Source organism: Pinus tabuliformis, chromosome 1_2 (genome assembly GCF_031772625.1).
Source record: "Pinus tabuliformis cultivar Carrire ecotype Pingquan chromosome 1_2, CPIR1, whole genome shotgun sequence".
In the NCBI taxonomy this organism is placed as follows: Eukaryota; Viridiplantae; Streptophyta; class Pinopsida; order Pinales; family Pinaceae; genus Pinus; species Pinus tabuliformis.
The window spans coordinates 926,595,759-926,667,847 of NC_142298.1; the positions used below are offsets into that span (position 1 = coordinate 926,595,759).

General features: G+C 36.5%; 1 protein-coding gene across 1 annotated transcript; it reads left to right on the top strand.

Moving 5' to 3' along the window:
• The first annotated feature begins 12,955 nt into the window (after positions 1-12,955).
• Positions 12,956-59,852, top strand: LOC149208992 (chromatin assembly factor 1 subunit FAS1-like). Its single transcript, XM_089396239.1, has 15 exons — positions 12,956-13,158; positions 13,269-13,341; positions 13,435-14,495; positions 14,732-14,831; positions 55,746-55,893; positions 56,036-56,159; positions 56,245-56,286; positions 56,715-57,004; positions 57,116-57,493; positions 57,668-57,749; positions 57,830-57,973; positions 58,310-58,738; positions 58,833-58,970; positions 59,091-59,133; positions 59,227-59,852. Exons 3-15 carry the CDS (start codon positions 13,446-13,448, stop codon positions 59,481-59,483), a joined length of 3,225 nt encoding a protein of 1,074 aa, XP_089252365.1. The 5' UTR covers positions 12,956-13,158; positions 13,269-13,341; positions 13,435-13,445; the 3' UTR covers positions 59,484-59,852.
• Positions 59,853-72,089: the final 12,237 nt, after the last annotated feature.

A 72,089-nucleotide genomic window follows, 5' to 3' on the forward strand; every position in this document is an offset into this window, starting at 1 on the left:
AGGTGAATCCTGGTATTACTTTGAGGGTGAAAGTGTGTGCCTTTGGATTCCCTTGTTGCAGATGCGGGCAACGTATCCTTTTTATTTGCTAGTTGAGCAAATGTGCATATGTGTGTATTATTGTAAATACCGTATCGAGCTAGATTTATAAAGCTCCATAGATAGTATGGTTATTTGCTGGTTGAAGAAAATGTGTATGTGTATATGTGGTTATTGTAAATACCGTAATGAGTTGTGTTATAAAGCTCCAGTAAACGATATGTTTTTCATGTTTCAACAATTGTCATTGTAAAAACTGTAACGAGCTATGTTATAAAGCTCCATGGGTAGTATGTTTTGTTTTCAGCAATCTTGTTGGTTATAGGTGTCATTGAACACCAAGGAAGGTGTTCCCCAAGGGGGAGGGTTTTGTAACAACCCTGGTAAAAATTCCATGTAAAAATATATAAGACCACAATTGATGGGACGCGTATATCAAGTTGAATGGTGGGGAAGACATCTTAGTGTGGGTGTTCATTTGGTTGTTTATGGCTAAGGAAATTGACAAAGGTAATGACTAAGGCTCTGGAAAGGAAAAATGGCATTTTTGGCACATTTATTTATGAAAATAATGGAAATTAGGAGAAAAAGGAGGTGAAAGGTCATAGGTTGCATGTGAGGAGGAAAATGAAGGAAAATAATGGAAAATGAAGAAAATAGAGGCCTCATTCATAAAAAGGCTTATGAGGATCAGTTGGCAAGCTCTTAGTCAATGTTAAGATTTTGCTTTGGTTATGCATGGGATAAAGAAAGGCAAAGAAGGCAAGAGGAAGGAAGGAGCAAGCAAGGAAAGGCAGGATCAAGCAACTATAGTGGGATTCTCTGCAGGTATCGATTTGCATGTGCATTTTCCTTGCTAGATTTTGCATGCATGGTATTGCATGTGGTTATTTTGTTGTTATGGCATGGGTTTTGCTAGGTCTAACAATGTTTTTAGCCTAGTCTTTCCATTTTCGGATAGCCATGTTGTGATGGGGTTATCATGTTTTAGTTGAGCTAGATTTCCTGATGGATTCGAAGCTAAGTGAGGTGGATCTCCGAAATGATAGAACACATGGCCTAGTAACCCCTGAACCAAATTGTGGGTTGTGGTAAAGACAGATTTGTGTTGCCCTGGATGGCATAGGAATCCTTGCCGGTGAATGGAAAGATATACGGTAAAGCCTAGGGGTGGTTTAATCTCCGTTGGGCCTAGTAATCCCAGGTTGGGATATGTCGTAAATCCTGGAGAGTGGGTCTCAGTTTAGGGCCTAGTGATCCGGTGTGGACTGCGTTAAAGCTTAAGAAATTGGGGTCTCAGTTTAGGGCCTAGTGATCTGGTGTGGATTGCGGTAAAGCCTAAGAGATTGGGGTCTCATTTTGGGCCTAATGATCCAGGTTTGGATTGTGGTAAAGCCTAAGAGACTAGGAGACAATAAAATTCCTCACGGCGTAGGTGGAGAACTCCGGTGGCATCCATGCTTGTTTGGCCTAGTGATTGGGTGGAGATCACAGTAAATCCTGTTACGATGTGTTCATTATGTTGGCCCAGTGATTCATGATGGATTACGGTAAAGCCGTTTTCTGTTGACGAGGGTGAGGTGGTTTAGCCTCGGTATGCCCTAGTTGGTTCTTTGGCTGGAGTGCCATATTCATGATTGGAATATGGCATGAGGGTGATTGGCTGAAGAGAGACTTGGCTCAACCAATCTATGGTTGGGTGGAACGTGGTAGTCCCATTTCCAGTTGGCTTATTGCATCACTAATGAAAGGTTATTTCTCCTTGTGTTTCTATGAGTATTTTGATGGATTATATGTGGTCTATATGGTTGTACTTTCATGAGTATTTTTGTTGTCATGATGCTAGTTATATGTGTGTTTTATGACAACAACTATGTATGCCTCTCAACATGTTTTTACTTGTAAATGAATGGATAATGTGTCTATGGCCTGATAGATGATAATGCAACAAATGAAATGAGGGAACAATGTTTCATAGCAATTCTCAAATAAGTATGAGATCCCTACACTTAATTTTGTTGTTTACACCTGTAGGTTACATGTTGATGATATGTTTGACGAAATGCCTGCCATGGCCAGTAGGGGTTTGATTAAGGTCTTGTTTAACTTATTTCTTTTGCATAATTGTTTCCCTATTCTTAGACTGATCTGAAGCTATCATTTCATTTTGGGCAATGACTGGTCTCTGGGCCTAAAAAAGTGGCTCAAATTCCAACATTGGCATAACACTGGAAAATTGGGTCTCCGGACGTTGGCAAGCAAGCCTGTGAGAGAGAATTTGGGTTTCTAGACATTGTCATGCCTATAGCATGAGAGTGACTGAGGCTTAAGATGTCCAAAACATCAGTGGGACCTAGGGACAGGATGTCTGAGTGGCTGACATGTCTCCTGAGGGTTATGTTGTTGATGTTGATAGGTTGTTTGATGTCTTCCGTCTATTCCACTTCCTTAAGGTCACATAGGAGGTCAAATCTAATCATAGTAGGCTACCGTCGCATGTTTACCCTGGTTGGCCAGTTACTTGGGTAGATGTGTGAGGAGGGTGTTACAAAGCTCATTGATTTTGACGAAATCCCTTTGGCATAGCCCATAAATGGGTTGTTCCTAACAAAATATTATGCCTATATTACCTTTGCATAGTCACTGTGTACATACTATATAGGTGTGTTAGTGTGTTTTTCCTTCAAAGTTTCCTACCATCTCTGCTAATCTTGAATAACATTTGATTTACAGATGTCGACGTTCCCTCAACCATGTGTTGGTTATGCTAATCACGCTAGTCATATTACTTGGAAACTTTCCTCCACAACGTGGGCTATTTATGCTCCAAATGGCGAGTTAATGAGTCTACAAGGGAATTATAATAGTCTTTCAACTAATAATATCATTGAGTATAACACAGTGATCAAATTATTGTCTGATGCTATTTCACATGGCATTCACCATTTGATGGTCAGAATTGATTCACAACTCGTAGTACTACATCTGAACAATGTCTATTCAGTATGAAGTCCAACTATGCTACGTATGTTTTTAAGGGTTCGCCTTCTAGAATGACATTTTGATTACATTCAATATCAACATATTCCTAGAAGTCTAAATACATTAACCAATGCATTAGACAATTATGTTTTACACAAGCATTTGCAACACATGTAAATATTTCAATCAAACATCACACATTGACAAGAAAATAAAGAAAATATGAAACATCGATAGATAAACTGTATATAGAGTTTGGTTTAAAAAAAAAAAAAAAAAAAAAAACTGTGTCTGAGACACATATGGCCACACGACCTATAATATCAAAATACATGTAGACAAAATATGGCTCAAAGGCCTCCTAGTCGACTAGTCCAAATGATGATCGCGATAATAGAAAATCACGTGGGAAACTTTGCACATCAGCTGACTGATGCATTTTGTTACTCCAATGGTGTATGACTACAATCACATAGGGATCTCATTGACCCTAGTCTCTGGTACACCATGGGTCAATCCCTCAACATGGTGCTCAAACTCAACAAGAGTCTCAACTATGTTGAGGTCCTGCATCTCCTCCTCTGCCTCTGCAACAACTCCCATTGGTGTAAGTTGTGGCTCTCCCCGTCACTGAAGATACAATAAGGCTATTGGTCGTACTGGTCCAATATCTGTATGTGAAACAAATAGTCAGTCTTTGATACATTAAAAAAAACATTTGTAAAATCCAAAAATAAAAAAACATTCAAAATGACATTAATTTACCTATATGACCCCATTGCTCATCTTTAGGTAAAACAACCTCTGGGTCTCCTTGAAAACTAGCTTCGACATATGGACAATCCTCGATCATGATAAGATGTACTTGCAGCCATCGGAAAAACATAGGGGTAAAACTCGTCGCAGATGCACCCCCCATGACGATACATGAGGTCTACCCATTACCTCATTTGTGGAACCCTGAGACCCGAAAGCTCGAGTGAAATTCATTGAGGACGAAGCAATCGTATCCTCTCTAGAGAAAATGATATCATAATATAGCCATATCGAAAGTTCTTAATCACCCATCCTTTGCTCTGTTGAGTTATTCCTTCAAATTTACCAATACCCCTTCACTCCAGTTGAAAACAGTAGGTTTTATGCATTCCAATGCGTATTGCATTTGGGACTTGGTAGCCAAATGCAAAGCAACACTGTCGACCAACCAAGTAATGGTGAAAAGGATCGTCTTGAGAGGCAGTTGAGTCACATCCTTAATCTTTATCTATCTATCCTTTGTTGCTTGAGAATAGGGTTTACAGTGCACAATTATGTAGTCCTTGATAGTTTCACCACCCCTTCTCATGCCAAATAATGAGATAGGAGCTCCTCTCCAAGAAAACCCTGTCAGAAAATAGATATCTTCCACCTCTATTGTGACAATATGTGCTCTAATCTTAAAGCATTGTCCCTGAATATCCCATGACCTGACCAGGTATTCCAGTAACTCAAGCTAGGTTCTCATGCTTGGAATCAAGAAAAAGTTAAGGAGTCCATAATTCCTTAAGGCTTGTATTGTTGATGGGTCATTGGCAACATCCAAATCTTGGGTTTCATGTTCTCTTTCTCTCCATCTTAAAACCATTTTTGCTTCAATGAATAATTGCAAAATCACAAGAAAAACACTCAGAATCAGGCTTGTGCAAAAATTTAAGAGAAATTTAGCTTAAAAACATTACAATTTTTCTCCAATTGTGCCCATCGCACCTACCTTTCAAGTGACAAAGCGACCCAACGCACTTTGCCTTCTTCGCAGGTGCGCTAGTACGCTCTTCCTAGTGTGGATCAGGCAGACCCAACGCCCCTTTCGATATAGAAAGGGTGCAATAGGCCTAGGGCGAAAATTTAGACACTAGAATGATGAAAATTCTAAAAAAATGCATGAAATGGAAAATGGAAACTGTGAAAAGGGAGAGAAAGGATAGATCTCCTACCTAGAGCTGACAACACTGGAAATGGTCCACCAAATTACTTGCAATCACCTACTGAAGTTTGAGGGTAAAATACACTTAGAGCTCACTCACAATAAGTAAATGAAAATGGAAAAAAATTGTTTTTACTTTTTTCTATTTATGGTTAATTTAATTATTATTTTAATATATTTTTGACCAAATTTTACCATCTAGCATATATTTTTAATCTTTTGGTGATGTTTTGAGCAGGTTCAAGGCTAATTAAAGGACCTGATATAATTTTTAAGTTCAAATACAAGTCATTTTGATGAAAGAGTATACTTTTATGATTTTTTTTTTGGACTTTGTAAACTTACAAAAAAGGAACTCCCTCGAGTCATATTTCAACTCTTTTCAATCTCCCAAAACATGAAAAGATTGTCCATCACTTGTCTTTTCGAACTCGTTAAAGTAAATGAAAAGATGTCTGCCCAATATAAGTTTAACCTTTTTTCCGGACTGGGATAGACTATTTATGAAAAAGGAATACTTTAGTCGAACATGACTAAAAGGTTCTCTTGAGTATCGGTACTCAGACTAAATTTACGAAATGAAACTTTTTGAGTTTTTTTTTTGCTTCTTTTTCAAACTCTCTAAACATGAAAAAGAAGTCGAATTATACCTCCGTTGGACTCATAAATTAATCAAATAACATTCGAGTCGTCGAACATGACAAGACTGAACCACTCCTTCTCAAGGTTCGTTAAATATACTCGGAAGGATTCATCTGAAGGATAAATTTTTAAATCAAGCATATGTTATCCTCCTCAAGCTTGTCAAAAGTAAAGAGGTACTGACCATAAATGGTTGGGGAAATTGGAAAACAAGGTACTTAACCTATCAATGGTTGTGAGTCACTCTTGAACATGACATTCTTTCACTTCATCTCCATGATTTTTGGATTGGTAAATTTGCTTGCCTCTTTGGTTAATCACACCATATCAAAAGCCTCCATAATTGATTTTGAGTCAATGCTACAAACTCCATAAAGTGTCATCGATATGTTCAAGATAAGTCCTTTACTTGACATTTGTTACAATACCTTAAGCCTTACTTCATGTATGTGGTGCCTAAATTAGCGCTACATCAATGTCATTTTGTCTCAAATCTTGATACCCATTTCATGTCATTGATGAGGGATACATCAAGGCCCTCCTACGTCGAGTCACTTCTTATTGACATTAGTTCATTATCTTGGAAGTTGACTTAGAAACTCCTTTCAATACCTTGGAGCTTGCATACCTCAATGGCAAGTTTCCTTGCTCTTGGCTACATGTCCTCATCATTAGCCTTCGATTGGAAGATTTTGTGTGGTGTTCACCTTTAGCTCATTCATCCACACCACATAGATTATATTGTAGTACTTTGAGAGCCATTATCATTATCGATGGTTTCTCTTAGATGGTGTCTACCATGTTTGACTCCATCTCATTTATTCGCATGGTTAGACTCGTGCTATCAAGTGACGAGGTAGAATACCCCAGATCTAGTTCCATCCATCCAAGCTATGATTTCAGGGTTGATACAAGATTACAAAGTATGATGGGCATGAGCATTCATACAATCATCCAAGCATGGGTCCACACTCTATCATTAGTGGGCGAGACTTCTTGATCATTTTACATGTAATATTGGCTTATATGCTGAGCATGGGTATGCCTCCCTGAGCACTAATATCATGATGATAATATGTATTGTAACAAATGATCATCTCGATTGATTTTTTCTTGTTCCAGACTTGTCACAAGGTAAAGCACTTTAGTTCTCAGCCACTACTTCTGACTTTGTACTTTAAAGGGCTATTCGTTATAGGTCATTTTTTCACATCTTCTCAAAAAGCCTGAAAATCAAATCAATCAACATCCTTGAACACTTTTTGATTATCCCTTTGCAAAGCCCTAAGCATCACCTCTCCAAAAAGTCTGAGTTTCTCGGCCAATCAACTAAAAAACAATGTGTTTAGCCCCAATGCACTCTACATGCTTGCCCACTTGAAATGGTTGCAAGTTCCATAACTGAGCACCTGAATTGATCAATGTAGGTTTCTCTACTTTGTAGGTATAATGGTTCTCAAATTTCAAGAAAAGTAAAAAATATTTTGAATCTTCTCCTTCCAGAAGCTTCTAAGGTTGTTTTAACCATTTGCCATGGATATAGATCTCGAATTCCTATTTGATCCTACTCTACTGGTATTATTTCTTATCTGTAGAGCCTACCCTCCCTCCTATGTGAATCTCAAGCATAGATTGGTAAATCCTAAACTACCACTTTCACACTATAAATTCACTGCCTCCCATATAGTTTGGGTTGGTTTTTGAAGATTTGCTAATGCCCTCATGCTGTTGCCTCGAGGTTAAGGAATCATCATCCATTTATGCATTAGGGTTGAGTTTGGAGGTTTGCTTTGTGGCGAGGAAGGATAAGACAATTACGGAGACATCTACAAAGTCAACATCTATAAATGGTTGTAAGTCTCTCCTTTATTTATTAATACAAAAATAACCATGTTAAATTGCTATACTTGTGTCATGTTGATGCTTATGTATTTCAATGTCATTTTGACTCATTGATTAGAGACATTGGTTTATGCTATGTGGATATTGTAGTTCTCTTGCTTGTTTCAGTCATTGTTGCAGGTTCCATTTATAACTCATGGAGCCAGAGTTGGAGCTTACAAGTAAAGAGAAAAGGAGGACTTACTATAAGTTCCAAGTAAGTCTCTTTTTCGTATTCTAATCTCTCTAAGGAAAACTTAGATATTTTGCCCTTTGTTGTTCTCAATTAAACCACTAGATTTAGGGAGTTCATTTTTGTCTGCAAAAGTGAATTTTCCACATAACAAACAACATTAATACATGGACCATAAATTTTACCATCACTATTTTCTCACAGATCTTCACCCATAATCCTAAAAGTCTGATCATTGCCTTGATCTTTCACTAGACCTATATACCTACCATCTAGCACAAAACCGTCTAGAGATTTAACTAGACCTACATACCTACCATCTAGCACAAAACTGCCTTGAGCCTACTTCATGATGTCAAGATGGGCCTCGCTTGGTCTGCTTAATGCTTATCTTGGGTTTTATTTTGCCATTTTTAATTCTCATAGTGTGAATCCTTGTATAACTCATTATACAATGTTTGATGACATTAACATTTCGCCTTTGTATTCTTTGAAATTTTAATGGATTTCCCTCATAAAATGTATTTCTCTAATATGTCTCTTCCTGCTCCAAATAAATCGCATGTCCACACACAATCTTTACCAATCTAATCTTTACTTATGCTCATTTTAAAGTCTTTAGGGGTATCCTTGAATTTTTTTTGGTCCCGTTGAATCTTCTTTATCTTTAAAAGTCTCCCCACAAGACCCTTTACAGATTTTGAAAGCACCCTCTCATTGAGAGGTCCTTTTGAACTCATACAATGTTCCTAAGTGTTAGGTCTTTAAGTGGTTCCAACTTAAAAAGCGCACAATAATAAAAACAACATTTTCAATCATGTGAAATAGAACTACTTAACAAAAATTTCATTAACATTATAAGTGACAAGCTATTATAATACTTATTCAAACCTATAATATATCTCTTAACCTTCAAATTCATGTTCCACTAAATTAACCTAAATCTTCAAAACAACAATAAGTAATAACTTAGAAAATATGCTATCTAAAAACACATACATTACTTAAATTATATACTAGATCACAAATATTCCAATTATTGTACATTTTCAATCCGTTTCGAGTGAAAATGTTTTCTTAATCCTATAATATTTTTGTATAGGACTATACTTCTATGTGATCGATGGCAACTTTGTACTTATAAGTTTTAGGTTATTTTAGGTTACTTGAAGACGATTTCAATGGGCAAACTTTTGAAAAAATGAATGCATAATAGCAAAACAATGGGCCACAAAAAAGTGGATTTATTTATATTCAATTTTATTCATACATTTTTTATAATATAGAATATGTTTTAGAAGTAGTTTTTAAGTGCGATTTTTTGGAGTTTTTGACAAATATTTGGTCGGAATCCAACAAAAAAAATTATTATAGCCAAATATCGATTTGTATCGTTTAAAATGGGTTTTTGACAATATATATGGCTTCAACACCCTAAAAAACCCTTGGGGCACTTCGATTGTGAAAAGTTCATGATTTCAATGAATCCCTGCTGGATTCTAGATAAACTAGATAGAATAAACTAAAAATAGATTCTAGATTAAATAGATTGGAAAATAATTTAGAAAACTTTGCAAAAGTTCGTATTTAAATACTACTCGTATGCTTTATATCAACATATTTAATAAAATTAAAATGATTTCTTTTTAAATTTAGTTACAATTATTCAAAATATTAATCTAAAACAAAAAATATTTGCACTCAATTAAAAGAGAAGAATTTGACCATTATTAATCATAAACATGTTTGTTAATATGACTAGCTTAGATCCATTTTAATTGTGGATCTACCAAGAGAGGTCAAAACTCTTGAGATGCCGAGAGAGATGGAATCTCTTGAGAGGGAAACCTCTTGTAGAGTGAAAAGAGATTTGATCCCTCTGGAGGCTCAACATATAGATGAATTTAGGCTGGTTTAATTGTTAATTATAAATATAATTATTAATTTTATTTTCATTTTTTAAAATTTTATCAATTGACCAAGTCAAATTGATTTATTGTTATTATTATTATTATTTTAACAAAGTCAAAATGTTTATAGGACATTACAAAATCTCTACATACTCATTGGAGAGCGTAGCTTTTTATTATTTTTAATTGATAAACCATGGTAACGGTCCATGGTATTGTAACAGAGCCTATTACATGTTAATAATATCCATGGTAAAATGGGGTAAATATCCATGGTTAAGAATTTTGTTTTATTGTAAGTATTAAGTTTTAATTTAGAAAATGTTATTAAATAAAATTAAAATAAAATACTTTGATTTTGAAATGAATTATGGTTTTTAGGCATGTGGTATGATAAGCCATGATAGTGGCCCATGGTATTGTAACAAAGCCTATTTACAAGTTAATAATATCCATGCCAGAATGGGGGAGAATATTCATGATTAAGAATCTTGGTATATTGTAAGTATTAAATTTTTATGTGCTTATTAATTAAATTTAAATATGATTACAAAATCATTAATTTAATTTGCACGGTAAAATGGATCTTAATTTATAACTATTATTTATATGTTATATATTTTAATGTGATGTATAAAGCCTTGGACAACCTCATTGTGCCTATCTTTAAAAGTGGGGATAAAAACATTCCCTCTAACTATCGGACCATTATGATTAGCCACATCTTAGCCAAACTTTATGGGCTCATTCTGGAAAAAAAGATTATCGTATGGCTTGAAAACTAGGGCTAAAGGGTAAGTTGGTTTTACAAGACACCACTCAACAATTGTCCATCTTGTCAAGGAATGCGCAATAATAAGTCCGATCTATTCTGTTGTTTTGTTTACTTTAGGAAAGCTTTCGACACGGTGCCTCGAGATAAGCTATGGCAAAGACTCGAAGAGATAATGGTCCCTCTTGAGTTGAGGGTGGTTGTGATTCGTCTTTATGAGAATGTTGTTGCCAAGCTTAAGACCATTGAAGGATGGTCTAAAGAAATTAAATGCAATATCGACGTTAAGCAAGGGTGTCCCTTATCCCCTACACTTTTTGGCATTTACATTGATAAGCTTGAAGCCTGCCTAGAAGCTACAGGATGCGCTGACACCAAGCTCACTGGTATGGTCATTACTCTTCTCCTTTATGCTGACGACATTGTTCTTTTGGCCAAAAGCCATGAGGATCTCGACAAACAACTTAATATCCTCCATGATTATTGCTCTAAGATGGGTATGATTGTTAATACTGACAAGACTAAAGTCATAATATTTAAGTCCAAAAAAATTAACCATGATAATTTCACCTATGATAAGAATTGTTTGGAGAAAGTTGCTTCACACAAATACTTAGTTATTTACATTAATCATCAGCGCAATTAGAACTATAGCATTGAGAAAATAATCATTGATGACTGGAAAACTTATTATGAGTTTGAAAACAACTGTAAGACAATTGATCTTTGGGTTTGGAGTAAAAAAAGTTCCTCTTCAAGACTCTTATCATCCTCGTGATTTTATACGGACGTGAAGTTTGGTGTTGCAGTATATCTAGAGAATCGCGGAGGAAGATCGAGATGATCCAAAAGAAATTTATAACATACAACTTCAAGATTAAAGGCAAATACTCCATATCTTATCCTCTTGACCAAAGCTAGCCTTTTCCCCATTGAAAGCATAACTATGTTTCAATATGTGATGCATAAAAGAAGCTTTCTAACATGGAAACCAAGAGGTTCCCCAAAATTGCTTCTATTTCTAGCCAAAACCCCCACCTCGAGCTCAAACGGGGTTGGCACAAGGATGCCAGGCACGACTAAACTATTGGGGGTAAAGGAGGAGATAATCTCGGAGAATAAAGTTAATATTAAAAATATAATCACTTCCAAATTTAAGGACAAATTGTGGGATGATAACAAACTTGGAAAAGGAGGCTAAGGTACTATGAGAAGATGATCAACCCCACTCTCGCTAACCAGATTTACCTCTTTGCCTTGACTAGTGCTAAGAAGAAAATGAACATTGTGAAGATAAGAACTAACTCACACGAGCTTGGAAGTAAAACTGGGCGCTGGTCTATCCCCAAAACATCATGGGAAGAAAGAATCTGTCAGTTGTGTGACACTAAGAGAATTGAAGATGAAAAACACTTTCTCTTGGATTGTCCAACCCTCACTCGCATTCGTTCCCATTTCCAAAACATCTGTTAGACTTCCAACCTTCTTGACTTGTCAAGTCAGGATAACTATAATGATCTTGTAATGCTCCTCTCCCTTCTCTTTGATTATAGAAATACTATTTTAAAAAGTCCCAACTAATTTCTTTTCTTAAGGTTCGATAGACATTATCAGTCTCAGTGGACATTAATCATCATCATCATCATGATTTTCTTTTATATATATATGTTTTTTGTAATTTTATTAATAAAAACAAAATTACCATATAAAAAAAATTAATTTAAAAATTGTTTATATCTAACATCCAACTCCTACACATCTCCCTTATATTGTGTTGCAAAAGGCCTATCAGCATAACAATTAATTGTTCAAAAGCTTTATTTAAATATAATTTACTTTATTATATATTTGTTTATTTGTTAGGTATTATGAGTCTTGAGATGACTATAGCGCTTATGGTTTGAGTAGCCGCGACCGAGGGGCATCTAAGCCGTCAAAATCACTGCCGCACCTCACCTGTGTCACACCAGCTCTTAACATAATTAAATTTTTGCCCACAAAGTTTCAAATTGGTAACCTTTTCACCACAAAATGTCTTAATAAAACACCCTCTCACCATCTATTCTACCCCTCTTAACAATCTACCTTATTATATTTAACCATTCTTAATTTTTTTTTTTTTAATATAAAGCTCAAATTTTCATATTATATTGTAACATTTTTTATAATAATCTATATACATTTTAATAAGATAAAATGATACATTTTTCTTATTTACATTTAAAAATAAATATTAAATATTTATCTTTATAGTTAATAATATTTATTGTTTTAATGTTTACTTGGAATAGCTCAATTGGTAATGACTGTGAAATAAAATTTGTCTAATCAATTTTCAGAAAAATACAACACTTGCAAAAACAAAAAAATACAAGACTAGCAAAAACAATTTAGGACATATGTGTTTTTTTTTTAACTCATAAACAATTTAGGGTTTATATGTTTTTTTTTTAAAATTATGGGCCAATGTGGCAGTAAATATTCGAAAGTCGGGCAAAATTTGGTGGCAAAGTTGAAAAATCGGCGGGAATTTTAAATGGGCAAATTTTCTAGAGGGAACCCAATTTCTCCATTTTCTAATTTACAGCTCCCGCAGACTTTCATATGGTTAAACTTCACTTTTGTTTTTGACTCACCAGCGCGAACAGACTGAACAGCCATTTTACCTAACCAAGGAGATCTATTCACGGGAGGGGCCGAGGCCGCAGGCAGTGTCGTGAAATTTGAGCTCTCTGGGTGTTTCATCGCTCAATTTGGTCGTTGATGAGAGTTTCTGGTACTTTGCCGATTCTGCGGATGTGCATTTTTGCAGGGATTGGAAGGTTAAATGTTCATATTCAAGAAAGATAAGTTCTGCAACTCCTGATTTTGTCTATGTAATCCCAGGCACTCTGTTGATTGCGCTCATAACCGTTTTGAAAGGATTCACCCTTGAGTAGCAATAAATTACGAATATCAGGTATACAAACCCTGCTCAGTATTAACTTATTGTGTCTTTTATTGAGGCTTGCTCGGTCGCGCTCGCTTTTCTGTAATTCGAATTGGTATCCAGGCCTTTGCACGATGACTGAAGTGGCTCCTATGTCCGGCATCGTAGAGGGGGGAAAGGTGGAAAATGATGAGAATGCTGCACCCTTCTCTACTGCGAGCACCGAAGAAAAGTCTTTTAAACTAGAGGCTCCTGGAAATAAGACACAGCTTTGTAATCCTTCGTCTCGGTCTCGTGGTCGACCTCCAAAAAACAGTGTAAATTCCTCTACCAACAGTAGGGGCAACAGAAGAGATTCTCTGCCTCTAACGTCTTCCCGTCCTCGCGGCCGGCCACCGAAAAATGTTGTAACTTTGTTGCCGAGTTCCGATGACATGAAGCCCGATATCTCGCCTTTAAATTCATCTCGTTCTTCTGGTCTAGAAGCAGAAACTACTACAATGCCGCTGCCAAAGTCTAAGAACATGAAACTGGATTTGTTGCCTCTGAAATCTTGTGCCGTTAAATCAGATGTAAATCTCTGTACTGGAGCCACAGAATTTCAGAAATCGTGGAATTTAAATAAGCCTAAAGCATCTGAAGAGCAAAACGTTTTATGCACCGATGACATTGTTATGACCCCTATAAACCCCAACAGTCCTGTAAAGGCATCTGGTACCAGCGACAGTAGAAAAAGGGTTTCATCCACGTCATGTACACCTTCAACAAAAAAAGGATCGAAGAGAAAGCGTTCTTTATTTGTGGAAACCTTAGATTCAGAGTCTAAAGCAGCTCGTGTTCGCCAATTTGAGCAGGAAATTTCTTCACTGTTCCAGTATTTCAATGAAGGATTTGAAAATAATAGCTCTGAATGCTCTGATGAAGTTGTGGATATGGGGAGCAACGCTACCAATGTGATTGTTGCACGATATATGGAAGAAAGTAGGCTTCCATACTCAAAACTAGTTCAGCAGATTTATGAGAAGTTGAAGAAGAAGATAGATCAAAGTGGAGGAGCAGAGATCAGCCTGACAGCTGTAAGAAGTTCAGTGCTTCTTATTGGACAACGTCCTTTCTATGGCATTCCAAATGCAGATGTTGATGTTCTTGAGGATGAATCTGAAACCTGTCTTTGGTGCTGGGAGGTAGAACACAAGTTATAGTTATCTCGTTTTTCATTTGTTTTTAAATTTAATAAACAAGTCAAGGTTCAGTTTATTGATATGCTTTTACATGGTAATGCATCACGCCAATGTAAAATTTTGCACTGTTGAACTGAATTCAGCTGCTTGGCTGTTGTCAGATCCATTTTATTTTTTTTGCAAATCATTTTTTCACTAATGAAAGCCTAATTAAATATGTTTGGTTTTTCCCGTGATAGGTTAAGGACACAAAGCTCTTGCCCAAGTCACAGCGTGATCTTGTCAGTATTAGCCGCCGATGTCGAAAAAAGATTCATGAACGCATCACTGCTCTTTCAGGTTGAGAATGATTCCTCTTAGTATTGTTCGTTATTTTGTTTCTCGTACTTCTACTTGTCCAGATTCTTGCTTTTATTTTTCCTTTTCAAGAGATGCCTTTCACACTCCTGCATTCCCATTACTGCTGGTTGTACTTATTTTTCTTTCTTTATTTTTATTTTTATTTTTATAATTAAATTAAGCATTTCACCCTCCAACCTATAGGAGAGGATGGCCTTTTTAGGGCTCAAGGCCTTTTAACAAAGCTTGAAGTCATTACATCAAGGCCTTTTAACAAAGCTTGAAGTCATTACAACAATATATTTGATATGAGCTCAACATGTCACTTATGAGAATTGAACATCTCAAGAGATTGTGCTCTCTATAAACATGAATAAAAAATATATCATAAAATAAATTTATGATCTCCTTAAGCTTATTTGCTTTAGCCTCAAGTCACAAGCTTAGTCCATATGAGGAACCAGAATTGAGTCCTTGATGACTCTGTATATTCTCTCCATTTGCAGTTTTTAGTAAAGAAAATAAAGCATCGAATTCACTCATATTATTAGATCCTAGCTCAATATTTGCTTTACCATGAATATTATGATTGTCAGAGAAAAATATTGCAAATTTGACTCCATAGTGATGGTCCCTCTCTTGGCTGTCTCTATTAAAGAAACCCCAAGGATGAGAATAACTGATGACTAGACGTACAAAATTGTGTCTAGCTGAATGTGAAGCATTGCCCTTTTGAGGATTGATGCATAATAATGAATGTAAGGCCCCCATATAAGGAGTTGTTTGCTTGTACTCGAATACACTTCTTTTGCATGCCACCACCCAAATCCCCCAAGCCACCACCAAATGAACGACTTGAAACTTTTTCATTGTTAGTTGCTCCATTAAATATTTGTAGCATGCTTCTATTGTTGATTGTTCCAACACAAATGTAGAGTTGATCTAGGCATCCACTTAATGCTAGACTTTTCTTGTGAAGGGATGATTTGCAAATGAATGTGTAGGGTCTTCATTTACTTCACGACACAATATATAGATCCTTAGACCTTTGCAAACTCCTACGAATCATCTTGGTCCAAGTTAGTACCTGATTTTGTAGTATCAACTAAAATAGGAGAGAGCATTTGAAGGGTGCTTTATGTAATATCCCTCCCCTTAATAATAAATAATAAATAATAAAAATAATAAATAATAAAAATAATACAAAAATAATAATTAACAATAAAAATAATGAATAATAATAAATAAATCACTTAATAATAAATAATAAAAATAATAAATCATAAATGTTAAATAATAAATAATATATATTATATAAAAAGAAATAAATAGTAATAACCATATTAAAGCTCTAAATAAGAATAAATAAAAATAAAACAAGAAAATTATCAAAAAGAAGGAAATAAAACAAGAAAACTAAAAATCAAAAGAAAAGTAAAGAAATAAAACAAGAAAAAAAAAGTTGCATGCAGACACATGGAGTGTGTGCATGTGGTTCCCCTTCCAATGTTTTGTTCTATTTAATAGATGGTGAGGAAGATGAGAGGCATTCCAGCATTCCATCTTTCCGAGATTCTGTCTTTCATTCTCTTGGGAGAATGGTATACTAAGACCTAGGAGTCACTGGCAGTAGAACGTTGATTGAGGGCTCGGGGGTGGCCAGTTGTAGCAAGACGTTGCACAATTGAGCCTACGGTTGGGTGGAGAGTCGTCCCCAAAACCTTGTTGCAGATAGCAGACTTCAACCGAAATCACAGGTAAGTATTCTAACCATAGTTTTGAACTTGAAGTTAATCAGTTGAATTGCATGTTGAATATCAATTACTTGATTAATTACATGTTACTTCCGCTGTTACACTTTAGACCTCCATAACTCTTCAAACCACCAATTTATCTTGACTTGCTCATTTGCTTTCAAGGATTGATAACCTAGTTTTGCAATATAACTTCCCACTAAGGGATTGAAGACCTAAATTGGTTCATTGTCACCTACATTGATCTCGATATGTGCATTGTTTAATTGATAATATTACTTTCACCAATGTTCATGCCATATCACATCAAGCTGCAAATCCTTTGTAGTAGCTTAGCCTTATTGCCAAATTGTAGTGGAGAATGTTGAAAATTGTAACTAGATTCAGTCTTCATAATTATCATTGTACTTGTATCAATATGTATTTCATGTAAAAAGCAAAAAGAAGAAAAATAAATTATTGTTATTATTTTTATAGTAAAAGCATGTTCTTCATGCTTCTAGGGTTTATTGAGTCAAAATAATTTTTTTTCAAGAGTCAAAGTCGCATTTAGACTATTTGTAAGAAAAAGATTTTATTTTGACTCAAAAGTGTCATTTTCTCACCCACAAGAACAAGTCGGACTTGCCTCAACAAGTTGGCCCTAGAAGGGATCAATTTGACCTCATGGATGTATAAATACAATGCAATTCGACCTCATTTGATCAACAATTCATCTCATCACTTTTTGTGCCAAGTAAGGAAGAAAAACCAACGAAAAAGCAAGGAAGGAAGAGCAAAGGTTGAAGGATAGAGAGTGAAGATCAAAGAAATAGAGAATTGAGTTTTTTTGCCCTAATTTTTGTTGAAAAATGTGTAACTAGGTTCGGTCTTCATAAATATGAAATGTACTTTTGATTCTTGTTTAGTGTAAAATGAAAGAAAAATTATTATTATTATTTTTGTAGCATGGGTTTCATGCTCAAGGTCTTTTATTTTAGAGGTCAAGCACCCATTGAGTGTTTTTAGGGGTTTTCCTAGGGTCAAGAAGTAAAAAAAGTCATTCTCGTATGAGGAAGACCCCATTGGACACATTATAACTTGTAAAAAGAATTATTTTTGTATTTTAAAGTGTCAAGACAACTTCTAAGACCAAGTTGGCTTGGCAACTAAGAGGTTGGTCTAAACTAGGGCATTTTGTCCACCTTGGAAGCCTATATATAAGAGGGAACTCGACCTCCTTGGGACATCATTCATCCTCTCATCATTCAAGTGAAGGAGAAGAAGAAGGCTAGTGAAGAAGGAAGAAGGATGAAAGAAAAGTGTTTGGGTTATTTCTCTCTCTCTTTTCACACGTGCGAAGGAAAGGAGGCTAGGGTTTTGCTGCTACAAGCTTGAACTTGGAGAAATTGTAGAAAGAAGGTCAAAGGAAGGTCCATTAGGTCATCCCTATGCCCTAGAAGGAAGAGAAACTCAAACGAAGGTCAAGGGAAGCCTTGGAAGACCTAAATTCACTCACATGTGTGGAGGCAATAATTGTTGCAGGGGCCAAAAATTTTAGACTTGCAGTAGAGGTTGAAATTCTGAGCTGGGGGTCGAAGTTGTGCTATTGGAAGAGATTTGACTGGGTTTGACTTGGACAAGGGAAGCACATCATCAAGAAGGTCGGACTTGGTCTTGGAAGGGTATTGGTCTTGGTCTAGAAGTCTTGGAATTTGTCAATTGAAAAATCTATAAGAAGAGAAGAGATTTGTGGGTTTTCTCAAGTGGAGATGTTTTGTCCTTGGTTTGCATCCTATATCTTGTGTTCCTGTGTATTGATGATCTTCTTGTTCTGGTAGCTGTTTGATGATAAGAATAACATAATAATAAGAGAAGAATCTAACAAGTGAGAAAAAGTAAAAAGGCATCACAAGCAATTATCAAGTTTAAGAGAAATCATACTAACTATAGCCCTCTAGATTTCTCAACATGGTATTAGAGCTAAGGTTGGCTAAGGGCATGATGAAGATCAATACATCCTTGAAGAAGTCTTTGAAGAAGTGTTCTATGGTAGCAAGTCATCTCAAGAAAGGTATCAAGGCATTATGGAATCTCCTATTATCCATCAAGAATAGAATGACCAAGACTTCTATAAAGGACGAAGGATTATTCTCAACACTTACTAGCACATTTGAAGATGAGAATATTTGGGTCATCAATAGTGGAGCATCAAGACATATGACAGGTGAGCACAAACAACTAAAGACCTTATCAAGAGGAAAATCCTCCTACTCTGTTGAACTTGGTGACAAGAAGAGCTATCTTGTAAGAGGAATTGGATCAACCTCGCTAGAGCTAGAGAATGGAGGAAATATTCATCTCAACAACATCCTATTTGTTCCAGGTTTGCAAAAGAATCTACTTTCTATTTCATGTCTAGAAGATAAAGGAGATAGAGTTGCTTTTATAGATGGAAAGGTTGTAGTATGGGATAAAAACTCTAGCATCGAAAATGCAAAGATGATTGGGATTCGTGAAGGAAGACTCTACATATTGTTGCCTCCTCTCTCTCAATCTTTTGTTTACATTGAAGTAAGTCCATGTGAACTTTAGCATAGAAGGTTTGGTCACCTTCACTACAAAATCTTACCAACGCTAAATTCAATGGTGAATGGCATCCTTGAACTCAAGGAGGATCATGAATGAGTATGCAAGGGATGTGCTTTAGGTAAAAATGTCAAGAGACCATTTGGAAGCAGTGCTTCAAGGTCAAAAGAAATTATGGATCTCATTCATTTTGATTTTGTGGTCCTATGTCTATGCTAAATTTGGAAACTAAGGCCCAATTCTACTTTGGAAAGCTCCTTTGAAGAAGATAAATGTGGCATTGAATTCCTCTTTTTGAGAGGACCAAAATCGACCTAAAGATCTCTAAATTTGGGTAAGGAAAATATATTTTTGAATATAAGCCCTCACATGTGTAATTTATCAAGGTTGACTTGGGATAAATTATCAAGTTGAAACCATCTCCATCTTATATAAATAGGGGTGCTCTCCCACCTCATTAGACACATTTGAAGTGCATCCACACATGGATTAGCTTTGCGTTTTTGGTGCGATTATGAGGCACCAAGATAGAAAGCCAAGAGCACAAGCTGGGAGATGAATATCTCTGTTGAAGGGTGTGGATTCCTTGCAAAACTAGCTGCAAATTCCTGAGGTCCTAAGCTGAAGGCCTAAAGGACGAGTTTTGGACAAATTTCCTTGCAGACTTAGGCTGCAACTCAGAGGAGAGGTAAGAAGGATTTTTGTGCATATATTTAAGGGTTATGTTGTCTTTGTTCAAGCTGTAGGTAAGGTCACCTACAACAAGTTGGCAAGCCTATTTTGTGGGCTTAGTGGGCTAGGAAAGCTCCTCTGCCATAGTCGCAACTTTTCCTAGTGCAATGCATAAGATCAAAGGTGTTTCTACCATGTGATGTTGTTGGAGTACTATAGGGTATGTTGAGGAGGTTTGGGTTTCAAACCTACAACTGTCACATCATCACAGGCTTGATTGCCCAATATAGAATTGTCTTGGGTTCATTACAATCAATAAAGAAGGTTGCACAAATTGGACTACGTCTGAGCATGAAAGGAATATTTGTTGGCTACAATAATACTTAAAAGGCATATAGGATCTACATAAAGGAAGGACACTGAATAGAAATAAGCCGAGATGTAATCTTTGATGAAAGTATTGCATTCAAGAAATCAAAGGACCTTTCAATGGAAGAACTTCCAATATTTGAGAAAGAATGTGCAAGGGAGAAAGAAAACTCAAATCATGAAGATGAAGGTCCCAATGAACTTATGCAACTTGTGATCATCCCTAAAAGCAAAAAAGGACCTAATTGGTTGAAGTCTACTCTTCTAGATGCAGAAGGACGTGGAGCAACCAAAGGCACATTAAAGGAAAGTAACAAGCCCAAAAGATATTCAAGATATGTAGCCTATATGACAGAGTTAATAGAAGCAGAACCATCCACCTTTGAAGAGGTTGTCAAACATCAAGAATGGAAAGATGCCATGAATGAAGAGTATCAATCTATAATGAAAAATGGAGTTTGGGAGATCGTATTTAGGCTTAAAGACAAATCTGTGGTAACTTTCAAGTGGCTCTACAAATTTAAACATGAAGCAGATGGAAGTATTGATAAATATAAGGCAAGATTTGTGGCTAGGAGCTTCTCTCAACAAGAAGGCATCGATTATGAAGAGCCATTTGCACCTACAACAAGGTACACAACTATACGTTCGTTGGTCTCTTTGGCAACATCGATGGGATGGAACATCCATCAAATGGATGTCAAGACAACATTCTTGAATGGAACTATTGATGAAGAAGTCTACATAAAGCAACCCTTGGGATTCGAAGTAAAAGATCGAGAGATTTATGTTTGTAGGTTGAAGAAGGCATTGTATGGCCTCAAGCAAGCACCAAGGGCATGGCATGCAAGGATGGATGCATACCTACAAAGATTAGGCTTCTTGAAGAATTTTGTTGATTTGAATCTTTATATCAAGATTGTGAAGGACGAGCCTGTAATCATTCTTCTATATGTGGATGATCTTCTCATGACATGTGTGGAAGGTTGTACTCAAGAGTGCAAGAAGCAACTAGTAGCAGAATTCGACATGAGGGATCTAGGGTTGATGCACTATTATTTGGGGCTTAAATTTTGGCAAGGACTTGATGAGATTTATTTAGGTAAATGAAAGTATGTGATCGAAATCTTGAAGAGGTTTGACATGATGGATTGCAAACCTATGACAACCCCTATGTTCACTAACTTGAAAAGGATAAGAAGTTCCATATCAATCTCGGTGGATCTGTCAGGGTATAGACAATTGATTGGCTCGCCGAAATACATGACCAAACATTTGTTTTGCAGTGAATATTCTCAGTCAGTTCCAGGTAGAGCCCAAGCATGATAATTGGATAGCAACCAAGCATATACTGAGGTATCTGTAAGGAACAATCCAATATTGCTTGAAGTATGATAAGAGGAATGATGTCTAATTGATTGGATATATAGATTTTGACTGGGGAGGCAGTGAGATGGATGGGAGAAGCATTATAAGAGGATGTTTTAGTTTGGGATCCTCCATGATATCTTGGATGAGTAGAAAGTAAGAATTAGTTGCTTTGAGTAGTGATGAGGTTGAATACATTGCAGCCTGTGAAGTGAGTAGAGAAGTTGTTTAGTTGAGGAAGTTGTTATCTGACTTGTTTGAAGGATCGATGGACCCTATGGTGATACATTGTGACAACACCAGTTGTATAAGGTTGTTTGAAGATCTAATGTTTCATGGAAAGACAAAGCACATAAATACAAGTATCACTACATTCAAAAGCTAGTGTAAGATGGAGTGTTGCATCTACAATAAATCTCCATTGATGAACAAGTAGTTGACATCTTGACAAAATTTCTTTCTAATAAGAAGCTTGTGTATTTGAGAGACAAGCCTGTATTGGTTGATATATCATCCCTAGTTGAGAGAGAGAGGTAGGCACATCATTCTTGTCTTCACTTTGTGAAGAAAGAATGGAGGATTGGGTAAGCATTTGGCATCTAAGGTGAGAGTAATTGTAGAGGAAATTCCTTGAGGATGTGGTATTCCAAGATAGGAATTGTCTTGGAAGGACATACACTGTGAACAATCGGGCGGGGTATGTGCCTCGAGAGACAATAATGATGGTGTCTATTAGTCATTGGTCTCGCCAACATTTTGCTCTGATCTTATGGAGAGATAAAGCTATTAGTCAAGGCCATGCTATGTGACAATGTTGATTGATTTGATGCAAAGAGATGGCTTACCAATTTGTCTCTTCTTATGAGATCTCTTTAGTTTGAGAATATCCATGTACAATTTATGAATACCTCCCTAGTTAAGAGGGAGTGTTGAAAAATGTGTAACTAGGTTTGCTCTTCACAAATATGAAATGTACTTTTGATTCTTGTATATTGTAAAATGAAAGAAAAATTATTATTATTATTTTTGAAATTTGTAGCATGGGTTTCATGCTTGTGGAAGAAAGTCAACCTCCTCCCTCTTAGCCTAAAGGCAAGGGAGAGGTTATTGGTACTAGTCCAACCTGTTAATTTTAGGTATGTTCTATGCTTAGAGCAATTTAGTTCAATTTTCATAGTTAGCTCAATATCTTTTCTAGATTAGCAATCACATCAACATTAAAGTAAACTGCAGATAGAACATAAACATAAATCGTCGGAGACAAGCCAAGACAAGAGGACACAAGATGTGGCGCTAGCCAGGGACAAATTCCAATGTGGGGAAACCCTTGATCAATTCTTCTTATATGTTCTTCAATAGTTCAACAGAGAGAGAGAGAGATAGTACGTTTGCAACAGAAGTCAACACTTTGACTTATCTAGATAAGAGCATAGATCATCTCTAAGAAGATGATACATGAGATCAGTTGAAGACATGTTGCTTCAATTGATTCTCCAAGGTGACTCCTTCACCTATCGTTGTGTTGCATTTCGTCATCATGCTGCACCTCACCGCGCTGCACCATGCTGCACCCATCATCACTATGCTGCATCTCATCATGCTTCATTAATCATGACTGTACCCATCACTGTACTGCATTATGTGCCATTGCTGCACCATGTTGCCATATTGACCTATGTGCTGGCTGCATCTTGCTTGCTTGTTGTCCCTAGCATGCTTGTTGTCCTTTGCATGCTTGCTGTTGCATGCTAGCTGTCCCTTGCATGCTAGCTGTAACATTGCATGCTTGGTGTATTTGTTGCTAAGTACCATACAACTGTCCCAATGTTGGTTAGTTGTCCCTTGCATGCTGCTCTCTTTCGAAGACAAATGCTCTGGCTGTTTCGGCAATTTCCGCTGTTCTTGGTAGTTTCGACAATTCTGACAATTTTGCTATTCCTAGCAGTTCTAGCTTTTCCCGACAGTTTCGGCTTTTCCTGACAGTTTCGGCTTCTGCGCTCTGTGTCAGCTTTCCCGGCAGTTCCGGCTGTTCTCGACAGTTCTGGCTATTCCTGACAGTTTCGACAATTCCGGTTGTTCCCAACAATTCCAACAATTCCGACTATTCCAGGTAGTTTCGACAGTTCTGGCTTTTCCTGACAGTTTCGACAATTTTCGACAGTTCCGACAGTTCTAGCAATTTCGGCTATTCCAGGCAGTTTCGCCAATTTCGGCTATTCTTGGCAGTTTCGGCAATTCTGGCTATTCCGGTAGTTCCGACAGTTCCAACAGTTTTGGCAGTTCCGGCAATTCCGGCTATTCTCGGTAGTTTCGGCTTTTGCCCTCTGGATTAGAGCAGCGTTATCCCTTAGGATCTCTCCTCCTACTAAAACCCAAAGACAAGTTGAGAGGAAGAGATCCAAAGTGTGTTGAAGTGACTTGAAGGCCACTTCTATTTGTACTAAAACATTGAGCACAAGTGGGGTTATTTGGTTGCTGGCCGACTTTGACGAATAAATAAATTCATATCTCCATGAATACTTATCGGAATCAGATGATCTTTAGATCAATCCTACACCTCTCGATGAGAGGGATCCAAGAAAAATATCAGCTTCCATTAATAAGATGACCCACATGGAATTTGGCCCTAGTTGCCAATTTTAACACAACCCTTAGTATAGACTCACGTAAGGGTGCAACAAAGTTGCTCTATCCTAGAGGGTCAACATGTCAACTTACAAAACTTGAACTTGGGTGCGGAGGATAACAATTATTCTGCCCAACCACCTAGGTTAAACTCAATTGACTAACATTTTTGGGCATTGGGTATTAGCCAGGGATGAAAGTCAGTCTCCCTCTCAGCGCGAAGGCAAGAGAGAGATTGCTGGTACTAGGCCAGCCCTCAGTTTAGACTCACTTAAGAGTGCATTAAGTTACTCTATTTCAGAGTGTAAATATGTCAATGCACTAGACTTGAAGATGGGTGGGGAGGAAGATCAATTACTCTGCCCAACTAAACTCAATTGACTATATATATATATATATATATATGTGGGTTTGACTCACAAGGGATTTGAATTTTGAATTTCATGGTTTACAGAATACTTCATAACACAGTGATTGCTGTTCCCCTGTCTCCAAAACCAGTGTAATACAGTAAGTACATGAAACCACCTTATGAAAACAATCCATCCACAAGCACCTGAGTTGGTTGTATGCAAATGCCTTCCAATAATACTCTGCTAAGTGCCATTCAACAGTAATTGACATGTTATATTTTCATAATGGTCTGTTAAATCAGTGTTTTTCCACCTCCGTGGAGTTTGTGATCATTGATTGACATCAACCATGGATTGCAAAATGCTTACTCTTTTACCATTGGCACTTAGAGCATTGTTTTCAGTCTTTGCTTTTTGTTGCTTAGAGCCAACTTGGCTCACAGCTTTATCAGTAACCTATTTACTGCTATTACCATGCTATGTTGATCTTAAATCATTTTTACAAATTATTTCTTGGGCACTATCAGTTGATTTTTTTGAAGATGAATTTCCGCACACATGAGCTATTCTGTTGCTCAAATATAGATTTTCCAATGTCTTCAATGTTGGCCTTAGAAGTGAAGGGAAACTATTATCTATTAGTGCCATGATAAAGTCTTGAATTGCAATCTTTCTTAGGAGCTACTGCAGGAATATTTGAATGAGGCATTGATGCCACAATAGCATTAGACCTAATTGATAGAAGACCAATATGCCCTCTAGCGTTACTCAAAGACAAGGAAATCTTAGAATTATCATGAAAACCATTGTTATTATTATTGCCACCATGATTACCTGCCAAGTTCTTTTTCACAGAACTGAACTTGCATTTTTGAGAGCACATAGGCATCCCTGCATCATTGAACCCAACCCACTGTTGCTATCAATACAGCATTGTTTGTTTCTTCCATGTTGGGGCATATCCTTGGGTCTCAACATAAACACTATAGTGGTGCCATTAATGCTGTAACACTTTATCCCAGATGTGCCAAAAACCTTTTGTATATCACAAATTCCTGTTGCATCATAATGAGAGGCATTCCTAATCTGTAAAGTTTGATGGCCTGAAGCCAATCCAGCTGAACTTAGCAACCCTTCATTGCAGTCAGGATAGAATGGATTCCTGTCACGGTTTGCAGACTTGTCAAACATATAACTGAAATGATTACATAACAAAAGGTTTTAGATTATTATTATTATTATTTGGTTTGCAAACTGCATCCTTGTATCTGCAACTCCTCTTCATGTTTCACACTGAATCTCATCATCCTTAAACACAAAAAACAGAAAACACAATCATTTGCCTGGAAGACTAAATAGTCATTTCTTATCTTTCTGTTTAAGAAAGCCTCCAAACCATAAATTTGAGACTACAATAACAGTTATGAGGTTGTGTTCTTCAGATGATCAATCAGCAATGTACCATACTTAGCTGCTTAAGATGCAGGGATAAATTTCCTCCATTTTGAGAATACTCTGGGAGCTTCCTCTACAGTCCTATGATAGAAGGGATTCCTCTCAGGCTTTACAGACTTGTGAAACATAGAACTGAAATGATTACAGAACAAAATCTTTTAAATTATACATCTTTTTTGGTTTGCAAACTGCATCCCTGTATCTGCAACTCCTTTTCATGCCCCACTTTGAATCTCATCAGCCTTAATTAAGTGCCTCCCAAGAAACAGAGAACGAAAACATTTGCCCTGAAGACTAAAACCTCATTTCTTATGTTTGTGTTCACTATGAACTCCAAACCATGAAATTTGAGACCATACAACAATAATTCTGAGGTTATGTTCTTTAGATGATCAATCAGAAATTCATCATACTTAACTGCTTGAGACGCAGGGATAAGTTTCCTCCTCAATAGTGAGAATACTCTGTGAGCTTCCTCTAAGTCCCATGATCGAAAGGATTCCTCTCAGGCTTTGCAGACTTGAGAAACATAGGACTGAAATGATTACATAACAAAAGCTTTTAAATTATTGTTTTTTTTGGTTTGCAAACTGCATTCCTGTATATGCAACTCCTCTTCACGCTTCACACTGAATCTCATCTGCCTTAATATAGCACCTCCCAAGAAACAGAGAACAAAAACATTTGTCCTGAAGTCTAAAATCTCATTTCTTATCTCTGTTTAATATAGACTCCAGACCATAATATTTGAGACTATACAACAATAGTTCTGAGGTTGTGTTCTTCAGATGATCAAGCAGCAATGCATCATACTTAGCTTCTTGAGATGCAGAGATAAGTTTCTCCGTCTATAATTTCATGTTTACATAGCCCGCTGATTACAGCACAATATATGACACCTTCTGGAGTGATGCCTTGCTGCATCATCTTAGTCAAAACCTCTGATACATCATCGACCTTTTCTTGATTTAGAAACATGAACTTTTAATGTCTGTTTTTGACCCAAATTTGATTCATGGTGTTAAAGGTTTTTTATTGTTTTCATTCTAAAATATGATATTTTGGAATTTCAAGGGTTGATGACCACAAAAATGAAACCCATATAATGTGAATTACATTGCTCTAGACTCCCTTACCTAAATGGGTACATTGTCCTAGCAGTACTGGGGTCCTAACTGAAAAGAAAGTGTTAATTTTAGATAACAATGGTATGTTCTATGCTTGCAACAATCACTTCAATGTCCTTTTATTAGCCCAATGATGATTTCCCCTTTAATTTCCAATAGCAATCACATTAACCATTAATTTACATTGACAGTAACTGTAGATAGAACATAAACAATAAACTGCAGAAGATAAGCCAAGACAAGAGAACACAAGAATTTGGCTTGAGCCAGGGAAAAACCCCAATATGGGGAAAACCCTTGATCAATTCTTCTTATTATCAAATACCAAATGTTCAGCAGAGAGAGAATATCCAATAGAGTACAATGATGAGACTTTCCAATTAGATGATTCAATGCCACTGCCCTTAGTCAAATGGATGGCCCAATCACAATCTGCAATTCTGCTCAGTAAACAGCAGTCAAACAGCCTTAACCAAAAAGTCAACAGTGGTCAATGCAGCAAAAAAGAGTCCTTGAGCTCGGTCGAGGTCAAACTAACTTGGCCTTCCTTGAAGATTAATCAGCATCCAAAACAGTCAACAGAAAGGCAGTCAAACTCAGTCAAACGGAAAGTCAACTCTGTGGTCAAATAGGCCTGCAGTCAACCTGCCCAGAATTCCTTGAAAATTGTGCCAAAAGATGTGGTCTGCTGTAACAGAGAGAAACCCATCAAATCTGCAGTCAAATGACGTCAAACAAAGCCTGGTCAACGCTGGTCAAAGTTGGCTGCAACTTGGTCAATGCAGAGAACAAAAACACTCAGCCAAACCTTTGCACATGTGGAGTAAACAGGCTGCCCTGCAATTTGTACGAACCAATCAATGTAGGAGAGAGAAGGACTGATGTGTTGTGAATGTGCCAAATGAGGTTGGAGGTCTCTTCTATTTATGTGATCGAGAGGGGTTCAATTTGTATAATTAATCTCAAGCCAACCTTGACCAATTGCACATGTGTGGGCTGACTTTCAAAATCATATTTCTCTTTGTCCAAATTTGGTGATCCTTAGGTCAATTTGGTCCTCTTGGAAAGAGGAATTCAATCCAATAATCATCTTCTTCAAATGAGCTGCCCAAAGTGGAATTTGGCCCTAGTTGCGCCTTTTCTTGATTTAGAAACATGAACTTTTAAAGTGTATTTTTGACCCAAATTTGATTCATGGCGTTAAAGGTTTTTCTTGTTTTCATTTTAAAATATGATTTTTTAGAATTTCAAGGGTTGAGCACAAAAATGAAACGCATATAATGTGAATTAAGTTGCTTGGGATTCCCCTACCTAAATGGGTACATTGTCCATGCATGCTAGGCATGCCATGTCCCCAATTTTGATTTTTTCACATTAGAGACAATTTTGGAAAGAGGAGACATTTTCGACATTAGGATTTAGGAGATAAAAGGAAAATTGCAGCTCTAGTGGAATGTGGAGGCCACAAGAGAGAGAAATTTGACCCAAGGAGGGAGCTCAAACTCTTGGAAGAGAGAGAAAAGAGAAGGAAGTGCGAATTAGGAAAGAGAGAGTGGGGACCACAAGGGTAGAAGAGGCCAACAAATTATAAATAGAGCTTGAGGGTCTCACTTTGGTATCTTTGGCCATTTTACAATTTCAACATTAGTTTTCTTGAGCTGCTTAGCCAAGACAACTGTGTTGTTCAGCACAAGGAATTTTCGAGTGGGAATTCCACCTTTACCTTTGGTGAACTTCGAGTGTCACCCTAGGACAATAAGAAGGAGTCCATCTCAATGCTTCTCTAGGAGCTATATTGAAGACTATTTCCAGCTAGTGCGTGCTTCTCTTAGGGCACAAAATGAAATTCGAAGGGTTGAGAGAAGCTAGCAAACAATGGAGTTTTGGTCAGAGAATTTGCAAGGCTTTATCCATAGGGAGGACCATTTTTTCCTTGATGATTTGCATTGATGAGAGTGTTGCATTTTGGAGGGCTTAATTTATCTATTTCAGGGTCTGCGTAGGGGTTTCTAGACAATTATTGTGCAGGCATTTGACAGGGAGATTTTGGGAGTTCAGGGGAAGGAGAAATAAAGATGTGTGGATGAGTGACTTGCAGGGGTTGGAGGAGATTTTTCCAAGAATTGATTGGCTTTCTACAACATAATTCTTTCTATAGGGCGTTTTTCTAGCTAGTTAGAACCATACAGGTTTCTTGGGGTCATTGAGGCACATTGGATTTAGCCCAAACCGTCTTGGGTTTTTGTGGGTTTATTGAGAGGAGGCTCCAACTAATTTTATAAAATTTTCGGGTTGTATTTGAGTCAGAATCCTACATTCTTTAAGGAGGGTGTATTATTGGTTAGCAACTTAGGTGGGAAGTTTGCATCACTTGGTGGGTTTAGTTTTGGCTTGGAGTTGAGCCAAACCTTTTTGGGTATTTTTGGGTTTCAGGAGAGGAGATCGTGGCTGCAATTTCAGATTCATTTGGGCGACATTGATGGCAGAACTCGAGTTCCATCCCAATAGTAGTTACCACAATTTCTGGGCAATGCGCAAATTTTGTGGGGAGCTTTTCTAGCACTTGGATCTTCAGTCTTTCGCTTGGGTTTTGCATTGCTTGCATAAGTAGTCCCCGGTTCCATTGTTTTATTAGTATTAATAAAATGACCCAACTGTTTCACCTTTATTTCTTGGTGTTTGATATGCATGCACAATAATTGTCTATGGTTGTTATTTCCTTGTATATGTCTCTGTTTATTGCTATAAAATTTCAATTTGGAACATTACAGGGCATGATTGAAGAATTGCGAGATGCAATGGGCAATAGTTGCTAGCAACCATCAGATGGTACGATGGACAATACCAACAACCAACAAGATTAGTGGAGGTAGACCCTTAGAGGGAGTGAGGGAGATTGTACTAAGCATGGGATTTGCAACAAAATTCGTGGGTGTCTCAAAGGATTGAGACAGACCCACAACTATGCTAGAAGGACTTAACACATGATTGATGTTAGTGACAGAGAATGAGTAGGAGGCTTTGAAGACTGGGTTGAGACTGAGATCTCAGACTTCTAATCTGGAAGATGGGTCGGAGGCTTCTTCTAGATCTCTCAGGACCAGTTGGTATGAGCTAACATTAATGGGTTCTCAGGAGCATGGTTGGAAAGAACATGTCTTTAGATTAGATTACTCAGAAGAAAGTAGGATAGTCTTCTAGTTTAGAGGGAGCAGTTGTAGCAGTGGATAATGTGGTGGTGTTGAAGATAGGTCCAAGTGGATGAGGTTCTTTCAGAAGTACCTTCCTCGCTAAGAGGGAGTGTTGAAAATGTCGTGAGCAAGGTCTTTTGGCTTGTGCCTTAGCCAATGGAGACCTCGAGTTGTTCTCAGGAGATAGACTTTAGTTGTGGTGAGTTAATTTCCAATTATGGGAATAATCATCACGAGTTCATGCGTAGATTTGGAGCAATGTTTTAAAACTCCAAATTGACTCGGCCGAGGGTCGACTCCGACTTTGACTCTGACTCGGTATTGACTCGGCTGGCTCGATTTCAATGATTCGGTCGTTGTAAAAAATACATTATATATATATATATATATATATATATATATATATATATATATATATATATATATATTTTTAAAACATAATTTTAAAGATTTTCATTCATGTTTCCAAACACACAGCATTAGAATATAGATGGAAGACAACATATGATCAAAGTAGGCTCATTAATATATCCATTATATCAAAATGGCACCCAGTGCACTGTCCAATACATACATGATCAATACAAAATGTCAAAAACACATAACCAAGGAGGCTAGAAGTGGCCTCTACAACAAAAGTAAACTGTGACTAGTAGTACTACTGGCTAGTAGCTACTGCCAGAGGAGCCAAGATCATGTGGATCAATCTCTGGATCATCATCAGAGTCAGACAGGGGGCCCCATGGCTCCTCTTCATCATCATCTCCAACTGCAACTGTAGAAGTGGTAGCACTAGCAGGCTGTGCAACAGATGCAAATTGAGATAGAAGAGATGTGTCGTTGTGCTTCTGTCGTGGCTGAGCAGAGGAAGCGCTTGCAACTGGAGGACTTGCATGTTGTGAGGCTAAGGCTGGTACAAGTGGATCAGGATCTGCATTCAATTGAACATCATGTTCGAGTGATGCCTCCCCTTGTAAATCCAAATCAAGATCCTCATCAGAATCAAACTCTGCTGGATGACTCTCCATTACCCAAATTTGATGTTGGATCAATGTCTTCCAACACAATGGGATCTGAATCAGGTCTTTTGTTCAGCAATTGGTTGCGACTGAGCCGAAGGTTGTATTGGACATAGACTAGATCATTTAATCGTTTTTGATCCAAACAGTTTCTCTTCTTTGTGTGAATCCTCTCAAAGACAGACCAATTGCGCTCACACCCAGTGGCATTGCAAGTTTGACTCAAAATACGAATTGCAAACTTTTGCAATTCAGGACAACAGCTACCAAAAGCCTCCCACCGTTGTGCTGCAAAAAACATAGGAGTGTAATGAGTTAGCTCAACAAAATTACAAATTATATCCAACTTTCAAATTATAAACGATTTAACAAAATTTAAAAAAACTATTAAGAATTTGAAAATTGAAATTTTTGTTTATCTGGCTCATTTGCTTCTCTGCAATGTTTGCTAGGTTCTTCCCAAAGGTACCCGAGGCATTGGTGAAGGTCGTGACCCGTCGGTGTATCTCCAACTGATCAGAGTCCAATGGGATCATGCGATCAATGCAGTCAATTAGTCCATCTCTAACCTCCCCCTTCAAAGCTCCTGTCTCCTTAGCTTTATAATGATATCGTGGGTTCAAAAAATACCCAGCTGCATGTATAGGGCAATGGAGTTGATTGTTCCATCTTTCATCAATGATTGCCCAAATGGGCCCATACTTAGCCACTTGATCCATAGCCTCATAAATGAAGCCCATAGCCAATCTTTCCCCATCCACCAAGCGCAACACCTTAACCAGTGGCTCAAAAAGCTTCACAATCTCTGCTGTCTTTCTCCAAAATATTTCTTCATTAACTTTCTTTTTCAATTCTTTGCCTTCCAGTTTGTGAGACCACTGGCTTTGATTCCATTCTTCACTGGAAAAGATCTTTTGCAAGTTTCTATGTTGTGAAAGCATAGATTGCAATGTCAAAAAATGAGTAGCAAATCTAGTGATGGCAAGCCTAATAATATCCTTGCCCCCAGTGTGTTTCCTCGTGAGGCTCAAAATCCATGAATGATTGTAGATAAATTTTGTATGCTTTTGGCATGATCTATAGTGTTTTTGACCCAATCTAATTTTCCAATATCCTCAAGCATGAGGTCTATGCAATGTGCAGCACATGGGGTCCAAAATATGGTCTTGTGTTTTTCCTCTAACAGTTTACCAGCAAGAACATAGTTAGAGGCATTATTTGTGATGACTTGAACAACATTAGCCACCCCACCTCCTGAACAACCTCATCCAATAGCTGAAATAACAATTTCCCATCTTTTACCTTATCAAATGCATCAACTGACTTTAAAAACATGGCTCCCCATGGGCAAAAGATAAGAAAGTTTATGATGGTACGGTTTCTTTGATCAGTGCATCCATTTGACATGATGGTACATCCTATTCTTGCACATGAGTCCTTGAAATATTTCAAATAGTCATTAATGGATGAAATTTCTTTCTGCAAAAGATACCCCCTTAGCTCATGCATAGTAGGGCCTTTGAAGCTTTTTCCAGCAGCATGTATGGCATCAAACATAAGCTCATAATATGGTCAACGGGAAGCATTGAAGGGGATATCAACATCATACCACCATCTAGCTATGTAATCAAAAGCAGTCTCCCTCAATTCTTTCTTCCAATGGTCATCTGAAGTGCGCTGCATTTGAATTCTACTAGCTTGAGGACCATGTGCATTTGATGGAGAGGAGGGAGTGAAATAACTTTTGATATTCATATCACCCTTTTTCATTCTACCCTTTTCCTTTTCTTGAATAGACTCAAAAGAGGGAGGAACATATTGGAAGGGGTTGGATGCATCAGTACAAGGGATAGAGGAAGAACCCTCAAAATCAAAATGGGGGTTGGTAGCCATCATTTTTTGTATATTCCTCTTCCTCCCAATTTTAGCCTCTAACTCTTTTTGCCTAGCCTTATCTTCTTTAAACTTCTTAAAGCTGGCTAACAATTTCTTCCTAATCTCTCCAATTTTTGGTGAGGTACATGGAGTAATTTGGCCTCTAATCCCTGCCAAGTGTTGTTTCAGCCTATTAATGCCTCCAGGACCTTCCTTAATTTTCCTATGGCAAAATTTGCAATGCATTTGACTTTCAACCATTTCAACATATGCCCAAGCAACATCTTTCACTATAGGTGCCATTTTTTGACTTGGAAATGAAAGCAAACAATCTAAAAATGAAAAAAAAAAACATTGATTCAATGTTCATTTATTTCACAAAAAACACTCTTTAGGATTTCTAGATTTGCACATAAAATTTAATAAGCAAAAACAAATTTGTACAAGTGAAAAAAAATACCTCCAGGCACAAACTGCCTCTTCAAGCTTGTTCCAAGAAACCAACTCCTCAATGCTGCTCCAAATGGCTGCCCAAGAAGCTCCTCACTCCAGCTACAATGCTTGCCCAAGACTCCTCACTGCTGCTCCAAAAACAAACTCAACAACTCCTCACAAACTCTCACTCAAATGCATGAGATGGCTGTGAGAGAATGAGAGGGGTTGAGTGGGTTAAATAGGGTTTGGGAGAGGGGAATGGACCCCAAAGACCAACAAAACAAAAACTAAATTCCTTTGGAGTCCCCCACACTCAGCAAATAATAAAAAAAATTTAAAAAATTGCATTTTTTAAAGTGATCGGGCCGCTGTACGTAACCCGGCCGGGTTGATACGGACTCGGCCGAGTCGGCCGGGTTAATACCGAGCCGACTGAGTTGTGTACAACTCGTTCGGCTCGGTATTAACTCGATCGACTTGGCCGAGTCCGTATCAGCCAGGCTGGGTTAGGTACAACGGCTCGGTCACTTTCGGCCGGCTCGGTATTAACCCGGTCAGCTGAACCGGTTACTTGGCCGGGTTTAATTTTCTAGGCTTGCCTCGGACCAACTCGGTCGAGTTGGTTCCGAACCGGCTGTTTTTTAAAACATTGATTTGGAGCTTTAGTTAAGTGGATGTCTTCATCATTTTGACTACAGGACTGGTTCGCAGATCCATTTTAGTTAAAACGAGTTGGGTTTTCAGTCTTAATTGAAGGAAGAGCGAGTTATCTCTTCAGTGTCGATTGGAGAGAGCAGGAGTTAACAACTCGAGTGACAATTGGAAGGAAAACAAGTAACACTCTTAGTTAACTTGCTATTAGAGCTCGAGTTCTATATTTGAACTAGCCTAATTTAGCATGGATCGAATCTATGAAAGGACGAAGGCACAAGGATTAGACTAGTTTTGTGCACAAAGGTTTGTGTGACAAGACAACTCAAGAGTTTGTGGAGAGCGCAAAGAGCTTGTGTCATAAGTAATATGAGATCACAAGTGCGCTAGGATTTAGGAGTTGGGATCAAGGGTTGGTAGGGCAAGTCCAAGCTAGATCAACATGAAAACAAGTTTGTTCTCAAGAGATAGATTGCTTTGTATTTGATCTATTTGCTCAGTCAATAAATACCACATCAAGTAGAGGGTTTTCCCAGTTGGGTTCCCTAGAAAAATATTGGGTTCCCTAGAGGGTTCTAAGGGTAGAGAAATTTTGTGTCTTGGTGAATCGAAATCAATTTCAGTTTGTTCATCATAGCAATTGCAAAATTTCAAGGAAATTCCACAAAACTCCTATTTGTAGGCTAAATATGTCTCTTTTCTTGTTTATCATAGGTTTTGCATTTTACTTAGATGCATTTTTCTCTTTTATCTGCAGATCTCTTTCCATTCAAATCTGAAATTTCATCATCCACCATGGGTTTGTTGTGATGTTGTTAGTGGCAAAATGTTGTGCAAATATGGCAAGTGCCCAATGAAAAGGGGGCATCTATAGGTTTAAGCAAGACTTGCCTAGTATAAGAGGTCGCGTAATCCCATGTGATGCACCTGATGAAGTGATAGGGCTTATTAGGGCAAAAAACCTTGAAAAATTTGACAAATTTGAGGGGAAGGCTAGGGAAAAATCTAGATAGGCAAAAGTTTGATGAATGGCTGATTCCTGTTGACTAGTGACTTGAATTTTGTAGTAGGCCAATGACCTAGCAACTTGAGTTGTAGCATTGTTTTTGGATTCTAGAGGCCATTTAGAAGTTAGAACCTGATAGATTATGTATTTTGCTGATTATTTGTATTGCAACCTATGCCATTTTGATATATGCACCCTTAGATGGTATATAGATGAGAAAAATTTCCATATTTTGTCTCTAATGGTTTGGAATCATGGTTTGTAATCTTAAAAATAAGTTTGTGCCAATTTGATATATGCAGCCTTACATGGTATATAGATTGAAGACTTTCCATATTTTGTCTCTAATGGTTTGGAATCATGGTTTGTAATCTTAAAAATAAGTTTGTGCCATTTTGATATATGCACCCTTACATGGTATTTAGATAAGAAGACTTTCCATATTTTGTCTCTAATGGTTTGGAATCATGGTTTGTAATCTTAAAAATAAGTTGTTGTTGTATTTATTTATTTATTTTTATTTTTTATTTTTTATTTTTATTTTTATTATTTAAATAATTATCTTATGTATTTTTGTCAATTTCAATTTACTGAATCCAATTTGATTTGCTTTTATTCGAATCACGGTTAGGTGATCCGTTTGATACTCAGTTTGATTTTTAAAACTATGCTTAGAACAAGAGGTATGTTTGTACAAGTGTCGTCGAGGATAGGTTTGTCCATTAATTGTATGAAGTAGAAATACAAATTATAAGTTGTAGGAGTTGTGTGCACGAGTCGAGGGCCATAGACAGTTGCTGCAAGGTGATAGTTGAGCCAATTGCGGGCTCAAGAAGTTGAGGTTGTTGGTCGAGGAAGGTGCGCAAGGAATAGATAGGGCCACTATCAAGCCAATTGTTTGACTTCATGAGAAAGCAACAAGAGCTGTTAGTTGATGCACAAAATCACCAATGCAGAGGCATGTTGAGAGTGGGCCGATAGTCATTCGCTGATGTCATAGATGCTTGTAGTCGAGCCACAACATAGTAGCCATGATAGGATTCGAGGTAGTTGCTAGTGGATAGGATCAAACATTGCAGGGTTTAGTTGATAGGAATTTAGGGCTAATAGAGTTGCATGTTGAGATGGGTAGCAGGGTGTGAAGGCCCAAGTCTTTGTTAGTAAGTTAGCAGTGGTGAGCGAGCTCGTGGGTGCTGAGTTATTGGGTAGAGGATTTGATACAACATGCATGAGTCAGTAGTGGTTGGTAGAGCTAATAGCAGCCATTAAGATTGATGAAGGTCATCTTTTAGAGGGAGAGAGGGAGATTGTACTAGTTGAGGGTTTTCCAATGTTATTGGTAGAGGTAAATCCTCATAGAGAGAGTGGGAGATTGTACCAATCAATGGGTGTCTCAAAGGATCGAGACATAACCACAAGGAAGATCTTTGCAGATTATAAACCAACAATAGTGAGGGGCTACAAATCTAGACACGGCAGCAAATCAAAGGGTTTGGAGAAAATCCATGGTAAAGAGGGATGCTTAGGAGCATGTGGAGGCTTCGAGGAGTAACTTTAGGGAGAGTAGGCCTTCACAGACGATTTCAAACCAAGTGGCAAGGAATGCTTCTAGTTTGAAGGGAGCAACCATGGTAGTGTATCATGTATGGGAAATTGTTCCAGGATCAGAGGTAAAGCTAGTTCTAGGTAGTTCTTCTAGAAATACCTTCCTTGCTATGAAGGAGTTTTGATGTTTGTATTTTGGGAAGGTACTTCTGCACATGCCTAAGTGTTTAGGCATGCAGAGGTTTGGCCAAAGTCTCTTTAGGATATTTATTCAAGTATTGAATAAGTTGCTTTTGTAGTTTAGCATAAGTCAAACTTGGGAAAAACATAGTTAATTATGTTGGCTATTGAGGTAAAGAAACCTAGGAAAAGTAAAGTATTTACTTTATTGATTCTGATTTAGTATCAACTATTGATCTCAAGTGAGGTGACATCTAATCTCAGCCGTATATCACTTTGGAGATTAAGGTTAGGGATTTATCTCAATGATAAGTTATAGAAGAAAGGCCAAGGAGAGGAGAAATATACACCATACAACCGCACAAGACATTGAGAAAGAGTTTTCTCAAATGAGGGTGAGATATTCATGTGTGCTGTGTTCAAGGAAGGTGCAAGGGTACACCATAGGAGATCCAGATTAGCCAAGCAAATCAAGGATATATTTAGGAATAAATTAGTTTGACCAGATTCAGGGTTGTGTATTTGTAAACTCCTCAGTTGGGCCATTATCTTGGGATGGGATTCCAAGTAGGTTATGATTATCAATTTAATGAACTGTTGTTTGGGCAGAATTTGTGTGTCAAATGTGTGATTGAGATTGATTAATATTTTGTTCTCGCTGAATCTTTTGTTAAGAACGTAGTTGTGCTTTTATTCAGTGGATCTGAGATAATTTGCTAGGAATTAATTACCAGGTTCTGGGTTCAGAAATATAACAGTAATCAGTGGGACACTGACTATCTCAGTAATTTTGGCAAGCATTTGATTAGATTGAGGGTAGCCAATGAAGGTGATACTTTGAGGTTCCAAGATTGGAAGACACTTGAAGATGTGTTATGATGTTATGTTGGATAAGCACCAAAAGAATATAAATACTGTTTAAAAATAGTTAAGTTGTCAGGGATGGAGTAGTTCAGCTAAGATGAAGAATAGATTTGGTTTAGAATAGCATTTTAATTCAAAGTTCTGTTGCATTCTCTCAAAATTTAGAATTGTCCAAGAAGCATACCTAGATTATAAGACAGTCCTGTACAAGTGCAAGAGCTATATCGATTTCAGCAATCTTGCAAAGACTGTTGACTAGGGCAGTATATATGGGAACACTAGGTACCCAAGACTTCTCCTTTATCTGACTAAAGAGATCACCAGCATCTTCAAAATTTCCAGAATCAACAAAGCAGGGAATAGTATAATTATATTTAAATGCATTAGGTTCACACTGAATCCTTTTCATTTTGTCACATAGCAAAAGCCCTTGCAGTTTCCCCAGTCTTGTACAAACCACTGATGAGAATTTTGAAAATAAAGGCACTGTAATATCCCTTGCCATTTCCTCTCAAATCTTCCAAGCACAGTCCAAATTTCCTACTGCAGCAAATGATCAGATCATGGCAGTGTATGCAAAGACATTGGGCTTACAGAGCTGAGCTTTCATCTTGCCCAAAAGTCTATAAACCTCATCCATCCAGCATTAGCATGAATTATGATCAAAATCTCAAACTTCTTAATGCTTGGCTTTTTTCTCTGTGCACTTGTCAGCTCAACAACCTGGTCTGTGGCCTTATAATGATTGCTTACCTTTGCTGCTCAAAAACAGTAAAGTACCAATGCCAAATCTCTCAATAATGTTACAACACTCTACAAACAGGGCCGTGTGCAAGAAGCATTGCAAAATTTGCATATTATGGACAGCCTAGTAGACTGTGGTGCATATGCAGACCTGCGTATGGAAGAAAGCATTGCCAGAGAGAAAACTAATCCATGCTCATATCAATCAGATTGGATTTGTTGGAGACACTTGTCACTAACACAATTGTGTACATGTCTGCCAAATGTGGGGGCATAGTGGATGCTCACAGAGTTTTGACAAAATCCCTCAACAGGAAGCACGCTGTCTGAATTCAATGAAATATTGGAACCAGAAGCACAAGGAGGTGCATTCAAATAATTAGAAACAGTAAATTGCATGACTGCATCAGTATTGCTGCAAATACTCATGTTTGATATTGTATTAGAAACAATCAAAGATGAGGAATCTATGTTACACCAAAAAGAAGATGGCTCTGAGAATCAGACTGAATTCCTTCCTGTTCTGGAGGGCATTCTCTTGATGCAAAATGAGGTAATGACATTGGCATGGTTGATGATGGAATATTAGATTGGCCAAGAATTCTGTTTGGTGCACAACACATGATCTCCTGAAGGAAGATGTTCAACTTGTCCACCTGGATGACATGAGACCAAATCATTTGATAACAGCTTTTGGACCCTATGAACTAGAGGAAATTTGGTAATCATGGGGAATACCATGTCCTGTTAACATTCCCACTGGCTGATGGACTACATAGCTAGTATTGGGCAAGTTCAAATAGTTGAAATTTTCTCCTCCAGATGAAGAGCCTAATATATTTTGAAGAGTAGATATACTTGTAATTGTCATAGCTGAAGAAAGAATTCCATTGATATTGCCAAATATTGGTTTTGGACACATGGATGATGAGAATGTCATTCCTGGCTGAGATTGGGATGAAGGGATTTGGGACAAGGCACCTTCAACATTTGGAACATGAAATGATTGTTGGCATTGCTGTTGCTCAGACAATGGTTGCTGCTGTTCACTAAAACAATGCTGCAGTTGTTGCTGGAATTGATGATGCTGAGATGAGTTTTGATGTAACTGATGCTGAAGAAGAGGATTGTTCCTGTTATAATGCTGAAGGATATTTTATTGTGGCACCCGTTGTTGCTGAAAAGTATGCTTCTGTAACTATGGACTCAACCTACATTGAAGCTGTTGAGATTGCAAATGATGCTGATATTGAAACTGCAAGAGCTGTTTGGATGGATAAACACTTTTCTGTTCCTGTATGGCTGCAGCAGCCATTGCTTGGTATACCTCTGGTTGCATCTCTAGTGAATTAGAATCAAATCTATGTTGCATCCAATGATTCATACCCATTCCTTGGAAATTCAAAGCCTGAACACCCTGATCCCTACTATCGTCTCTCATCCACGTGAAAGGTGTATTTATGCCACCATCATCCTCCTTAGTTCAGCAGAAAAGGTGCCGCAATGTGGTTTTATGGAATTGAATCATAATATTATAATGCATTTTTAATATTAGGCACCTTTACCATTTTGGGCTTAGGATATACTTTTCACTCTTTCTTCTATTTTGAAAATATAAATCACTTGGGCACTCGATACAAAGGTTTTCCATCTGGCTATTGGTGAGCCCTAGTATTGCACCAAGAATTTTGCAACTCCCAAGGGCTCCTCAACTCAAATTATCAACTCGGGGTTCATACAAACTTCGAGGTGACAGTGCTATATGCACAACATATAGGGTTCCACTCATGCCACCCTCAGTTATGACATTAGATCAAAAAGTGCTCAAAGACCCTTCCTTCTACTGAATTAGAATGAAAGCTTGATAAAAGGACAAATTGGAAATTGCTTCTAAGTATGAAAATAGAAATGCCATTGACTCAACTTGTAAAACCCTAATTACTCAATTCATGAAAAGATAAAGGCTAACCTACTTGCATAAATGAAGCTATGTTATCTTGTAGAATTCATCACACTACCTCATCTACTTGCAAAAAAGAAACTAATCTATCTTGCATAATTCATCAAACTACCAATCAGAATCATAGGTACCATCTACCTAGTTCATACTTGCTCATAAATCAATAACCTATTTGCATGATAAAGAAACTAACTCTACTTTGTTTTTGCAATGAAGACAAGGAAGGTTTGGAGTGGCCTAGGAGCTTTTCCTGATCATATCATCACAGTTGGAGGTCATTATGCATCTATGCTAGGTCAAAGTTGCAGTGTGGGTTGAAACTGATCAAGAAAAGGGCTGTTGTAGGTTTGCTACATGCGATTGATACATGCATGCTTGTAATGCTACAAGAGGGCATATGAGTGGTGTTTGAAAGTGGAACATTGGCTTAAGGGTATGGAGAGGTGAACACTAGTTGAAGCAAATGAAGGAGGGTTGGTTTGAGCCCCTAGCCAAACTCAGGACCTCTCGGAGGCCTGTCTTGCACTAGGATGAGTGCTATCGGTGACCTAAACAGAATAACTTATAAAACATGGTTTTTGGGATAGAGATTGGAGGTGGAAGGAGAAGGTGAAAGAGCTTAGGATGGAAGTGATGAAGGTGCCCTTCCTTGCAGATCAATCAACCCTACAATCAATCACATGTATGCATCCATTTATCATTTGCAAAATGAAATAACTTATGATGGAAAAGGTGAGTTCAATTTAAGTAACATCTAATTCATGCAAACCACTAATCTACTCACTGAACTAACTTCTAAACTACAGAAAGCAATTGTAAAACAAGACAACACATATTAATCCATTTCCAAGAAATCATAAACACAATCTTTTTGAGCTGTGGTTGTGAATCCTTCCACTCATTCTCCCACAAGAGAAGTGATGTAGAGGCTGCAACCACAAGATTTTATAGGTTAGCTTCTACTGAAATGCAAGAAGCTATGAATTGCTTAGAATCAAGAAGAAACATAAGTAAAAGAAGAGGGACCAAAGCCTTTGGGTTGGGCCCAAACCCAAGGGTCTCAACCCTCTGAAACTAACTCAGATGCAACTTAAAATCCAATTTCTCATTATCAAAAAGTGTAGGTCTAATACAACACATAAAAGTTGAAAATAACAATGTCAATGCTTGGAGCTTAATAGCTACATCTAGCTGAACAAAAACTTCGAATCCTAATGAGCTCTTCCTCTAGCTTATTTATACAAAAGGGTAGTTGAAGCAACTCCCTTGAAAATAGAAATGGTTCCCTTCTTGATTTCGAAAATGGTGGATCTTGTCCTCCTTGATCTTCACTTGGACTAGGAGTCACTTGGCTGCTAATGAAGTTGAACTGGTGAGAGAGGATATGGTGATCCCAAGCTGAGTTTAGGGAGTTAAGGAGGTGGAAAAACCCCCTAGATTCTCTCCTAGTTGTCTCCATTGAGCCCTTGCATAATAATAGCCTTAAAAATGCCTCATTTTCTTGCAATTAAACCACATTAGGCCACATACTATGACAAACACCTTCTACTCCTCTTACTAAACATAATATAACAAAAAATGTGAATTAATGCAAGAGAAGGGTAGTTTTAAGGCTGGAGGATGGCATATTAATCTTCAAAATGTACCTATTGATGGGACTCATCAACTGTATTGTCCTTTTTGTCTTGAGGATAGATAACAAGTATGTTGTCAATACTCTCGCATATCTACAATACTGGTTTTTTGTCAATGTCTCACCAGGACATGTTAAAAACCTTTTTGAAGCCTTTTTAGATATGCTGTGGTGCATTATAATATCTTAGGCACCCCCTTAAATATTGTAAATATTTTCAATTATGCAGAAAATAAAAAATGATGTTGACCAAGATTCGCAGACCATGAGTGCATATAGGGGCTATGATACTACAATTGGGAAAAGGTGAGGGGTTCTAAGGGATTTCTTCATGTTCTATGTTTTTTCTATCTTTATCATCTTCACCTCATTTAACCCATGAGTAGTAGAAAAAACAATTTCCTATAGTTAAGCCATAACTTCTATATTTTAGCAATGTGTCTCTCCTACATCTTGTGAATGAGAAGTAGTGGGGGAAACTTCTTCTTGGGCAATCATGGATGGAAAATACGAATGGAAGGAAGGATGAGAAAATGATAGATGAAAAGAAATGAAAACGGGTGAAAAAGCAAGAAAAGAGAAGCCATTTGCATTATATCATAAAGCGGCTATGAAAATGAATTAATACACTTGTGGAGAGAGTCAATAAACTAAGAAAAATTGCTTAATATTGGAGATAACAGTTGGACCTTTCTATGTCCTTGTATTGTGGTGGGGTAGGTATTGTGGGTGTTTAGAGCTGTTGTCTCTTGTTGTCGTCCAAATTGTACTAGCAAGATGCGATAACGATTAAGACAAGGCTGTCATTTTGATCCCTATCCTCTACATTCTAGCTGTCTCTCTACAACATGCAATGGGGGGTAGTCCATATGAAATGTGAAGATGAAGGACTCATTGACAACCAACAAGTCCAAGAGACACAATTGAATGGCCTAGCAACTTGGTTAATATAGCAAGTTTAGAGATTTGAGTAGATTACCTTGAAAGACCAGTGCCTTAAATAGAGTCTCAATACTTGCTTTATGTGAGTTATCTACCAAGCCATTAGAGGAACAATTGCTGTTTTAAGATGCTTCAGTATCCTATATGAAACGTGACATCTAAAATCTAAGTGAAATGCAGGATCTTGATTAATTTTAAATTTGATGCCTAACTAGATGAATCTTTTCCCTTAGCTATTTTGAAACTATTCCCTAGAGTAGGCTGTGGAGAGAAGCCCAAGGAAAAATAGCAAATGCTATATTAACGATACTTCCCTTGGAAATCTAACCACCCGATGCCTTTGGTGTTGTAGAGACTATGGCTTTGACGACTGCAAGGTTATCATGTTAACCACTAAAGAGGGTCTAGACTTCACAAGCTAGATGAGAAAAGTGGTTCCTAGAGTATTTCAACCAAGCTAATGCTCAGAGGTAAATTAATTAGTGCAAGACTAATCTTAAAATACAAATGCAAAATATGAATGATTATCTTTAAGGTGAAATTGTTAAATGTCTTAAATACTTAGAAACAAATTACAATGATATTCAATTTAGGACAATGAAGTACTTAACAATGTGTAATGACAATCTTCACCAAAAGGAAAGTGCTCAATGAAACAAGATAGAAGGTGCCAAGAATACCATTAGACAATTGCTCATGAAATGACAAATTTAATGCTTTTTTCAAAAATGCCAATTAGATAATGATCTTTAAACACAATTAGAAGATTCTCAAAATTACTTAGATTATAACAATAGAAAGCTGATGTGCCAATTAGATACAAAAGAAAGAGAGCTTAAATTCCTTATGAACACAATTAGCAATTTAGATTACTTAAAGATTACTCTTAACACGATTGTCATTACCAATTAAGTGCTTCTAAGAGTGACTTGATTAGCAAGAATATAAACTTAGATATGAAGTTCACTTGCAGGACACAATACTAGTTACTTGTCACAAAAGAAGTTTCCACAAGAAATGCTATGATCACAAGAAACATTGTAACCAATTATACAATCATCCACCTCTTTAGCAATGTGATAGCAATGCCAAGTAGAGATATTTCAATGACACAATAATGCTAGCTATCAATGAGAGAAAGAGAGCATTTATCAACAATATTATTTCTTAGAGCAATTAGCCAATCTTAGCAATTCAATTAGCCTTTTTTAGAGCACTTATGTTCTCAATTAGATTTCCAATCATGAAATGCTTATGCAAGAATGCAATGTATGCAACATGCAAATGGATGCAAGAGATGCAAGATGCAACAACCAAGAAACCAATGATTACAGTAGGAAGAAAGAATACCAAATTTTCCTAGACAACTCTTGCTTAAGATGCACAAGATGCAAGGAACAAGTGCCAAGTGAAGTTAGAGGATTGCCTACTACTTTTCACACCACTACTATGTTTATATCAGACCTTATGCAACATATAAGACCTCTAAATTTTGTGACAACCTTTAAGAAATGACAAAATATGCCAAAAAATGCAAGCCCAACTAATGCCGATGATAAAATATGCTTGCATTTAAGTTATTATGCCACTATTAGGTTATTTTACCACTGCTGTAGGTGATTTTAGATGTCAGTAGCAAATATATCAGATCTGGACTATACCCAACAGTCCTTCACATTTTACTTATATGCAATCAATTTAACAAGATTAATCCTTAATGCTTTAGGTGATTAATGAGTGAAGTGAATTTAGACTTATTTAAATGTGTTTAGGCTCTGAATACACTGCTGTCATAAAATGCTTCAAAATTCAAGTGAAACAGTGATGAGACTAAGAGGGTTAGATGGCAAATCACTAGCCCTAATGACCTTGTAGATGACTAGTTTGGTTTCCAATGAAGGTGACCACCTGCAACCACCAAGTTAGCTCCAAAATTGCTGCAGAAAAAAGGTGTTAGATATAAAATACTAACGCAAACCAACTCAATGTCTGAAGAACTAAGTTGCCGGATATGCCTTCCCAGCCCTCTGAAACACCAATCCCTGTGTTTGGTACATAAACTTGTATGATCTGAACTAGAAACAAAAATGGATCCGTATCAGTCAAGTTTCAAAATTTTTGAACACAATTTTTTATCGAAAATAAATCCTTTGCATTTAATGGGTATTTAAATATGTTTTCGAAATTTTGGATCCGTATCACGAAAATCGTGATACAGATTCAGAAATCGTGATATGAATCACAAATTTCTAAAAACAGATCCAATTTTGGAAGCTCATCAAGCCGGAAACAATTAGGCATTTTCACTGATCGTCGAGAACAAGCAAATTTTTGAGGGCTGTCCGATTGGATTTTCTAATTTCTCGTCGAAGTAGAAAGCTGTTTAACATAAAACCTAACCCACCTCATTTCCATTGTGATCGGAATCCATTATGACTTCGAAGTTCAAGCCACCATGCCTATTGGAATTATGAGACATCGACCAAGTAAGTTTGTTGGAGCCGTGACACACACTAGACAGTCGCTCGATGCTTGTTGGAGGCTGGAGTCGTGACAGTGGCCAACCGTTTGGAGGCTGGAACTTGGAGCCATTAGTTGGAGTCGGAGCAAAGTGCCAAAGCAGCACTGTGCAGTCAATCCACAAGTTGCAACTGTCGACTATCCAACTTCCAATTCCAGGCAACTTGCAAGCAGGCGTTGGACGAGGTAAGTAAAGAAGTTAGGGAAACTAACTAGCGACTATGGTATAAAATTATAAATGCTGCATGATATAAAATTTAAATATGCCGACATCTCTCATTCAGAGTCTTGACAGGTTGATGTTGGAGAAAAAGAAATATGCTTTAAGTTTCTGGCTTTTCGTACATGGCCAAAATTGCTAGATGAAAAGACAATGCTTGAATGTGTTTCTGGAAGCTGTATAGTGCCTCTTCTCATGCAAATCAATTACATTAGTGAACAAAAAAGATGTACTTGCTTGCAAAGGATTAATACATGGGAGCTTATGTTGGAACTATGTTTTGCAAAAATAATAAAGTCAATGGCAATAACCTGGAAACCCAACAGATAAAAACACTGGCGGCTAGTTTGTAATTATGGGGTATACATACAAGCCTATAAGCTAAAGAAAAATGCTCAAGTTTTTGGCTCATCCAACATATCTAGATTCCGAAATTGCTAGACCTAGAGCCAATGCTTGTATGTACTCCTGAAAATTATATAGCACCTCTTTTACACAATCAATTAGATTGGTAAAACAACAACAATGGAATTACTTGCTGGTTCAATTGTTGCAATTTAATACGTCTTAATATCACAAGCTCTATGACTGTTCTTATAAAATGGAAACTTAGTTGTATTAAACATTACATAGAGTCATTTCAATCATGGCTCCTTAAATAAGTACACCATTCTTTACGACTGCTAGTTAAACCAGGATTTCCCAATACTTCAACACCAACACAATCACATGGGTCATGAATCGATGGCTTTAAATTTGTCCCGAAACATGCACAAGAAGATAGTGTAACCTGATTACAAACTTTTCCACACTCAAAGTTGGTAATCCAATGGATGAATTTTAAAGTTGTAAACTCCTATTTCTGTAAGCAAAAATGTGTATGCCCAATGCCCATGTGATTGCAAGCCCTAAACTTTAAAGGCACCTAAAAGCCAAAATCAATAGCAAGACCAAAATAGTAAATACTAAAGCAATAAATAAAATAAATTTGCCCTAAAATTGCCACAAAAGCAAACTGTGCCTAAGAAAATTATTTTTGTTTTTATTTAAGAGCTAACCTATTTGGAAAGAAAAATAATAACTAAATTTTTGCACATTTTCTCTTTATCATCACACTCCAATTTTTTTGGGTATATTCTTCATCTAGAGTAACTTGAATTGAGGAATTCACAGTATATAAGATTTTTTGGCCTCAAACATGGCAACCAAATCATCATAGTTCGACAACTTTGGATGAACGTGAACTTTTAAATTTTGCAAGGGTTTGAGTTTGAATTTGTAATTGTCAATTTTATTTTGCAGTTTCATTTACATCATCATCATGGCAACTTCAAGTTCAGTCATTCGTGAGGCAAAGGAACATGAAATTGAATTGTCTCTATTTCTAAAGTTGATCCAAAGTCACCACTTTGGAAATATGTAACTGTTGTAGGGAAGATCCAAGGAGGGGGATCATTGGCATGGGTTTGCAATGAGTGTCAAAAGGAGTTTAAGGGATCATACAATCGGGTTAAAGCATATTTACTTGGGTTAAGAGGCAATAAGATTCGAATATGCACTGGCCCACCTAAAGAGAATGGGATAGAGGGAAAAGGTTTAAGTAAGGAAAAAGTTGTAAAATAACGGAAAGAACAAGATGAGGCAGATGCTAAAGCGAATGAGGCAAATCCCGTCTCTCAATTGAAACAATCAACAAGGTTGGTATCATTTTCATCAACGCCTCCAATTCCCTGTCATGGAATTGGCAACCCTGGTTCAAAGCGGTCTAATTTGGGGCCACTCGAAAATAATTTTAATAATGATACTTGAGAGACCACATATGTAGCTATAGGTCAATGCATTTATGCAAATGACCTTCCCTTGAACCTTGTGCGATCTCCTTACTGGGGAAAGATGATAAAAGCAATGAATGAAGCCCCAAAAGGGTACAAGAGCCCTGGATATGAGAAGGTTTGTACTACAATGTTGAGTGTTGAGAAGTTAGATTTGGAAGCTAAATTAAGCCCCATTCATAATTCATGCCACATTTTAGGGTGTCCATCATTTCTAATGGATGGAAAGATCGAAGGAATAGGCCTTTGATCAATGTGATTGCTCAGAGCCCAAAGGGGGCAATATTTTTGAAGCCAGTGGTTGCGAGGGGCAGATGAAAGATTTCCAATTCATTGTTGACATATTGATTGAAGCAATTGAATTGGTGGGGCCAAAAATTGTTGTTTAGGTAATAACTGACAATGCAATAGTGTGTATAGCAGCAGGGCTAATTATTGAAGGCAAATATCAACACATCTTTTGAACCCCTCATGTTGTACATTCATTGAATCTCATGTTGAGTAATATGGGGAAGCAAATTGAGTGGATTCAAGTTATTTTTGAAGAGGCAAAAGAAATTCAAGCTTTCATCACAAACCACCACATGTCCCAAGGCATCTACAAGGAATTTGCGAAGTTGGAGCTCCTTAAGGTACCTAAACTTTAAAAAGTTTATTTCATAAATTCTAATTCTGTGAATCTAAATTCAAATATGTAAATTGGATTCTCAAATGCCATGATCCGTGAACCATAATAGTTATTCACTCAAATTATGATTTATAATTTATTGAAACATTGGGAATTTGGTACTTGTAGTTTGTTGAGACTCGTTTTGCTTCTCACATCATAGTTTTAACAAGCCTTATGTAGATGAAAGAAGCATCACAATCAATGGTATGTAGTTCTCTTTGGAATCAATGGAGGCAATCCCATTTTGAAAGAGCATGGGAATTTGGTACTTGTAGGTTGTCGAGACTCGTTTTGCTATTCACATCATAGTCTTAACAAGGCTTATGTAGTTGAAAGAAGCATCACAATCAATGGTATGTAGTTCTTTTGGAATCAATGGAGACAATCCCATTCTAAAAGAGCACAAGTAGTGAAAAGGCTGGTTGTTGATGATGAATGGTGGGATAAGGTGGAGTACCTTTTAGCATTTATTAAGTTAATTGTGGATTTGCTCTGTCCGTTTGACACAAATATGCCTAATTTTGGAGAGGTGTATGAGGGCATTGATTCCATGATATAGAGAAGATAAGGGTGGTTATAAATGCCAAGGAGAAGTACCTATATGAATTCTTTTACAAAGAAGTAAAATATTTATTGACCAAAAGGTGGAACAAGATGACCACCCCATTGCACCTTTTTTCCTATGCAGTTAATCCAAAATATTATGTTGCAGAGTTGCTAAGTGATCCAGAAAGAACCGCTCCAAACAAAAACCCATAAGTCTCACAAGGATTTAAAAAAGCTTTTTGTAGATCCTGAAATTGGGATTCAGATTCGTTTAGAGTTTGCTCATTTTGTGGGATCAAAGGGTTGGGGTGCTGATATTGATTGTATGTAGGACAAGACCAGATTAAGTCCAATTGATTGGTGGAACTACTATGGTGGGGAACTTCCACAAATCCAAAAATTGGCCATCAGGATCTTGTCACAAGTTGCTAGTTCCTCTTCAACAGAAAGGAACTAGAGTACATATGGCTTCATCCATTCAGTGAAGTAAAACAGATTGGGCTCCAAGAAGGATGAAGAACTAGTGTATGTTCATTCGAAACGTCACTTTTTGTCACACAAGAGAGACAGATACAAATTTGGGCCCAACAAACTATGGGATGTGGAACCAAAGTTGCTTGATTTGGATATGACGTTGAATGCCAGGTTTCATATGATTGTGTTTCATGAGGAGGCACCAATAGTTGGATCTTCAAGTGGACATGGCAACAATGCTTCCACTCCTGGAAAAGGTGTGGTTTTTAGTGACATGAATGAAGACATATTTGATGATATGTAAATGTAATTTATGATGGTATTTTAAACTTTTGAACAATGAATATTGAATACCATAATATGCCATATGAATTATGAATAATGATACTAGATTGCCAATCACAATTCATTTTGTACTTGCACTATGTAGTGTGCTTTATTAATTTTGGTGATGATGTTGTAATTTGTCACGTTGATGATTGAAATTTGAAACATAAATTTGATGATATGTTGAATGGTGAATGATGAATGTTATAATAATCATTAGTGATGGCGACAATGTTTATATTGAATTGATGATGATGATAGATGATAATTGATTATGTATTTTTAGATATAGAATCTAGATTCTAAAAGATGAATGGTAATATGAAATTCTTATTTTGTTATATATATATATATATATATATATATATATATATATATATATATATATGCATTTCCTTGTATCGTATCCAAATCTTTTGAAAATTTGTTGTATCTATTTCAAACCCTGTATCCATTCCCATATTTGTTTCAGTGCAACTTAGTTGAAAAAAGAGCAAACGAGGGTTAGAAGAAGGCCAACAATGAGGCTAGAAAGGCCAAAGAAGGGTAACGATAGGTCGAGAGAGGGTAGAAGAGGCCACGGGTAAGGGAAACAAACCCAATAAGGTTGTCGTGCAAGGGAAGAGAGGCCCAAGAGGGGGGGTCGAGAGTGATAAAGGCCCTTTAGGGCTCACGACAAGGCCCTAAAGGCTTGCGACTAGGCAAGAAAAGCCCTTTTAGCACTGCGACCATGGAGAAAAGGGGCAACGACTAGGGCTAAGGCCCTTATGGGCTTGCAACGTTAGGAAAAAGCCCAGAAATGGCCGTGCTCACCCAAACAAGGGAAAAAGGTTGACACAGAGGGAGAAAAGGCCACGACTAGGCTAGAAGAGGGGACGACTAGGCCTTAGAGGCCTAAAAAGATTTTCTAGAACCCTTGCAAACACAAAAATATCCACAAAATGATGAACTTTGTTTTCTTGAAGGCCAACATCTTCCTTCATGGGCTAGACATTGAGCTTGGAGGGAAGCTAGATCTTGGTTTCCTAGGCCTAGATCAGCCTCAAATCCCCAGTGAAATTGCTCAATTAGGTTGGAAGTCCTCCTTGAATGAGAAAATCCTTCAACCCTAGTCTTAGGGCTTGATCCTCGACAAAATAATTCGATTTCCTTTGAGGCTCAAGGATTCACTTGCAAAAAATGAATGAAAGAATTCTAAAACCCCAAATATATATAAAAATTTCAAAACCCCAAAAACCTGAAGTGCTACAAAATAAAACAAGGGTTAGAAAATAATTTTATAAATATTTACAAAATAATTTTTTTTTAGCTCTCATTAGCATGTTAAATCCTTTCAGCCCAAGATCAAATAAAAATTTGAGAAATTATTTTAAATAAATTTTATGGATGAATGATTTCGTATGGATATTTCCATTTTTGAATAAGAAATATTCCTGGCGATGATATATTACTGTCGTTACTCGGAACAATAAGTTATGAATAGTTATTTTCAATCTATCTTTCCTCTCTATAAAGGACCTGGAATACCCTGCTTAAGGATCATTAGAAAGTGCATTGGCCTAAATACAACAGTAAGAAGGGGTAATATGAAAGTGTGTAAACCCAAAACCCTCCTGCAAAATAATTCACCACAATGAAAGCTTAGAACCCAAAAAAGGTCAGCTCTTCCCCATAGTTTGTGAACTTGGAGCCCAAGGGCTAGCGTATTTGTAAATCTCTATAAATTTTCAAGATAAATTGTTAGATCATATAGTGAATCAGATGACGTAAAATAACTCGTGCCAATAGAATGTTCTTATCACCGACAAATGAAATAACAATTAAAAAAATATTTAGCACAATATGAGATAAACACATAGCTATCACATACCACGGATCAGTAGATAGAAGAACACCATGCACTGAACCCCAAAGTCTTTTTATTATGATAAAAACTGTTTCCAGCAGAGCAATAACACAATACCAACGTTACAAAATCACCACATCCAAAGATGGGAAATAGAAGCTAAATGGCTTCTTTATATAGAGAAAACCCCTCTATGGGGAAGAAAACAACTAGTTGGCTTGATTCTTGTCAAAATAATTTTGACCGCTGAAAATAATTTGATCATCTTTTAATCTACATTGTTGATTTTTTATTTTAGAGTAAAAATTCGAATTTTTTTTAAACATTTTTTTATTAATTCAAAAATTAATATTTTGAATTAATTTCCTCAAAAATTTGATTTGGTTCTTGCTTTCCATCCCAAAGATATTCGGAGTAAGGATCGATAGAAAGAATAGCCTTAAAGTTGACTTAACCACCAAGGTACAATGGCTCAAATTTTCTTAAAATATCCATTTTTCTCTTGATGGAGGACCTCCAAAAATGATTTCTTTTTGACCCATGAATTTATGATTATTTTCCACTTCGAGAGAAATTAATTTCATTATTTATTTATAATTATTTTTTGACTCAAAATTAATTAATTTTCTGGTTTGGATTTTTATTTAATTTAGCTAGAAAACTAATTAATTGACTCTAGAGGGTATTTACTTATTTTTTCACTCTCAAATATTTTAGCCATAGTTTTTAATTGCGAGAGACCATGCACCAAAATATTTTTACATCAAAATAATTACAATATCAACCCTTAAAAGGGGAAAACACCTTTAGACATACTCTCATTGATTTACCCAATTCTGCAACACAATATGATCTAGTATGAAACGAAGTGTATTTATAATAAAATAATTTACCCATGGTGTTCTGATTACGAGAGACCGTGCACTAAAATTATTCATAAACACATTTTTACATTAGAGTCTATAAACATTAAGACTCACCAAGACCTTGTCAGCAAATTCCACCCTAGCTTTGGGGTTATAGCTGGAAGAAAAACTCTGTCGATTATGCGTGTTTACAAACACACATAATTCAGGGAGGTTAAAACACTTCTTAAGATGAAATCCTTTGCCAAAATCAGAGGCTTACCTAGGTGTTGTTACATAATTGAATGGTAATACTAACATCATTTACAATAAAACTTGCATAAATTAGGTTTACAAAGACATATTCATGCTGGTAGATGACTTTGATCTCTGAATTTTTTTCTCCACGTCCCTGTACACTGCTTTCTTGGACTGTTGACAAAATTGTGGACAACATCTCCTACAAATCTTGGCAGTGATTAATTCTTCATATAAGTGAAGTTCAGTGTCTTGTACACCTTACTTTTCCCTGGTGGTATCATAACCTGGCCTGGGGTTGGAGCTCTATAGCAGAACTAACTATGGTTGGGTGGAAATCACTCTGTTTCGGTTAATTTGCTGGTCATCATCTTTCACATAGATAAGTAGTCCATCTCTGTTTCTACTAATTCATTAAATAGTTCTGTTTATTAATTTCGAATATGCCATGAGAAAATAAATAACTCTGAAATGTGTATAAAAATGTCTCCTGTGCAATTGCTACAGTTCATTAATATATATAATTCTTTTTATGAATCTGTATATGGTTCGATAGTTGTGTTACCCAAGTGACAATTTATTTCATGTTTTCTCCAATTTACCATTTCATGGGTTGCTCCATTAGTGGATCACCATCACCCAAGTTTTTGTTTGTATCTGTATTAATGCCCACCTTTTTTGGCAAGGTTTTATGAAAATGCTATCAAATATTGTATTCTATTTCGTAAAATTCACAACTGTGCAACCACAGCCTATGATACATTGAACCGTGGCTTTGTTTTGGTCGCATTTTACTGCATGGAAGTCATAGCAACCATGGCATAACACGTGTTATGCAAATTAAAAACAATTTGATTTGTTTCTAACATTGTCCTAAAATTTGTCTCAATATGTTTACATTGTGCTTCCATTAAAAAACCCAAACGAACAATTCTGCATGTAATTTTGGATACAAGTTCAAAGACAGATTCCAAGTGATATATCCAACCGCATGATTAGCATTAGACAAATTTTTTGAACTATAGTCCTAATATTTTGAGATGGGGGTAATGACTCCATTTTACTATAAATTTCATCCATTTTCTGAAATCAATAACTCTGCACATGCTCTGAGAACACATAAAAATTTGTGAGCCCGTACAATAGAACTGTTGTTTTTCCATGTATTGTTTGATATTAAAGAGAAACAACTACTCTTATGTCTGTTTTGGTATTCCAAGTTTCCTTCCCAAGCTCCAAAGTCAATACAATTACAAACACTCATTAGAAACATGACAATTTAGCCAGTTTGTGTTCTAACAGAATAAATTTATTCTTCCTCTTCTTTATTTATTATGCAATTTTTGTATATTTGAAGGCATATTGATTTATGTGAATATGAAAAGGTTCATAGGAATTTCCTATAGGTGTTGATGAATACTATTTTGAATTAATTAGTCTGCAAACTATTTGTAAAAATGTGTGCAAACTATTTGATGGCTAGATTATGTTTGTGGATGTAAAGGATTACCTTATGTTTTGAATGGAATATTTTTGAATTGATTTGATGGTTAGATTATGTTTATGGATGTAAAGGATTACCTTATGTTTTGAATGGAATATTTTTGAAGGATGAAATCACAAATTCTTGGAATTTCATTTGCAATTTCCGGGCAGATTTCTGAGTATCTCATAAATGCACGTGATGCATTTAATGAGTGATTTTTTCAAGTTATTGGTGAATTAAACCTTATTTTAGGTAACCTTTTCCTAGTACTATGACCTGGGTGAGCTTTTGAGACAGTAGACACTTTAAATTTTGAATTTCCAGCCTCTAAAATTGCACATAGGATATGTGCGTGATTTAGAATTCAATGAGCATTTCAAAGTGTTGGGTTGTTTACTTATATAAACCAGCATAGATCCATCTTAAGTACAGATCTAATATGAACCAGCATAGATCCATCTTAAGTACAGATCTAATATGAACCAGCATAGATCCATCTTAAGTACAGATCTAATATGAGCTGAGAGGGATCAAATTTCTTCATGTGCAAACTTTTTTAGAGTGCAAAATACAATGTGTTATTTTTCATTGTTATATATAAGACCAAATAAAAAAATTTAACCATATATCTATATATATATTTTTTTGTTATATAGATATATATGAAGTTGATATTGACATAAATTAGTTACCTTAGATCTTTAAATAGTTTATTTAAATTTTTTAATGAAATATTTTTTAAAAGTATAAGATTTAAGCATCTGATTCACACATTTTTTTTACTTCTAATTACTTTACAACATATTCATTTTTTTTTTTTTTAATTATAACCGACATTATTTTTATATTTATAACATAATTTTTAATTTTAATTTTTATTTTAAAGGGGCACAGACGGATGGACAAACTTACACATCCCCTCGTACTGGGCTATAGAATGAGCCTCTCGGCTTAATAAAAGTTTCTTTTGACGATGATGACCATCCTTAAATATTGTTTAAGGTGCTTAACGCATGAATTCTTTTTAAGGTTCTATTTTTGACTTTTACATTTATAATCTTGAAGGATTAAATTACTCTTCATATGTGATTATGGGAATGCTGAAATGAGTTGGTCTTGTGACTTGAGTATTCCATGCTACTTGGGTGTTGGATGTTTTTGTTGGGGTATTTCATGACTTAAAGGCTTGGAACTATTCACCCTGGAAAGATGATTATGATATGTAGTGAAATGACTGAATATGTTTAGTGTCTCTTGATATGAATGCATGTCCATGTATATGAAAAGTTGGATAAGTTAGATGTTAAAAAAGTGACTAAAATGTTGCCTTAATATGACTAATTTTGATCAGTGTACTCCTGTCCTGAAAGGAAAAAATGTCAAATTTTGTGATTTTTGATGGTGAACACTAGCATTAGATGAAGTTTGAACTTCTCTGTACACGTCTGGAAGAAAATGGATAATTATTTCTTAGGCCAAAAGTCACGGGAAAAAATTAGGCCTTGCACACAGTATTGAGAAGCTAACTATATACTTTTTGGTGCTTGCAAATAGCAATGCTATCAGCATTGTCATCACTGGAATCACAAGGAAACAGGAATATAGATGTAGCTAAAGCTGAGGAATTGCTTGCTAAAGCTGATGATGAGATGAGCATTCGTGCTATGGTTGCTGACTTGCTTCAGAAAAATCATACTCAGATGTAAGGTTCTCAATCAAATGTTTATGAATTGAATCAATTTGCGAGCCAATTTAAATGGATGCTGTTAGATTTAGCAATCTGGATATGTACTATTAGTTGAAGATATTCAATGTTGCCAACATGTCTCTGTTTATTGATGTAGAATGGTCAAGCAAGCAAAGCTGAAGGAGAAAGAGGCAATTAAGGAGAAAGAAAGAAATGAACGGAAGAGTGAGATGGAACAGAAACGGTTGGAACGGGAATTGAAAAAGGAGAAGATGCAACAGGTTAGCTGAATTCTTATAAAAAAAATGCAAGATTTAAAAGATAGTGTTTGGAGCTTTTACTAACATTTTCTTATTGCAATTTTAGGAAAGGGAACAAGCTCGTGCTCAGAAGGAAGCTATTATTCAAGTAAGATTTTCAGGCCACACCGCTTTCTTTGATTGCTTGTTGAAATGGATTTGCATCATTTTTAATCCAGATGCCCATGCAAATGTGAAAGTGGGAAATTGGCAATGTTGATTTTCTCCGTGAGGTTATCAAAATTATGAGGACATATTACCCCTATATTGAGTTTATCACGCTGTTTCTTTATTTGATTTCACCAAGATGTTTCCCAATTTTTTTCAGTATTCTACTTCTGGACTCTGGAGTACATGTGGAATATTGTCTTACATTATTACAGTCAAACTCAAATTCAATCAGGAAACCTCTTTTTCCTAACCAGCATGAGAAACGAAAAGCTAAGATTTATACAACTCCGATAGGAAACACTTCTACTCTGCATTTCATGACGGCACCATATTTAGTTGATAACATTGTTAGTTGTCTTGAACCAGGAGAAAGAAAAGAAACGGCAGCAAGAAGAGGCAGAAAAAGAACAGAAACGGCGAGAAAAGGAAGAAGCTGAGATGAAAAAGCAACATGCAATACAAAAACAGGCGACACTCATGGACCGATTTCTTCACAGTAAAAAAGATGCACCTAATGCTCAAACAGTGCCCACTGTATTGGATGAAAGAACTCGTACTTCTTTGCAGGAAAATGCACAGATTTGCAGTGGTGTTATGATGTCAATGGATCAAATATTACTGCAAGCAGCAGAGACAGAGATGGGGGATCTTCTAAGGTTGATGCTCTAGCTTTTTATAAATATGTGAAATGTAGCATGAATATGTTGTGTTCTTTCTAGATTCAAAGTACTTTGAGTTGAATAACTTTGATTGTTTGGTGCGCACAGGTCCCACCTGGAAGCTTGGCACAATATTAATTGGCGAGTTTCTGCACAAAGACATCTAAGTTGGGGTATCCGGCGTAAACCCAAAGTTGCATTGTTCAATGAACTTCGTTTGCAGGGGGCATCTGCTGAAGCTGTAGCCCTGGCAAAAGTGCAATCCTCTACAAGCAAAAAGCGGGCTTATAGTGATGTTGAAGATCATGAGTTCATGGGAAAGAACCTTGCGAATGACTGGGAAGAAGTTTTGAGTGATAGTTTGCCTGGCAATAATGGAAATACCACTGTACAAAGAGAAACTAGGCTTCATAATAAGAGAAGAAAGCTTTTGCAGTTTGATCACAGCTACAGACCTGCTTATTATGGAACCTTCTCAAAGAAAAGGTGAAGATATTTTGCATAGTCTCTAGGCTGTTAATTATTAAAGAAAGATGTAGTGTTGTTAACTTTGATAGACCACGATGAAAAACATATGAATCACCTTGAAGATTGTGGATTCTTAATCCTACAGTAGACGAGGGGAAAGTTTTTGGTTCTGACTCTTTGCCTTTGATGCAGTGATAGCATTAGGCCCCAAAATCCTTTCCGGAAGGACTCTTCTTTGGACTATGAGATTGATAGCGATGAAGAATGGGAGGAGGTACTCATCACTAAATCTTTTTGGTAAAGAATATTTGTCAATATTTTGTAAGCTTTTCTTAATCTATTAAATATCTTCAGGAAGATCCCGGGGAAAGCCTTTCTGACTGTGACAAGGATGATGAGGAAGAAAAGATTGAGGCTGAGACAGAGAAGTTTAAATCTGAAGAAGATGATGATAGTGATGGGTTTTTTGTACCTGATGGATATCTTTCTGAAGATGAGGTAAACTCTAGAGAAAAAGATGTTTGATGAGGTTCTTTAATCACGAGTACATAAAAACCCTTTGCCGTCATTTTAATATTTCTTGTTGCAATGTCCCAAGTTTTCTTGCGGATAATTGAGGGTTCATCTCCTTGTAGTGTTGCTGGAATTTACCTCAAAACAGGGTTATTGTGGAAGTTGGTATATAAGGTGACTGCGACGATTTAGTTCCTATGGGGATGTGTATAGTTGAAGATATTTTGTTGGCCTCGATGACTCCTAGTAACATGTCAAATTGTGCACCTATATTTTCCATCCCAAGGTATGAAAATGATTTACTGTCTTGTGCATGAACAGGGTGTCTGTTTGGATGACATTGAATCAGATATGGAAGAGGATATGCAAGAGGATATACCCCCCTATAGTGTGTCCCAAAATGGTAGGAATAACCAACGGCTAGAAACTGAATCTGAGTGGCATGCATTTGAGCGACAGCAAAAGGTCCTAGAAAATGCAACAGAACAAGCCTTGCGGTCAAACCATGTTTTCATCATAACAAATCTGCATAATATGAAGAGTGAACATTCTCCTCCAGAGCCAAATGCTAGGCATAGACTGGAACAAATTTGCTTACAAGCTCTGCGAATTCAGATTTGTTTGCCAGAAATACTTATTGAACTGCCTTCCGAACGTCCAACAGAGGCAAACCCTAAAGAGGACCGGGAGCCTTCTAAGCGACAAAAGAAAAACTGCACTGTTATTCCAGACTCAGACATACCTGAACTGGTGAGTAATTTTGTTTCCCATTTGAAGGATTTATGATTGGGGGTTCCTAGTCTTGTACTCCATCTCACATCTTTCTGATATATGTTTTCTTCAGATTCGTACTATCCAGTCCTTTCCCCAAGGCATGAATAAGATAGTTGAGTCTCTGCTTAACAAATTTCCTAGCATACCAAAGAAGCAGTTGAAAAGCAAAATCCGTGAAATATCGGATTTTGTAGAAAACCGTTGGCAGGTTTGTCTAGTTGCTTCTCCCAACACTTGTGAATTTACCTGTCTTAGCTGCTTCCTGGCATTGACTAAACTTCATATTGTATTTATATAGCGTTATTGTCGGATACTTGTCTTGTTCCAGGTCAAAAAGGAGGTTCTTGAAAAATTGAGTATGTTGCCTTCAGGTTAGTTATTATGTCCAGTAGATGAACACTTTAAAATTAAACTTCGTGGTCTATTTGCCAGTTCTCATTCCTTATTGCTCGTCTATCATGCAGTGCAAACCTTGGAAGTGACAAGTACACCAAAACTAAATGCTTCGGAAGTGACAAAAACTCCAACACTGCAAGCTTCGGAAGTGACAGATACTCCAACAAGGAAAATCAAGGGTATTACAACATACTTCTCAAAGCGATGTTTACCTCCTGAAGCAGCTGGAGTGAATGTGCAGTCTTCTCCCAACACTGATGGTTCTGAAAAGCAAAAGAATATGCGGCTTGCGATGGTGGAGGAGTGCAAAGTAGATATGCTGTAGTGTAGCCTTAAATTATAGAGCTGCTCATACTATGTAACTGTGTTAAATTTTCTGTACAAAGGAATTTCGGATGGGCCATGGGGAAGCATCATGCGTCATGCATGGATGCAAAGTTATCAACAGTTATTGTTGTTCTTTATCACTGGGGGCGCGCATGAGTCCAACAACCAGCCTGTGGTCATATGAAGCATTTGGAGAATGGGTGGATCATTAACCCACGCCACAATAATCTATTCATAGAGCTTTTGGTGACTGATATTTTGTTCTTTTGTAGAATTTGAAATTTGCGGCGAAAGAAAATAGTTATGGAATTATTCCAAGAAGATTACCACGAATATAATGTTTCATAAGAATTATATTTTGTTCTTTTGTAGAATTTGAAATTTGCGGTGAAAGAAAATAGTGATGGAATTATTCCAAGAAGATTACCATGAATATAATAAGAATATGGTATTGTGCTGTACTTTTAATAATATGGTATTGTGCTGTACTTTTAATAGTAAAAATAAATATGATTTTTAAATAGATTATTTATTATAATTTATATATTATATTAATTATGTTGCAAATGTAAGTTGATTCATTATTATTATTTAAGAAAAATATCCTATTGTTATTTAAGAAAAATAATAATTTTGTCTGTAATTTTAATAAATACATATAATATAATAAATATGTATTTTAAATATTATAAAGATTTTTTTTAATAGAAAAATTATTATAATTTATATGTCAAACTAACAGTGCCACAAATGTAGGTTGATTCATAACTGTTTATTGTTTTTAATTTTCTGATAGTAGTCTTTAATGGGGCAAGTTTTTACTAAACTGTTTATCTATTTTCTTACATCTGAGAAAAATAAACTCTTAACCAAATAAATATAGTTTTAAGACATACTCTAAACCTAAATAAAATATATTATTAAAAAATAAATTTTTCTATAATAATTTCTATTATTATATTTTTAAAAATTAATTTAAAAATAAAATATAATAAAAAATAAAAAATAAAATTAATATATTAACCATTCATTATTTATTTTAATAATAAAAAATTCTTATAATTATATTATTTATTTGCATTAAAATTCATCAAACATTCACTGTATATCAAGTTCTAAAACTATTACTCAATACTAAAATAAAATATAAAATACGGATACAAATATCACTACAAATCCTTAATATAATGTTATTCTAAGAATTTCCTTGTCCATAAACTTTTTAAAGACAATTTTGTTCGAAAAATGAGCAGATGAATGATTATGAAACATGGAAGGTTTTATATATATATATATATGATACTCAATTTGTTTAATTAATTTTATTATCTGAGATTTAAGATTAAACTATAAAATGAAATTTAAAATTAAATATTTAAACTTACGGGTAATAAAAAAAAGTGATGTTAAATCTTAATTTTTTTTTTTTCTAAATAAGACTGAGCTAAAATATATTACAGCGAGAGCCAAATTACATTATCAGTATTACACCAGGGCCGCGGCCCTGTAAAACTAGTCCTGGGACTGACTGTAAACACGAGAATGTTCATATCAGGATTACAAAAGCTGGAACCAGAGTGACGCTTATGTAGCCGGCACATGGACTGAGACAACATAGACACATAACCGACACGTAGACACCATAGACACGATAGACACATAGACACCATTACAGAAGTAACAGATAACCGACACCATAACAGAGATGAACAGAAGTACAAAAAGACTGAGTGCAGATACATATGTGGTCGCAAAGAGAGCTGACAGAGAGAAAATTCATGCAGAGAAACCTGGAGCGCGAACTAGCCTTCATCCGTAGTCTGTGGCTCATCCTCCATCTTGCAGCAGGGAGGCTGGAGAATAGCCTTACCCTTACCGACATTGCGCTGCACAGGCTCGCTTGGACCAGCTCCAGGATCATGAACAGGCCTCAGCATATCAACGGCCGGAAATTCCATGTCCACAGTCGGGACAACCCCAGGATTCCGCGGAGGGTCAGCACGAGGAGCATCATCATCTCCCCACTGATTTCGGCAATGCTCAACTGAAACAGTGACAAAGAAGGTAGAATTGGACAGAGTGCAGGGAAGGCGATATCTAACCATTGGATGCTCAGTATGCCCGCACTCCATTCGCTCCGGAGGTTCCGCAACTCTTCCTCTGCCCGGAGGCCTTCCTCTTGGTCTTCTATGCTCAGAGGAATCTTCAATGGAGGAGGAGGGAGAAGGGGCTCTTCCACTGAAACTGCCCCGTCGACTGGTACCCCGAAGCCGTTCACGCTGCATTCTGAAGGTGTGCGGATGGCGGGCGTGTACACACAGATTATTCCCCTGAACCAGACTCCCAATTCCCCAGCAAGACTGCGGATGGAAGGTATGCAGCACCTCCAAACGACCAGGTTCACGACTGAACTGCCGGGAAGCTTTCCAATTGCTCCGGTCTATAGCACCTGAACCGTCGCAATCGCTCTCAGAGCCTGACAGAGAGCCGAAGCATTGAGCCTCCGCCACTTCCTTCAAGATCAGAATCGGTGCAGGCGAGAAATGCGGGAGAATGTCCGAGAGCTTCCGGCTATGAAGAGCCATGGTTAGCGTTTCAATGCTCGCAGTGAATGCCGAGGGGACGGCTCTGCAACCAGAATTAACTACCCTCCTTGAATGCTGCATGCCTGTGTGTTTAAGGCTTGTCCTTTGGGTGTACGTGGCTTGTCCGGGCGGACACCTGCCCTGCTGACAAGCCATGGGCCCTGTATTGCTAACAACCACCCGCATCCAGGGATGTTAAATCTTAAAATTGAGATAAAATAAAAATATAATTTTATAAAACTTTAAAATATTTAATTATGATGATAAAATATAAGCTTATAATTATTATTTTTTTTTAATTTTTTTTTTTAAATAGAAATTAATAAATAAATTAAATAAAAATAATAATTTTAAATATGATGTTTGGTATATTGATTTATTTGAAAATTGGAAACATTTGTATGTTTCAATGATGCCGTGAGATTTAACTAATCATATTTTAAAATTGGAAAAGTGTATGGATTTTGGGAATTATAGTGAAAAGTGAATAATCATTTTAAAAATAGAAAGTGTATGATTTTGAGATATTACTTATGAATGGTGATTGGGGAAGAACACTATTACATTTTGCAATATATTTAGTACATTGTGAATGCAACTCTTTTCTACCAACTAATGATGGAACATGATTAAAACAGTTTAAATTCAATGTTCTAAAAGATAGTTAATTGAATGCTAGTGTAAGATGAGATAGATTAAAAATTGATTAAACATATGACATATGTATTATAATAGAATGATTCATTGCATTTACTAGAAGTAAATAAATAAAATTCAAAACTACCATCCAATGTGGAATTAATGATATGCATGGAAGTCAAATGATTCAATAAAATAAAATAGAGATACAAATTAGTTAACTAATGTATTGGTTGAAAATTATTGTGGAAAAAAATTAAGAGAAAACAAAACTTGATAATAAGAGTACTGTTCGAAAAAATGTACCAAAACCTTAGGCATGACAAAGGAACAATGGAGATGTAAAAAACTCAAGGATTATTTTAATCTTTGCTTATCCTCAACCGAAGTTTAGAAGAAATTTCCATGAATTTTCATTACATGCCTGGTAGAATCAAACCATTTAGTTGTAGTGGACAAACTTATCAAATATGCACATTTTTGTAGAATCCAAGTAATGTATAAAACCAACTATATGTTAGTTTTTCATCAAAAAACTTCATAACCTATCATAATAACACCTAGGTTAATGAGGCACAATGATAACACAATGAAGGATGAATAACAAGATGAACTCAAAGAAGATATTCAATATTAGCTTCATTAATACAATAGTGTTTGTCATTTTTATAGAGGTTGCAAATGGTTATAAGATTAATTAATTCTTATTAGATGAAGTGGTTGAGTTATTAACTCAACCATCATCAAAAAATCCTTATTGACAATTTAATGCCTAATAATTACTTACAACTTGACATAATTACATAACTAAGCTTTATAATCTAAAATCTCCTCTTAAGGCGTATACTAGAGGCACAACCATAACACAATGAAGGATGAATAACAAGATGAACTCAAAGAAGATATTCAATATTAGCTTCATTAATACAATAGTGCTTGTCATTTTTATAGAGGTTGCAAATGGTTATAAGATTAATTAATTCTTACTAGAGGAAGTGGTTGAGTTATTAACTCAACCATCATAAAAAAATCCTTATTGACAATTTAATGCCTAGTAATTAGTTACAACTTGACATAATTACATAACTAAGCTTTATAATCTAACATTCCTCTTAAGGCGTATACCACTGAATAACATAACTCATCGAAATCAAACACACCTTGACTGAACACCACTAAAAATAAATGAACATTCTTTAGAAGATTCATTTTTAAAAACAATGCTTGGACTTCTAAGACTCCTTTAAATTGCCCCCTATTCCATTGAGTTGTAATGCCTCCTAGTTGTGATCCACGTTTCCTAGCATCATTAGACATCACTAGCATTTGAAATATCTCATAACCCTTGTAAAGCTATGATATTGAACTTCCAAATCTTGGATCTCCCATAAAATATTGGACAACATTGTTGGAATATCAATGCAAATCGATTAGGGTTTGATTCTCCTTACTTGATAATTACTTGTGAGTTATGTTGGCTTTTTTTACTTCTTTATTATCTTATCTTTCATCAAGCAATTACCATATTATATGTGTATGAAGATCACAAAACAAAAGACACAAGATGTAGGCACTATGCTAGGGAAAAACCCCCCTTGAGGGGAAAACCCAGTGAAAAATTATTTTCCTTTCAATAATATTCTTTGAGACTCTTCACCCTAGACAAAGACCAAAACTTCCCTCCATACCAAGTTAGCATCCTAGATCTTCGACCTCTTTTGAGCAACTTCAACTATGCAACAACTTTTGGCATTAGGCAGCAACAAAACTTGGAAAACTTCGATCTCCCAAACTAGGGCATGAAACAAAGAGAGACACCAAAAGTTCAATTTTCTTCTTCTCCTTAGACTCCACCCAACTCACACTTCCTTTGCTTCCTTAGATCCACTTCACACTTCTCTAGCTTCCTTAGAGACATCGAACTTGCTTGAGATAAGATACTCCAAATGAATTCGACTTACTTCTATTTATAGGCTTCAAGTGAGGTCGAATTAGTGTCCTTAGGCTGACTTGGTGTGGAGGATACATAAATTATATTTGACTCAATAGGAAACATTTTTACATGATTCAAAAGCCCAAGAAGGGTCTCTTTGAATGTACAATGACTCTATAAACTCAATATTAATCCTAGGAGTCCACAATGAGGACTTTGACTAATATAATGATGACCCAAGCATGAAACCCATGCTTTAATAAGTCATTGATACAATAATAATAAAAAAATTCTTTATTCTTTTGACAAGTACATTTCATGATGACTCAAATACATTAATGAAGACTGAACCTAGTTACATTTTCCAACACTCCCTCTTAACTAGGGAGGTATTCATAATATACAAATACAATGGAAGATCTCAAACTATATGAGCAATGAAGAACTTTAGGCACCACAATGCCATGGACTAGATTCCTGATCCGAGCAATCTATCCATTGGTTTATCATCAATTTAGGCACCACAATTCCATAGACTAGATTCCTCACCAGGGCAATCTATCCAAGTGGGAATAAGGTGGACTCAAGCTTTCATCCTCTCTAGGTACCATCAGGCTTACTTGCTAACTGCCAACCCAAGGACCTAGGTGTGTATCCATGGTCAGAGCTCTACGACCCACACCACCTTCCCTACTTTGGGACCTAGACATCAACACAAAGTGTCGGCTAGATGTCCTCCTAGGAAATGCTTCACTCACAAAGCCTCAACAAATCTCTTCCATTCTCTTATCAATAATACAATCAACAATATCTACTAAATCAAGCAAGTTCCTTAGATATTCAAACTTCTTATTAGGAAGAGCCTTTGTTAGTATGTCTGCTATTTGTTCATCTATCGAGACATACTCCAACTTCACGATCCCATCTTGCATCAGGTTCCTAAGAAAGTGGAACTTATTGTTGATATGCTTCATTCTAGCATGAAACACAGGATCTCATCTTGATACAAATTTGATTGTCACAATTAATCATAGTAGGACCCAAAGACTTCTCGAACAAATTTGTCAGAAGCTTCCTTAACCAAACAACCTCCTTTCCCACTTCACATGCAACCACATATTCTACCTCAACACTACTTAAAGAAACGAGATCTTTCTTCCTACTCATCCATGAGATCATAGCAGCTCCCAGACTAAAACATCCTTCGGTAGTGCTCCTTCCATCGATCTTACTACCACCCCAATCAGAATTTGTGAAGCCAATTAGATTGACTTCCTTACTATCATACTTTAGGCAGTGATATATATTGCCACAGAGATACCTCAATATATGTTTGGCAATTATCCAATGATCATGATGAGGCTCCAACTGAAGCTGACTAGGAATGCTTATTGCAAAACATATATCTGGCTTAGTATTTACCAAATACATTAGGGAACCCACCAACTCACGATAAGAGGTAGGATCCATGAGACGAGAGTCAAAGTCCCTCAATTTCTTGAGATTGGTGATCATAGGAGTAGTCATTGGCTTGGAATCCATCATCCCGAATTTATGCAACAACTTGATGATATACTTTCCTTGCCCCAAATATATCTCCCCAGGTCTCTGCCATACTTCTAGACCCAGGTAATAGTGCATTAGTCCTAGATCCTTCATTTCAAATTTAGTTGCCAACATCTTCTTGCCTTCTTGAATTCTTTGCTCCACACTCGTGATGAATAGATCATCCACATATAATAGAATAATGATGGGCTCATCATTCACGACCTTGATGTAGAGATTCAAATCATCATAACTCTTCACGAACCCAATTCCAAGTAGATATGCATCCATCCTTGCATACCATGCCCTAGGTGCTTGCTTCAAACCATATAGGGCTTTCTTAAGTCTGCAAACATGAGAGTTCCTGCTATTAACTTCAAAGCCATCGGGTTGTTCGATGTATACTTCCTCATCAATGGTCTCATTTAGAAATGAGGCCTTCACATCCATTTGATGGGTATTCCAACCCATTGTAGCAACCAATGAAACCAAATATTTAATGTTATTGTACCTTGCTGTAGGAGCAAAGGTTTCTTCATACTCAACGCCTTCCTTTTGAGAAAAATCCCTTGCAACGAATCCTACTTTGTACTTGTCTATACTTCCATGAACAACATGTTTGATCTTATAGATCCATTTGGAGGTGACAACCGATTTGTCACTAGGTCTAGGAACGATTTCCCAAACCCCATTCTTCATGATGGATTGATATTCTTCCTGCAATTCTTTCTTCCAAACCTCTTGATGAGCAACTTCCTTGAATGTAGATGGTTCGACTTCAATTAACTTTGTCATGTATGCGACATAACCATAATATCTTTTTGGTGTTTTACTTTCCTTGAAGGTTCCTTTTGCAGCTTCATGTCCTCCAACACTTCTAATGTAGCTTTTAACCAATTTGGAATTTTCCTTGTGGTTGGGATGACCACCGATTGAATAGGCTCACTTGGTCCTTCTTCTTCTTGATTTGTAGTAGGGTTTTCATGATGAACTTCTTCTTCAAATATGGGAACTTCTTCGTCATCAAAATTAATATGAATATCCTTCGATTTCTTGTGTGCTTGATTTTCATCAAATATGACATCCCTGCTTAAATCAATACGTTTTCCTTCCTTAATGTAGATTCTATATGATTTTGAGGAGAGACTATATCCAACCAATATTCCCTTGATACTTGTAGAGTTCAACTTCTTTCGCTTGTCCTTTGGAACATGGATGTATGTTGGGCTTCCAAAGATTCGGAGGTGATCCACACTTGGCTTGTTTCCAGTGAATACTTCTTTGGGTGTTGTATTATCAAGACTTTTATGAGAACTTCTATTTTGAATGTACACAACTGTCATTGTTGCTTCTCCCCATAATAATTTTGGTAGGTCTTGATCAAGGAGCATAGTTCAAATGCCTTCTTCAATTGACCTATTCTTCCTTTCGGCCAATCCATTTTGTTCGAGATAATAGGGAACAATGAGCTCCCTCTTAATACCTACTTCCTTATAATATGCAATCAATTCCTTAGAAGTGTATTCCCCACCATTGTTAGACCTTAGAGTTTTTATCTTTCTTTTGGTTAGGGTTTCCACTTTGGACCTAAACTCCTTAAACTTATCAAATACTTCATCTTTTGTTTTTAGAGGGTAGAGACATGTCTTTCTAGAATGGTCATCAATGAACGTCACATAGTAGAGATGGCCTCCAAGTGATTTTTCAGACATGGGCCCACACACATTAGAATGGATGAGATCTAATATCTCTTTAGACCTAGTTTCACTATTCAGAAACGGATTTCTCTTATGTTTTCGTAAATAACATCCCTTGCACACACCTTCATGATCTAACTTCATATTGGGGATACCATGAACCAATTGACTGAGAGTAGATATGACCTTATAATGTAGATGACCATACCTCCTATGCCATAGCTCAATGGGACTGATTTCCATATGGATCAAAGCTTGAGGAGGTGGTGTAATCACTCTATAAAGACTTCCTTCACGAACTCCAATAACCCTACATTTATCAATGCTAGAGTCTTTTGTAATGACCCACCTATAACTATAAATAAAATATGAATATTAGCATACATACGAGACCTCATACGATAGCTATGCATGCATGGACCCACATGCATTGCACTATATATATATGCTGGTTACTACAAGGAAATGTATAAACTAAAGTAATGAATTGATTATCGAAAGAAATCCCCGTGAATACATAAAATTAGGTAAATAATATGTATACCACTTTAAATACATATATATAGATAATAAACCATTAACTTAAAAATGAAAAGTAATAAAATAATAATATGAATTAATTAAAATTATAAACTATATAAATTAAATTAATTTATTAAATATAAACTTTAATAAAATCAAATCTACATATCCAAATGAAATCAAATGAGATTTGATTTTATAAAAGTTACACATAGCAAAACAATGACACGGAGATGGGGGGAAGGTGGTGGACGAGGAATTACAAAGGAGGAAGGAAATCTTGAGGAAAGGGGGAAAATAAGGAGAAATTTATTAGAGAGTCTCGATTGTTCTTAAGATTTTGGGCACGGGGGACCAGACTATATCAACTGGAATGCACTCTGGAATTGAGTACCTAGGTTGTACTCGGTTTCCAGGGAAGTTTTGGTCTTTTGGTAATGAGAGCGGGAACAAGAGCAGGAGTAAACCAACATCATCTCCAACCACATAAATTCAGGTAGGTATTCGACATCAACTGATAAATTCTGATATTATTCTGATATTGTAGATGTTAGTTAGATCTTGAAAACAATTTTCATATTCTATTTATGGTAAATTTTAGAGTAAACTATTTAGAACCATACATATTTTCCCCAAACCACTACTTTTCCATCAACAAAAGCAACTCTTCCCCCTTTATCTTCTAAACAAGAAACAAAAAGCAAACTCTTTTTCAAACCTAGAACATATAGAATGTTGTTGAGGTGAAAATTTGATCCATTTTCCAGCTTCAACGATGTTGACCCTAGGCCTCTAACATCATAGCTTTTGTTGTCACCCAATTCCACTACATGAGAAGATGGTTCCTTTGATAGTGTATGAAGTTTTTTACTTTCTCCTGTCATGTGCCTTGATGCTCTACAATCAAGGATCCATTCATTGTCATCATTAAGAGAATCTGTAAGGGCAACCAAGAATCCTTGAATTTTGACCTTGTTGAATAAGTAGCAGATGACCTTCTTGATCCAACTTCTAGTAGTGTTGATACCCATACTTATGTAGTTCATCAAAGAGGGATAATCCATGCCAACAAAGTGATCTTCGAATTTTCTTGACCTTAGCTCTGATTTCATCTTGGAAAATCAATGCAAATTGATTAGGTTTTGATTCTCCTTACTTGATAATTACTTGTGAGTTATGTTGGCTTCTTTTACTTATTTATTATCTTATCTTTCATCAAGAAATTACCATATTATGTGTGTATGAAGATCACAAAACAAGAGACACAATATGTAGGCACTATGCCAAGGCAAAACCCCCTTGAGGGGAAAACCCAATCAAACATTCTCTTCCTTTCGATAGTATTCTTTGAGACTCTTCACCCTAGACAAAGCCCAAAACTTCCCTCCACACCAATTCAGCCTCCCAGATCTTCGACCTATTTCCAACAACACTTCCTTCTCAACGACTTCGATTATGCAGCAACTTCCGACATCAGGTAGCAACAAAACTTGGAAGACTTTGATCTCCCAAACTAGGTCACGAAATAGAGAGAGAGATATGCACCAAAAGTTTGATTTTCTTCTTCTCCTTAGACTCCACCCAACTCACACTTCCTTTGATTCCTTAGGTCCACTTTGCACTTCTCCAACTTCCTTAGAGATATCAAACTTGCTTGAGATGAGATACTCCAAATGAATTAAACTTGCTTCTATTTATAGGCTTCAAGTGAGGTCGAATTACTGTCCTTAGGTCGACTTGATCTCTTCTAATCCGATTTGGTGTGGAGGATACATAAATTATATTTGACTCAATAGGAAACCTTTTTACATGATTCAAAATCCCAAGAAGGGTCTCTTTGAATGTACAATGACTCTATAAACTCAATATTAATCTTAGGAGTCCACAATGGGGAATTTGACTAATATAATGATGACCCAAACATGAAACCCATGCTTTAATAAGTAATTGATACAATAATAAAAAATATTTTCTTTATTCTTTTGACAAGTACATTTCATGATGACTCAAATATATTAATGAAAACTGAACCTAGTTACATTTTCCAACAAACAATCCCCACATGCATGGTTCAAAATCACAATGAGGTATAGTTTCTCCAAATCATTAATCATCTTGGACTATTGATCATTTATTTTCCATTGCATCCATCCCTATTTTGAAAGTGTGGGCCTTCTTAAAACACTAATTATCTAGAAAATTCTTCACCATTGTCTATATTTGATGGATTTTTAATGATCACCATGCTTGTTGATTGTTTAAGATTCACTTCGAAAAGATCATTAGCACACATTTTACAATTATTTATTGTATGCCACTTTTTCTATAGTAGTAACATTTTATCTTCCTCTAATCTGTATAATACTGTGGATATTTTGTTGGACAATTCGACACAAAAACTCTGGTAAAAATACATTGAAATCTATACTATGAGGGTTAATTTAGATTTGGGATTTATTAATTACTATTTTCTGCTTATGCATGTAATAGATAAAATGCATAAAATAGAGAATAATAAAATAAAATCACATGTTAACCACAATAAACACAATATATGCTCTAGTAAACCTTTATGGGATAAGACCCAACTAGAAGGCGAGGTTGCTTTGCTCTCTCTTTCTCTGGAATGGAAATAATGCATATGAAAAAGGAGAAGGCACTCTTTGTAGAGTTACTTGAGACATGTGGCCTCATAAGCTGCTACACACTATAAAAACCCTTTGTTATGCTCTCTCATTCCCACTCCAAAATTGTTTTACTCTATTTTGGAACAAGATACAATCAAAATGAATAGAACCCCTTTTCCTCCTAGTGGTCAAGTTATAACATAGCCTAATAGGCAACTAGGGGTCAAGTTTGGCTCCTTCAACTCTCAACTAGAGTTACAACTTTGACCCTTCTAGAGTATTCTTCATAGTCCTCACATGGATAGCCCCTTTGGCATGAATGACGAGGGCTAACATGTTATCCTCTCTAACCATGGTGGTCAATCATAATAGGTAAATTTGTAGAAGGCATAAATTTTGCATCTAAACTTTGATTGACGCAATCCTTGCAACGTTGGAAAGCTCTTTGAGTGTAGAATAGTGTTATGGGGTCCAACGCTTGTGCAAGAAAATTTACCCCCAAAAAAGTCATTAAGGCCTCGAAATAGCCTCGAAAGATTTCAAACCCTAATTATCCAAATTGAACTTGTCGATAAAAATGCTCCTCCAAGGTGACTCCACTTTTTCCACTCTGAAAGCAATGGGATAGACGAAAAAAAATATAGTGATCAAATCTGGATCATACCTCCCCATTAAAAGAGCGCTTCCTTTCAACCCAATTTTTCAAAGGGTATTTTTCCCCTATCTTGTAGTTCTGGACCTCGTTTGAAAAATTGTATGTTTATTCAACTCTCCTTGAGAATCTATTGATAAGTATTCTATGGAAGATAAGGCTTGATCCTCTTCTTGATGCAACATGGAAGGCTCATAGAGTTTGAGATTTCCACATTCACCATTGAGTAAATGCACATATATGGGGCTAGACTTAGTCCGTAGGCATTATCTACCACTCTTTCTAGTATATCCAAAGGACCATATTGCAAAGCCTTGATTTTCTTACGAAGACCATGTAGCCTCTTATTTTTCAAATATAACACTATTCTATGTTAATCATGCCTGGCCTTGTATTTGTCGAGT

Excerpts from the sequence above, each read along its gene's own strand:
- LOC149208992 (XM_089396239.1), top strand. The coding sequence starts at position 13,446 with ATGACTGAAGTGGCTCCTATGTCCGGCATCGTAGAGGGGGGAAAGGTG. Across the intron at positions 14,832-55,745 it reads ACGCATCACTGCTCTTTCAG|CAATGCTATCAGCATTGTCA; the intron begins GTTGAGAATGAT and ends GCTTGCAAATAG. Across the intron at positions 57,750-57,829 it reads GCGATGAAGAATGGGAGGAG|GAAGATCCCGGGGAAAGCCT; the intron begins GTACTCATCACT and ends AAATATCTTCAG.